The following is a 70991-nucleotide window of genomic DNA, read 5'->3' as shown; positions in this document are numbered from 1 at the left end:
ATCATAAATGCTAGTCTTATAGAAGAACGAACAATTATTATTATTATGATTATTATTATTGTCATTCTTCTCCTTCTCCTCCTTCTCCTCCTTCTTCTTCCTTCTTCTCCTTCTTCTCTTCTCCTTCTCCTCCTCCTCCTCCTTCTTGTCCATCAAATATCATATCCACCAATGAAGTAAAGGAAAATTCATCATAAATGCTAGTCTTATAGAAGAACGAACAATTATTATTATTATTATTATTATTATTATTATTATTATTATTATTATTATTATTATTATTATTATTATTATTATTATTATTATTATTATTGTCATTCTTCTCCTTCTCCTCATTCTCCTCCTTCTTCTCCTTCTTCTTCCTTCTTCTCCCTTCTTCTTCTTCTCCTTCTTCTTCTTCTTCTCCTCCTCCTCCTCCTTTTTCTCCTTCTCCTCCTCCTCCTCCTCTTTCTCCTTCTCCTTCTTCTCCTCCTCCTCCTCTTTGTCCTTCTCCTCCTCCTTCTCCTCCTTCTTCTCCTTTCTCCTCCTCCTCCTTCTTCTCCTTTCTCCTCCTCCTCCTCCTCCTTCTCCTCCTTCTTCTCTTTCTGCTCCTCCTTCTTCTCCTCCTCCTTCTTCTTTCTTTTTCTCCTTCTTCTCCTCCTTCTTCTCCTTCTCCTCCTCCTTCTTTTGCTTCTCCTCCTCCTCCTCCTCCTCCTCCTCCTCCTCCTCCTCCTCCTCCTTCTCCTTCTTCTTCTCCTTCTCTTCCTTCTTCTTCTTCTTCCTTGATGACAATGTTATCAGATTCGCTTCGGAGAGCTTTTTGTTTTGGACCGAAAATGAAATCATTCGTCTATTCCGAAAGAGAAGTCTTCAAGGTCCATTTTCAAAATAAAAATATATTTTTTTCAATATAAAGGCATAGCTTATGAAATTATGAAATCTTATGAGTAAAACATTTTTACATGTTTTATATTTCATGGCCTTGTCTATGTATATTGTGTGGTACTTTTGAATACTGTACTCGTGTAGGAGCAAGCTGTACCTTTAGTGCTTGGGTAAAAGACTTCATTAGGAGTATTTTTTCAATCTAAAATTTTGGGATCTAATTTAAAATGCATGGTATTTTCAAAATAAAATAAAATAAAATCTTTGAATTTTTACATTTCTTGATAGAATTCTTCGGTTGAAATCGATTACACAGAGTTATTCAATACCAGCCAGACATAAAAGACCCTACTAGGGATCAGTTTAGCACTGATAAATTATTCCTGAAAGATTGTATGGTCATGTGGAGCAAAATGTACATTTGCTTCCTCATGCAACACCCTAGTTAGGAGTGCTTTTAGGACCTCAAATTTTAGTAATGAGAAGTAGCAATCAACCCAAGGAGAAAAACAATAAAACTTGAACATGCACCCATTATGTATTAAAAAAAATAAAAAATCATTAATTAGGATTATTCATAGACGTGTGACGTTTGAATAACTAGGTCTAGGTGTTTAGATAGTCAAAATCCATAGTGCTTTTCTCTTAAGATACTTACGTAGTGATTGTAAAATTGACCAAAACATTAGAGAAATTTCTCAAACTACCTATGAGAGAGTAACTATTTAACATTTAACCATATAGTTTGATTTAATTTCATAATAGCTTTCAAAAGACACATGACTATGACTTGGAATAGTTGTCAATGAGTAAAATTCAAAATAGTGCACCTCCCATAGGTAGTTTGATAAATTTCCTGAAAATATATATAAAAAAAACCCTTCTTCATTTGGTGCGTGGGAATAAAATAAAATTTTTCGAATTGTATAACAAACCCAAGGTGTCAGATTTTATATCCGTTGGCTAAAGATAATTGTGACATCCTTGTACTAAAAATAAATGGTATTATAGCATACAATTAGAAAATGTGTTTATCTTTTTCAGATTCGCGATTAACGTTGCTGAAATTATTAACATATGAAAATTTCATCCAAAAGAAATTTTAGAAGACATGCACACGTATAGAGCGCACCAAAACCCAATCCAACAACAAATACTCAAAGACTACAAGAAGTAATCCCATGTAATAAAACTTGTGTGAGTTCTCAAGAAGCTTACTTTGTAGTAGCCAACAACGGTACGTTCACTTTAATCTTATCCTCTTAAAAAACTATTAGCCACATAATAACATAAAAAGCCCAAGATTAGACCCCATAACCCGAGTCCAGGTTTGCGTCTAGTTTCTAGGCCAGTGGGTTGGGTTGGGGTCCTGATGTATGGACTCAAGAAACAAGTCAGATCGGGCAAGGTCCGATTCTAGCTTAGACCTAATCGGGTTGGGTTAGCCCCAACCCCACTGATCCCGTTATTTTCTATATATAATACTTCACTTTTATATTATAAAATATGTAACATAATTTACATATTTGTTTATTCTTTTATGTTTTTGCCTGAACCTGACACAACCCATCTGATCACCAAGGCCCAATAGAGTCTTGGTTAGGCTATACTTTTTTTTTATTCATGATCATGGTAATGTATATAATAGGGTAATATTGTACTCCAAAATTTTGAATCCAGATTTCATGCGTGACACGACTTTTGAGAGGATGGACTTATTACAATGCAACTCGGCCTCTCCTGAACAATGCCCTTTAACACCCTTTTGAGCATCTGCACATTACGCTTTAGAACAACTATTAAAATAGAAAATGCTCCTACTCTTGTACTAGGAGTTTTTATACAATCTATCATAGAAAACTAGTATTCACATTTTTTAATTAAGGAAAGAACAATCACGTCAAAAATTTACTGCAAGAACTTGTTTTGATGCTTCAAAATTATCAAATCGATCGTCTTGACATTAAGATATATGAATATGAAAAAAATAGATTTCAAGTCTTAGAAACAGTGCATCATGTAATGTATTTTTTGAACGGTCGATTTTTAAGATTTTCAAGTATTCATAGATTGATGTGATCTACACTATTTTTGACGCATTAAATATTTTGATGCTATTTGAAGGTGTGCTTTATTTTAATTGTTTAAGGTCTTGGCCTTATTCGAACCACACTATTTAATTATCTATACTACCTTATTAAGCTAAAGTTAATGGGTGGACACATGTCGCGAAAATAAGAAAGGACCCTAATGCTATAGAAATTGTAGGATAGTTATCTATCTTTAGGGAGAGAGAAAATTGTGTGTCCCTATTTTAGAAAAGGAGTCTAGGAGAGGTGGTAGGTAAAAGGAGAGAGGGGGAGGGAGAGGAAGGGGTACATACCCATGTCTAAGGGAAGAGAGAAGAAAGTTGAAAACAACAGGAGGATTTAAAAAAAAAACCATAAAAATTAATCATGTAGTACCTATCTTTAGGGGGATTTTAGAAAATACAATGTTTATCTTAAAAAAAAAAAAAAAATTCTAATCTAACTGTAATGAGTTTATAAATTCAATAGATATGGGGAGAGAAAAAGTAAGGACGTAAGAGGGAGGGGGTTAGGGAGAGAGAAAGGGCAAGAGGAAGGGGAATATGCAGAGAGGGAAAGCGAGGGGATGTAGAGAGAAAGGCTAAATAATAGGAGGTTATAATCAAAATCTAAAATAATATCTCCCTATCTCTCAACGCAAGGGTAAATTTCTTCCTTTTAGGAATTCTAGATATCGAGAGAAAATAACAAAGAGAGGACAAAAATAGGTAGATGTTGTAAGATAGGTTTTTTTGGAGATGAGAGATATACTATTTTCATTGGCCTTACCCTATTTTTAATAAAAACTTATCCTGATTATCTAGAGTATATATTTGCACATATTTAAAGAAATGCCTATTTATATATATATATATATATATATATATATATATATATATATATATATATATATATATATATATATATATATATATATATATATATATTTATTGGGGTAATTCAGTGAAGAAGACAGTCCCTTACCCGTTTTCTTCAAATAGGTTAGGTTTTTGAAATTGTTAATACGGTGGTGGAATGGATGTCTTTGAACTCCATTTTTATTCTATTAATTATTGCCACTCTATCAAAAAATACAATCCATTTTTTTATATCTAAATTTTTGGATGTATTTTTTCTCTATCTACCGGTTTGTCTTCTTGCAATCAGGTACGTCCCTTTCATCTTCTCATTATATATTACTTTATTTAATGAGAAAAGATGGGATTAGCCCCTAGCTCATATGAATATGAGCCCAATGGTCCAGATTGAATCTAGGTCGATCTGACGATTACAGATGTCTAGTAGTGCTTGAATTTTATTTATTTATTTATAGATCCAAATAATTTGAAATTCTAGTTATGTGTTCTTTTCATCAAGGCGCACCTAATAAAAATATAAAATAAAAATATCTGTAAAAAAACCAATGACCAAAATAACCCCCCAAAAAAAATTTGGGGGTATTTTGGTCAATTTTTTTCATGTAAAATATTTTTTTTGATATTTTTAAAATATTCACCTATTTGTTATGAACACATGCTTAAAAGTTCAAATGATTTGAATTTGTAGAAAAAACACTAAAATTCAAATACTACCGAACATCTATGATCGTCAGATCGGCCCAAAATCAATCTGGAACGTTGGGTTCATATGTTCATATCAGCTAGTGGGCTAATCCCATCTTTTCCCTTATTTAATATATTACTTATTGTGTCTCTTTTATCGTAATAATATTGACACTTTTTATTGTTTCATGGTTTCATGTAGATAATATTAACTATGATATTTCTTTTACTTAATTTACTAGGAGATAAAAATAGTGATGGATGTTTGAAGTTATAGACATTATATGAATAGAGTCGCAATATTGAAATTGTTACGTGCAACGCACATAAAATCGACTAGTATAGTTAATGGAAAATGGTTTGATAGCCGAATCAAAATAAGTAAAGCCTCACTTTATAACTTATCGAAAATTGCAATTCAAGTATTAAAAAACCTTTACATTGATCATCTTAGTTTGAACTGTAGAAAAAAAGAAGAAGAAAGATTTCAAGCTCTAAAACTACAATTATTGTAAAAAATTATCTAGACCGTCTATTTCTCCATAAAAATAAGTGTTTATAGATCCGCAATATTATACCATTTTGTTAGTTTTGAATTGCATTGTAAGTATTGAAAATTGATTTTTGAGCCATCATGGAGATTTCCATGCATGAAGATTTGAGGTAAGACTTGATTTTGATTTCATAAAGCCTAAGCCTTATACAAATCGCATCCATAATTAATGTCTCCCTCAATCCAAAATTGGAAGCGGTATATCTCCAAAATTCGAGGTCCTAGAATTAATCATAGATGTAGTTTTACCTGAGGGAGTAAACAGATTATATAGTGCAGCAATAGTATAATATCTTTTGGCTTTCTCCATTAAATATTCATACATAGATGTTGTTCTAAGGCATTGAAGTTGTACAAAATGACACTTAAGAAAGTTTAATAGGAAAAAGACATTTGGAATTAGGAAAAAGACACTGAAAAAACGTTGAAGGCCAGTCAAGCTCTCAAGTAGGGGTGGCAATGGACCTGGAACACGCAGGGTATACCCGAATGTGTCTGGGTATGGATCCAAAATTTGAAACTGGCAGGTTGAGTTCGGGTCCAAAACTTGGACCTGAACGCTATTCAAGTCCGAATCCGGGTTCGGTTGGACCTGACCCGTATCTGTAAACTATTGAAGATAAAATACTTCAAGCCCAAATTGTTTTGGTGCATTAAGGATCTTATATAATAAGAATTCATAATCATCTTTAGCTATTCAACAACAAATAAGACAACTTGAAATCTAATGGCGGGTTGTGACCTTGTTGCTAATAATTTGGGTATACGATGGTAAAGAAAGAGGAAAAACAAAAAAAACAAAACAAAGAAGCTCATACTGAGGGTGGTAATGGACCCAGCCAAACCTCGGACTTGACGGGATGGACCTAGGATCCAATGGGTATGGGTATGGGTCCAACTTTTGGACCCGACGGGTTGGATCCGAGTCCAAAACCTGGACCCAAATACATTCAGGTTTGGGTCTGGGTCCAAAACCTGACCCATACCCAACCCATTGCGACCCCTACTCTCAAGCCACTCACCATGAGCATGAAGATATGTTCTTCGCATTTTTTTGAACACCTCCAATGGTCCCACAAGTGTGGCCCTAAATTTCATCAAGTTTATAATTTATGCAACACAGACCTTTAGCTAGGGCGGCATTCTGGCTGGAGCACGTTGTACACTTACTACCTTGTGAAAGAGCCTTAATTTGTTCGAATTGGAATTTTTTTCATAGATCAGTGGGGAAGGCATCCCCCGCCCATTTTAAGAATGGAATTTGAGACAGTGTTGTGTTAAACACCACCCCAACCACCTGTACTTTGACCCCAACCATCTATACTTCGAGTCCAATTCTAAAACCCAGAATTTTGTGATTCATTTTAAATTCATTGGACAAGTATTATTAAAATAAAAATAAAATACATTCGATTTTAAGTTTTTAAATGCTTAAATCTGATTGTCCAAACATTAGACAGTCTAGTTCCATTTTAAGCATTACATTGTTTCAAGGCATATATAGAAAATGTATAGAATTTTTCCTTTAGGGGGAGGAACATAAATTGCCAAATTTACTGATGGGAGAAAGTGAATTATATGATCTTAATGGGAGCATATAATCTTTTGGATTCTTGGAAAGTGCCATTAGGTCTTGTCATCTTTTTTATTGCCAACACGTCTGCAGCTAATAATCTGTGTCCGTCATAAGAACTCCATATGTCATCTCGTACCTCCGCCCTCGTCCGGGCCCTGGCCCTGGCCCTTGCCCTTGTCCTAGCCCTTGTTGTCCCTCTTGGGCCCTTGCCCTTGGTGTCCCTCTTGAGCCCATCTTCAATAATGCTACTTAAGTTCTTGACGCATTCAATAATGCTACTTGAGTTCTTGACGCATGAGATGGATTATCTCCAATAATGCTAATTGAGTTCTTGACGCATTCAATAATGCTACTTGATGAGATGTATAGCCCCCGAAAGTGACTCCAAGTTGCTATGTAAAATGAATAGGCAGGCGAAAGTGACTTCAACTTGCTAATTTGATTCACTCATCTACCACAACTCTCTTCCATGGAGGCTTTGAATCAATGTCCAACTGTAGGCAAAGATATCTTCTTTCGTGAATCAACGCTGTCAAATATTGCATTTATTCTAGGAAGCGAATTTGACTGCAGATTGCCTGGCTAAGCAGGTGGCATTCATGACTCAAGCCACAGTTTGATGGGTCCGTCCCCTGGGTTTTGCCACTCCCTTCATTTTAGACGACGCCAATAACCCCCTTGAAAGATATGTTAAGGTGGGAACTCATCATCTCCACTGACTTACTAAATGGGAATGGGGTTAAGGTATGTTAAATTTCTCCCTACTTCCACTTGTGCTATAAATACTTAACCTTTGATTACATCTTAGCACATCTCATTCTCTCCCTTTGCTTGCCTGCCCAGCCCTCACCTTGCCTGCATATCTCTTCCCCAAACCCCCCAAAAAGACACCTCTCTTTCACCCTAATCTCTCTCTCTCTCCAAGTCACAACCTAATCTTTTCATCTCTCTCTCTTATTTGCAGCTCTTTTCCCTCAAGGTATTAAACATGGTTGCTTTGCCCATCACCACCCCAGCATCACTAGGTCGATGCCATCTAATCTTTACCACAAGCTTGACTGGTAGAACCTCAGGGTTCCATAGCTATAGGAGAAAACTTGGCCCCATGTGCTCAATGAAGTCATCTCACATGAGCAAGAGAGAGACCTCTTCTAAGGTTTCTGATCCACCATTTGTAAATGATCACACGGCATGTATTGTTAATTTGGCAAGCAAATCTGAAATTCTATGGGGCCGGCTAGTTTTTGTTGTTTTTTTTTTTTTTTGCCTTTTTTGTTTGGTACTTCAATGGGGTTTTTTGGTACTACAACGGGGAAGACATGTCCTTACCTGATTTTTTTTCAAATAGTTTACGAGTTAGTTTTTAACGGTGTTAGTGGCACGATGTCAATGGGAATAAAAACCACAACGTGGTAGTCAGAGTGCTACCACCACAACCCCAGCTCCGTTCCCTAGTCTGATCAGTTTGATAGCGTATTGAATCCTAGCCTAGTTCAATCCTCTAGAAATCCAATCTAGAAAACACACATAATTTTATATCTTTAAAATATTTTGGAGTTTTGATTGGCTTTGAAGAGTTACCTGGGTAAACTAAAACTTAAAAGGTAAACCATGTCTTATTTAGGAAAAATTATGTCTGTACCATACATTTAAATATGGCAATTACAGACTAGTTCAAATTTATGGACAACTTAAATGGACCTCCATGCCATAGTTGCTTGTCACTGTAATAAACTTTTAGTCGATGTCTCCAACATCAGACCATCTAATTTGAAAAAATTATGAGAGATAGAGGGTCTGATGTTTCCAACATCAACTGGTCCCTATACTTTACATATTAAAAATAAATAAGAACGCGACCCGTTATTTGGAATATCGGACTAGGACAAAATAGGGGAAAAAAGGGTGTCAGGTGGTTTTAAAGAAAAGCTCGTCTGATGTTGTAAATATCATTCCAGTGTACTTCTACGTAAATTTTCCATAAATTTGGTAAAATTCGTAGTAACCATATTTGACATGCATATTTTTTTTCTTTTATATATTAGGATGTCATGGATTACATATATCTAGACCCTTCTTCTTTCTCATTCTACAGTGATTTTTAAATAGGTTGAACATCATGGGAAGTCAATTGAAGAACTAAGGGAAGAAGCTAGAAGAATGCTCATGGCTGAAAATGGTGGAGAAAGGATCCTTAATCTCATGGACTTATTGCAACATCTAGGATTAGCACACAACTTTGAGAGAGAGATAGAACACGCTTTAGATCTCATCTATCAGAGAAACGACGGTTACGATGATTTGTCTTCGGTGTCCCTCCGGTTTCGACTTCTAAGACAAGAAGGATACAATGTGTCCTCAGGTTAGTAGACTGTCCCTCTCTCTTAGGGGTGGCAATGGACCCGGACCTGACGTCGGAGCTAACTCAAGTCCGGGTATGGATCTATAATTTGGACCCAACGGGTTGTGTCCAAGTCCTAATATTGGACCCGAACACTAGTATTTAATATATAATATTCTAATGATATTTCAATAAATATAATTATTTTTTTAATTATAATATTTAAATTAGATATATATATACATAATATTTGGATGTATATATTTTGTTATTTTTGGGTCGGATCCAGGTCTTGATCCGATAACTTCGGGTTTGGGTCTCATAAATTTTTTTCAAATCCAAGTCTAGATCGGTCCAACCCTAGACCCGACCCGACCTATTTTCACCCCTACTCTCTCTCTCTCCCTCTCTGTAATAACTTGTAGAAAATATATTGATACCAACTATCTATTTAGGTATTATTTTCTTTAGGGGTTCTCTTTCAACTTGTTGGAAATGAATCGATGCCATCTATCGATTTTGGAAATACATTCACAATCTATCTATTAGGTCTTTTCTTTTCTAATGGTTCTCTCTCTCAACGTGTTGGAAATATATGGACACCATCAATCTAATTATTATTTTCAATACGTGAAGGAATTCCTACATAGACACTTGCTACCTAGGGAAAAGGGTTGGGGTCGTAGTGGTAGCACGTCCACACCTAAGTCACCGCTTTGTGGTTGTTATTTTGACTATAAAAACTTTAAAGAAGCTAACCCCTAATCTACTTGAAAAAATGGGTAGAAGCCTGTCTTCCCCACTAAATTACAGACAAAAAAGGACACTTGCTACCTACCAAGAAATCCATCATCAAACATTCTTTGCAAGGAACGATCTAACCATTGTTTATAAAATTGGATTGGGGCTCCAGTTTACTAGGGATCCAAGCCCTAGTCTTTGCAATCTGATTTGGGCGAGTTCTGAGTTGGACTAAGAATTTTAAACAAGAAAAATTAAAAACAATTCAAAAATTAGGAGACTCAGTTGATTCCTGAGTTTTTCCACCCAAAATCGCCGGCTTCCCAATCCGGTCCAACTTGTGCAATGATTACAATTTTTCAATTGCTAGTTCTAACTTTTGTTTCTAATCCAGATAATTTCAAGAAATTCACTCTCAAGGAAGGGAAATTCAATCCATGTCTGATTGAAGATGTGAGGGGAATGTTGTGCTTATATGAAGCTTCACACCTTGGTACACCAAGAGAAGATATATTAAATGAAGCTCTGGACTTCACTAGCAAGCATCTTAAAGGTGTGATGGAGGACTTGGAGCCAAACCTTGCAAGAGAAATAAGGAGTGCCCTAGAACTTCCTTTGCATAGAAGGGTGAATAGATTGATGGTGAAGGACAACATCATGGCATATGAGAGGTGCAAGGACAACAACAAAGTTTTGTTGGAGCTTGCCAAGTTGGACTTCAACATGGTACAATTATTGTACCAAAGAGAGATCAATGACATACTGAGGTGAGCCTCTATACTGCACAAATAGGGGTGGCAATCGGGCCATATCAACCCATCATCTTGGGTTCATGTCAGGATCCAACCAAGACTGCATCCAATACGGACCTGACTTGGTTGGATCAGTTCAGCTTTGGTTGGGTTCTAGATACACATAGATACATTAACAGGGAAGAATTGGAACTCTTGGTGTTATATTGTGGGTTTGCCACGCTGACCACCATGTTCAAGTGAATCTGTATAAAACAAGTGAATCTGTATAAAAATAAGTTTCCTAGCGAACATAAAAGACTTCAAAAAACTTGTTACATTAGGCAAAAGCTTTAATATGCCTTCCTTAGCAAGGGCATCATTTTCAATATTAGGCTCTCATTATACATGTCTAAGATTCTATGTTTTCTATCCGAGCCTGTCTAAGATTCTTCAAACACCGATTTGTTTCACCATTAGGTTGCTTTCCACTAGCCCACTGAGTCCCACATTTGTTGAGTCTGCTTCAATGATTTACTACTTGGTAATTGCCACACAAGCAGGCAAAGATAACTATATACTAATGTATTTATGAATTGTATACTATGAGATTATTTGTCTTTGTTACCAAGTCACATTTATTATTAGTTATTAGATGTCACAAAGTCATAATTACTATTAGCTATTAGATGTCAAATTGGATTGTCTGGGATGTACCACAAACCTCGAGAATTTTTTTTTTTCTCTGAATTTTGAGTCTAATCAATGACAAAACCACCTGATTTGAAATCTAATGGACAAGAGTGATTATGACCTCCTCGCATTAAAAGTAAAGTGTCTATTTGTATACTTCTCCTAATAATCAACACATGTATGATAACTAGTAAGATTTTAGATAAATATAATGACTCCCCCCCTTAAAGGTGTCTTGGGTTTTAAGGAGAAAAACTCTAGACATCATGTTGTGGTACCCTCCACCCTAACCCTCTATGTGTAGAGCTCATTCTCTGTTAATTATGCGTTTGTATTCTTTGCATAGGTGGTGGCGAGAACTTGGACTCACCAAGCAGCTTACTTTTGCCAGAGATCGTCCCCTAGAGTGTTACTTTTGGACGGTGGGGATCTTTTCTGAGCCCTCTTTTTCAAAGTGCAGAATGGAATTGACAAAAACCATAGCCCTCTTGTCAGTCATTGATGATATCTATGACATATATGGTTCTTTGGAGGAGTTAGAAATCTTCACAAATGCAGTCCAAAGGTTCAAGTTTGTGAATCCCTCTCATTGCCACTGCAATAAGTAGAAGGAAAAAGCAGTATCACCTTTGCAAATAGAAAAATCACATAAAGCAAATTTCATTTCTTGTTTTGCTCATGCAGATGGGATCTTTCTGCCATGGAGGAGCTTCCAGAGTACATGAAGATATGTTACTTGGCTTTGTACAACACCATTAACCAAATGGCAATTGAAATTTTGAATGACTATGGACGGAATGTTGTCATGCACTTGAAGAAAAGGGTAAGGACTCAATTCATTTTTTACTATCACCTCTTTTACTCATGAATCAAAGGCTGAGGTTTGTATATGGTGCCCACCTTATACTATACAATTATGGCGCACTTGTATATTTTGCCAAAAGATGTAGTTCCAACGTCGAAGGCTTTTCGATAGCTTGAAAGTCTATATTTAACCCTAATTATGAATTTAAAATTTCCTTGTAAATAGCCAAAAGCATGTATCTAACGATGTGGCGCATGTGTAGTGGTCAGATCTATGCCATGCATATCTTGTGGAAGCACAATGGGTCAGAAGAGGCTATGTTCCAACCCTAGATGAGTACCTGAGGACTTCAGCCATTACAGGAGGGACATATATGGCTTTGTTTCACAGCCTTTGCTTGATGGGAGACAAAGTGACAAGGGAAAGTAACGAAACAATTGATCAAAATCCAAACATAGTTTGGTGCTCTGCAGTGATCCTTCGACTTTGGGATGACTTGGGAACTTCGAAGGTACATTGCAATGCTGTAAAAATTACCAATTTGACTCAGGAATCGTTGGGGTCGGATCAAACTAGGATCCAACAATTCTAGGCCAAAACTCAGAATTGCCCCAGTCTCTTGGTTTTTTTATTTTTATTTTTTATTTTATATATATATATATATATATATATATATATATATATATATATATATATATATAGTGTGAGTATAAGGAACTCGGTTTCAAGTCCCCTAACAAGTCAAAGTCTGAGTCGACTTTTCAAACACTGATATATTGTCCTAAATTGAGTGGAGACACATCTTCCAATCCTCCAAATCACTGTCTCAAAAAGTTGAGTAGAGGCCATGAGACCATACTCATCCTTTTTAAATTTTTCCTTGGTCACCTTCCTCCAAACCAGTGTCTCAACTCTGAATCAAACCAGTGTCTCAACTCCGAATAGGGTATAATCCCGCCTGAATCCTAAACCTTGAACCCTCTTACGATTCTGAGTCACACCATGCTATATTTCTCATGAAAGATACCTAAGAATACTTAAAAATAGGTGATTCGGGAGAATTGACTTGGAATGGCCAAATCCAACTCTGAACTGCCGAGTTGGATGGGGATTATGAGGTAGGCGATTCTATTTCGAGGAACTTTGGAATTGAGAACTCTCCTATTTCTCAATTTATTTATTAAATTTATTTGTCATCTTGCCCCCCAAATAAGGCGATATGTATCGGACTCAACTATCTAACTTGCGTTTTTAGGGACTGATTCGGTCCCAAATTCCAATTTTTTAAATCACTAATATTAATAATAATGAAGTGAAACACATTTTATTTTCCCTCTGTTGTATTTTTGTTTCTTAAAATGCAATTCACACCTCAACTAGATCATATACTCACCCAATATTTGGCCTTTTTAGGATGAAAAAGAAAGAGGAGATGTTTCTTCAAGCATTGAATATTACATGAGAAACAATGGTAAATGTACGGAGGATCAGGCTCGAGAGAATATAAGAAGTTGCATTAGTGATACTTGGAAGGAGCTTAATTGGCACTACTTCCAATCATCTCCTTTCTCCAAGTCATTCTCTAAAGCAGCATTGAATCTTTCAAGAATGGCTCAAGTTATATATCAGCATGGAGACAATCCTAGTTTTCCTGCCATTGATGACCACATCAAGTCCTTCATGGACCCTATTCCTCTTCTAAACCAACAAGGTGTGGAGTTCTGATGCAGATCAAGATCTGGTTGCTACAAAACTTAAATTTAATTTTTTTTTAATTTTATTTGTAGAGATATGGGTAGACTTTTATTTTTGTTTATTATGGTTAATTTTTAGAAATAAGATTAATATGAGTTTTTTTTGTTTAATTTTTAGAAATAGGATTAATATGTGATACTCTGCAGTGATCCTTCGACTTTGGGATGACTTGGGAACCTCCAAGGTACATTGCAATGCTCGAAAAATTGCCAATTTGACTTAGGAATCGTTGGGGTCGGATCAAACTAGTAGTCAATGATTCTGGGCCAAAACTCAAAATTGCCTCCACCTCTTGTTTTTCTTTTTATAAAACTTCAAATTTTTTATGTTAAAATTTTCTAGGTTGACTCACACTCGTGCGAGTCTAAGAAACTCGGCTTCAAAGCCCCTAACAAGTCAAACCTGAGGTCGACTTTTCAAACACTGGTATATTGTCCTAAATTGAGTGGAGACTATGAGACATCTTCCAATTCTACCCTTTTGCACCTTCCTCTGAACCACTGTCTCAAAAAGGTTATTAGAGGCCATGAGACAATACTCATCCTTTTTAAATTTTTCCGTGGTCACCTTCCTATATATCAGTGTCTCAAAAATTACAATCAAACTCCAAATAGGCTTTGATCCAACCTAAACCCTAAACCCTGAAACCTCCAACAATTCTGAGTCATACCATGCTATATTTCCCATGAAAGATATGGAGAATTGACTAGGAATGGCCAATCCAACTTTGAACTGCCGAATTGGATTGGGATTACGAGGTAAGAAATTGTGGTTCAAGGGACCTTGGAATTGTCGGTTCTCCTATTCTTTTATTTACTTATTAAATTTCTTTGTCATCTTACCCCTTACATCAGGGGATATGTGTCGGACTCAGCAATCCTTGATGGACCCTATTTCTCTCCTAAACCAACAAGATGTGGAGTTCTAATGCAAATCAAGATCTGGTTTCTAAAACTTTAAAAAGATCAAGGAAGCGTCAATGTATAAAAAAGCTTGACATGAATAAAAAATAAAATGATCTTTGCAGATCGTGTAGAGAGAGAGAGAGAGAGAGAGAGAGAGATAGAGTGGCTCTTTGTGGGTATTTTCTTTCTTCCTTCTTGTACTTGTGGGCACGTAGCGGAGGGCTCGGATCCGGATGTTTGTTATCTTCTTACTCATTTCTTCTTTACTTTTTCTTTCTCTCTCTAAATTGCAGTTATTTTGCTGGTTATTGGAGATTGGTAATTTTCGACTACATCAAGTTCCAAATTTATGATGTGGTGTCAGTTATTTAAAGTAGTTGTGGTCTAGGAACTACGTCAAGGCTTGACTGGTTAGTTGTTGACCTTAGCAATGGTATATCTCTAGTTTGATTCTCATAACTGAACTACCCAAAAAAGAAAGTAGTTAAAGTTCCAATTAATATTTTGGGGTTCTAGTGTTGTTGCTTTTGATAGTATTGATGCTTGTGGAGCATCTGGTGGTTTGTGGGTCTTATGGGATCCAACAATTATCCAGAATTTTGCCACATTTAAATGTGATTTCTTTTTACTTTTGGGTTTTGGTGGTCGTAAAGTTGGGTTTCAATGGGCCATTGTCAATGTGTATGGACCCTTTAGTGTGGCTTTGAAAGAAGGTTTTCTTTTGGAGTTAAGTTATGTTATTCATTCTTCTGAATTTCTGGTTGTGGTTGGTGGGGATTTCAATTTAATTCATTGGCCTGATGAGAGCTTGTCCGGTACTCCTATTAATTCTTCTATGAGATGTTTTAATAGATTTATAGAGAATCATTCTTTTATGGATCCCCTTATTATTGGGGCCAGGTTCACCTGGTCCAATAATAGTATGTCTAACTTGGCAATGTCGAAGTTAGATAGGTTTCTGTTCTCAATAGAAGGGTTGGACGAGTACCCAATGTCTTCGGTGAGGGCACTGTCGAGATTGTCCTCAGATCATTGTCCCATCCTTCTTAATTCGGGGATCTTAAAAGGAGGTCCTAACCCTTTTAGGCTGGACTTGAGTTGGCTGCAAGAAAAGCAGGTGGTTGACCTTATTACCAATACTTGGGTGAATACAGTGGTGGAAGGCTCCATGGATTTCCAGCTGCATAGTAAGCTACTAAATATCAAGTGAAAATTGATTAGGTGGAAACAAGAAAACAAATTTAATGTTAAGGCAAGAATAGATGGAGTTTTAGTAGAATTGGAAGCGATAGACATAAATGTCCAGACCTCAGGGGTGATTTCTGAATAGATAGTTTTGGAGCGTAATTTGAAGAGCTTAGAGTTGGAAGAGCTGTGCAAATCTGAGGAGATTTACTAGAGGCAAAGATCTAGAACAAAATGGCTTAAAGAAGGATATCTCAACACCAAGTATTTTCATGCAATTGCTAGTGCTAGAAAGAGGTAAAATGATGTTTTTGGTTTATCAATTTCTAGTATTGATTCAAAAAATGAAAATACATTTGAAAATGTTGTGGTGAACCATTTTAAAAAGGCTTTTACTAAAGAAGTTAATTTTACCCCATCTTTGAATAGAGTTCCCTTCAAAAAGCTTTCTTTACAGTTGAGAAATGAACTAGAAAGAGAGGTCACAAGTGAGGAATTACAGAAAGCGGGCACCGGGACCTGATGGCTTCCCTTTGGCATTCTTTCATAAATTTTGATCGGTGGTTAAAGGGGAAGTCTTAGAATTTGTCAAAAGCTTTATGATCAGGGGTCAAATTTTTAAAGGTGTAAATTCTACTTTTTTGGCTTTGATTCATAAAAAAGTGATGATTTCTAGTCTCTCAGATATAAGGCCTATAAGCTTGTTGACTAGCCTGCATAAGATTGTTGCTAAGGTGTTGACAAAGAGGTTGAAGGTGGTTTTGCCTTTTCTCATTTCTAGTACTCAATCTGCTTTCATTCAGGATCGTCAAATTACATATAGTGTTTTGTTGGCTCAAGAATGCATTCACTCTAGAGTTATTAGTAGCCAGGTATCATATTTAAGTTGGATATGGAAAAGGCATATGATCGGGTTGAATGGGGGGTCTTTTTGGAAATTCTGAGAGGTATGGGTTTTGGTGAGAGATGGAGATCTTGGATTTTTTGGTGCCGCTCCTCAGCACATTTCTCAGTTTTACTTAAAGGTAGTCCAGTGGGTTTCTTTAATGCCTCTAGAAGGTTACGACTAGGGGATCCTTTGTCTCCTTCCCTCTATAAAATCAATGCTGAATGTTTTAGCTTTTTGCTAAATAGGGTGGAGAATGAGGGTTATTTTAATGAATTTCAGGTTGCTAATTCTGATATTCAAATATCTCGTCTTCAATATGTTGATGGTACCCTTATTTTCTGTGAGGTAGAGCCATTACAAGTTTCAAATATTGCAAGGTTTTTGGATATTTGTGAAGCCACTCTAAGTCCGAAAGTAAATTTTCATAAATCTTCCATGGTTGGGATTAGCTGTGATGGAGGGGTGACAGAGGAGTTAACATCTATTATGGGCTATAAGGTTGGATCCTTTCTTGTTACTTATTTGGGTCTTCCCATCTCTGATTCAAGGCTATCGATTGCAGTTTGGGATATAATGCTTGAAAGAGTTCAAGCTAAATTGGATTTGTAGAAGTATAAGTATCTCTCTTTTGGTGGAAGGGTTATTTTGTTAAAATCGTGTTTATCAAATATCCTAGTTTACCAAATGTCTCTGATTAATATGCTTGCTTCGGTTGCTTGAAAATTAGAAAAAATAATGCGGGATTTCCTTTGGGGCTCTAACTCAGATGGGAGGAAGTTTCACTTGCTTAGATGGGATAGGGTGTGTATGCCTAAGAGAGAAGGTGGTTTGGGATTAAGGAGGATTAAGGTTTGTAATCAAGCACTTTTATGTAAGTGGTGGTGGAGAAATTTAAAGCTAAAAAATCATCTTTGGTTCAAAGTTCTCTTGGCTAAGTATGGGATTGATAGATTCCAAATGTGATTGGGTAATAGGCATGGAAGAGAGGTCTCACAAGTGTGGAAGGCTATCTATAGATGCAAGCCGATTGTTTCAGGGTATTCAAGGTGGAACATTGGCAGTCAAGTATCTTTATGGCATCATAAATGGGTACGAGAATTTCCTTTGACAGTTGCCTTTCCTGATCTTTTTGGATTGGTAACCTAGCCTAACTTGACTATTCGTGATGCTATATAGAGGAGACGTACGCAATGTTCTTGGAATATCTCCTTCTCTTATGGCTAGCTAAGTAACCACCTTCTTTCCCAATGGTATGCTCTAATGGAAATTTTGGAAACTGTTTATGTTGCTGGTGATGCAGAGGTTGAAATTATTTGGGAGATTGAGAGTGATGGGATGTTTTTGGTTAGGTCCTGTTATAACTTATTGTTCCATGATAGGCTAAGATGGTCTAATTCCATAGTGGCATCTATTTGGAAATGGCCGATACCCCATAAGGTATAATGTTTTATTTGGGTTGCTTCTTTAAACAAGATTTTAACCATCAATAATTTGATTAAAAGGGAGAAAATTTTGCCCAATGTATGTTTGTTATGCAAAGAAGATGGGAAATCAGGGGCACATCTGTTGATTCTTTGTCTTTTTACAGCACGTGTTTGGTATTAGTTGTTTTTCGCTCTTGGCGTACATTTGGTACTCCCTCAAACGGTGGAAGGGATTATTTCTCAGCTGTCTGTTGGCCATTTGTCTGCAATTGGTAAGGTTATATGGAAGATATATAAAGGGGCTATCCTGTGGGAAATATGGAAGGAGACGAATAGAAGAACTTTCGATGGGAAATCTTTATCCTTTGAGAAGATTTTAATCAAAGTTAAGCATTCTACTTGGTTGTGGTTGTCTATGATTAAAGAAGGATAGGGGGTTTCAATAGTTGATGTCATGACAAATCTTATCAATCACTTTTTCCATGGGAATACACATACTAGACCAAGGTGTTTTTGGGTGGCACCTGCAGTTGGTGGTATTAAGCTCAATTTTGATAGGAGTTCTCTGGGAAACCCAGGTATTGCTGGAATTGGTGGTGTTGCACGCAATTCCTCGAGTTTTATTGTCTTCTCCTTTACTGATCCGATTGGGGTAAAAACAGCTAATTTTGTTGAATTGAGTGCTCTTTTGTGTGTGGTGAAAATTATTATTGACAAGAATATAAGAGCTAATCTGTGGATTGAAGGGGATTCTTTGAATGTGATTAAGTGGTGCAATAAGGAACAGAAGGTTCCATGGGAGCTTTGGTCGTTGTGGTTGAATATTATGGATCTGGTGAAAGAAAAACCTATGTAATCTTTTGCCGGGGAAATACAATTTTTTTTTTTTTTAATAATATCACCCCTTATAAGTTTGGCAACAAGATCACTCACAAATGGTCTTATTACAAACAATAGAAATTCAAAAAATAAATAACACATCATTAAAATAAATCTCAACTACTTGATGTCATTCATACAACCTAATAATGTACTTGATAATATAAAATAAAAGAACAAACAATTAAAAGAAAAGATGCCGGAGATTGCCTCAACCGGGCTTTTTACACCCCACACCAAGTCACCATATCCAATGGCGCGAGATCAGCAGTGTAGCTTCAATCTCAAACCAGGAAAGCTAATTTCGGCCAAACTAGGTAACCACCCTTAAATCTCTAAAAAACCCTAACTCTAAAAGAATTAGACTCAAATCCTAATTTTTCTAACCCTTAGATTAGATCATGAGAGAGAGAGAGTCTCTATGTTGGAATGTGTCCCCTAGGGTCTTTTTAGGAGAGAGAGAGTAGAGAAAGAAAATTAGAGAGCAGAGAGAGAGGGGCGTGGCCCCTAGAGAAGAGAGAGAGAGAGTTTATGGGAGAGAGAGATGTGTGTAGAGATGGAGGCGGAGCACCCTTATTTATAGTGAAATTTAGGTCTAGGGTTTCCCATAGTTTGCCTCTTTCTTGAGATTGAATATGGACTTTTGATCAACGTGACTTATGAGGTGAGAGATCTGAGTCATCCATTCTATAAAGAGAGATCAACATTATGGAATGTGCATGAACCATTATCCCCCTTTCCTTAAACTATTTTCCCATCAATATATTTAAATAAATTAAATCCATTAAAGATATAAGGCATACCATAAATTGCCCATTTCATCTAATATTTTCCATAATAATATTTCAATAATATCAAGTTAAGATATTCCTTCAATAATCAAGATAAGATATGGTCAATATTTCTTAATCAATATTTGATATTATGCTATAAGATATAGTTACTATATTTAATAAACTTGAAGACAAAGCAACAAAAGAATGTATCCAAGGGTGGGGCGTGCCACCCATGTATCGTACGTGGGGCCCCACCTAACACCCACATGGTGAGCCCATGTGCACTATGGGCCCCCATGTATTTTTCAATAAATATTTAAAAATTAAATAAAATGAATTTTTAAACATTATAACTTTGTAAATTAATAACTTCATTTTTATAAGTCCAAAAATAAGAAATAAAATATCAAATGACTTATAAAAATTCAAATAATAAATTTAAAATAATTTAATAATAACACAATTAAATTAATATGATGGGAAGTGAATCCATATGGTTCAGGAATTCAATCAACGGTCACGAGGTACTCCACCTTCAACTGTGGATTACAGACCACACATACTTTATCGAACCGACCCAGTGTTTCTCATGACCCACAGTCCAAGCAGGGGCTCATTAGCGGGTCACCAAAGTCTGGTCGATGGGTCAAGGAGTCACAATCTTAGTCTGTGGATTACAGGTCCTCCCCTAGAAAAAAGTCAAGGTTACCATGAACTGATGCGACCACAACTGGCGCATAGAGGTATCTCTCGCACATACATGTGCTTCACTCAAAGGTGGATATCTAGCTTTCCCGAACGATCTATCTATATGCATGCCGGACTCTCTCGGTTCGACTTAGGAATCGTCTGCTACAGAGCCGGTTCCACGAAAAAACCGGGAATCGCCCGTGTTCAGAGAGAACCGGGCAATTCCGAATAGTGAATCGCAAGTCTCACAGAAAAAACCGGTATTTTTTTGGGTTTACACGTGGCAGCCTCACGAGAGTAACACGTGGCCACCGCCCGAGAGTGACACGTGGCCACACGTGGTAGCTCATCCACGTTTGCCTCCCTCACATTTCTACAGGCGCAACAAAAACTCTAATACACATGACTTTATAGAGAACCAAGCAACACTCATCCTTCGATGTGGGATAATTCTCACAAAAAGTCATTAAAGCAATATCATTGAATATATATTATTATGGAAGTTAGAAGAATCACATGTGGTGACGTGGCGATGTTGGTTGACAACACCGAATTTTGGGTGTATGCCTTGAGTTCGAACCCCATAGCAAACACCAAAAAATATTTTGAGTTCGAACCCCTTAGTGCACAACAATTTTTTTTTTTTTTTAGTTCGAACCCCTTAGCGCATAACCAAAAAATACAAAAAAAATTTTGTTGTCAAAAAAATAAACAAAGGCAGAAAATACTGTTGTAAAAAAATAGAAAAAATATAAAATAAAAGGCTTTTCAAGATAAAGATAAAAAAGATAATACAACATTTTTTTATTTTTCTTATAAAAAAATACAAGGTAATACAACAAGCATTTCTTGTAAAAAAAAATAAAAAAAAAGGCATAAAAAAAGAAAAAAGTACTTTGGCAGCATCATTTTTTTATTTTTCTTGTAAAAAAAAGTAAAAAATAATACAACAAGCAAAAAAAAAGTAGTACAACATCTTCTTCTTTTGTCAAAAAAAAAAAACAAAGATAATCAACAAGTATCATATTTTCTTGTAAAAAAAAATAAAAGATAACACAATAAGTATTTCTTGTCAAAAAAATAAAAGGTATTTCTTCATACAACCTAAGAATAAATGGTCTAATTATATTTTTTATTTCTATAACAAGATGGTCTTTAACATAAATTTAGTAATATTAATTTAAAGATAAGATTCATACAATGAGGCCATTTGAAATCTCTCTCTTTCTACTAACAATCTCTTCCACTAATTTATTCTAGAAACCTAAAAACTTAAAGAAAATTGGTACACATTCCAATAATTTCTACATTGATAACCAAATCTTTTATTTTATTTATTAATTTTTGTATTATAAATCATGCAGTGTACTATTTTTCTTACAGTTGTCAATAATACATTTTAAATTATATGATATTATAAAATATTTTGGATTTGTTATTATTTATATAATAAAATAATTACAAAATATTGTTGGTATATAATATTATAGTTAGTTAGGTTGTAATAATTTGGGTTTTTTTTCATGGATTAGGGTTTTCCGCCAATTCGAGATTTTAGTGGCCAAATTTTCATCGATTTAGTCAACTCTTTATTGTAGTCCATATATGATTATATAATTAATCCATGATAATTCTATGATTTCTTTTGTGTGATGTAAATTTAATAGTCAACATAAGTTCATATAGGGAAAGAGCATTTCAATATTCACAAATTGATGAAAAAAAATGAAAGTTAATAATGTAGTACCCTCATTTCTTATTGGATTCCTAAAAAACAACATTTATAATGAAGTTTAATAATTTTTTCGAATTTTTTTGAAGCTTTAATCCAACCGATTCAGCCGATTCCCGATCCAGATCGCAGATTTACCGATCCGGATCGGTTTTTGAGGTGCCCGATCCTGGTCACTGATCCACTTTTTAAACCATTGGTTGAACCTATTTCTGTTTCTTTCAATCATGTGTACTGGGAAGCAAACTCCATTGCCGATTCTTTGGCCAAGGGAGGTGCTTCGTTGCATCCTCTTTTAATTTCTTCTGATGTAATCTCTTTTATTTAGTCATTGATAAAGCTTTCGAATATTTGTCAAAAAACACACTTGCCTTTTTACCAAGATTCAACAAATGGATTGCATATTCACAACCAGTCTTTTTTCCTGTGCAGATATCAAGCAAGCACATTTTCCTTTGGTTAACTTAATGTTTTTGGCCTTTCAAGGGATAGAAACTCATGTGGGCCCATTTGGATGATATATATGTGTGTGGGGGAGAAGTATTTTGTGTGTACGCAGCCTTATAAAGAAATACTTCATATCTCACAATGTTGTTTTGGAGAAAAAAATCATCAAATTGAGCATCTCAACTTCGACAATCATATATTTGTAAAAAAAAAAAAAAAAAAATTTCCAAACTCTAATAATGGCTAATCTAGTGACATATCTTTTGGAATATTATTTTCAAATATTTATAAATATGTTTGATGAATACTATTTTTAGAGCATCAAATTTCATAATGATCGGGCTGAAATAGATTTAGAGGCCATCATAGGGGTTTCCTGAAACTGTAAGACTTTATCGACCTTGCTGAATATCATAAAGGTGCTTGCCCATAGAAACCGCACCCTATATATATTGTCATTTAAGATTAGTGTATTCTAGATCCGCAAATATCTATCAGTTTTTTATTGACACCATTATTGGTGAGCTTAATGTCATGTCTTGTTTGGCTGACGCCATCATAAATTATGTTAAGAATAGGAACAGATGCATAAGAACTGCCCAGAGTGAAGAAAACCCACAAATGAGTATCTCCAACAAAAATAAATAAAGAGAAAATCTATAACAAATTTTAGAGAAATATTAAATAAATTTTAGTAGAGAGAAGTAACAAAACTAACTATTTTAGTGAATCTTAGGACAATTATAAGTATTAAACCTGAGATAAATAACAAAAGAGCAAACGAGATATTCTAAAAAGAGATTGAGACCCATCTTATTCTAGAGTGAAAAATACCAAACCAATAAGATATTTCTACGCTGTGGGAGTAAAATGTCCATTTACTCCCTCGGGTAAAACCTCACCTGGAATTAATTTTGGGACCTCAAACTTTGGGGATGTAACCTCCTCAACCCCATAGATTGACCTCAATAAAAATAAATAAAAATCCTAATTATGGCCTCTATGCACTTGAAAAAAATAATGTCTTGAGATTGAGTAGAGACCATCCAATTTTAAATGATGAGATATAGGTGCTAGAAAACTCAAATGTTATTATTATTTTATTTTTTTTTACGAATAATCATCTAGTAATTTTTAAGTAATTTTCGAAATTTTAGATTGAAAAAATCCTCCCAAGTAAATCATCTGACTGAGGAAGTAAAAAACCATACTCCCAAGCATGCATAGTATACGTGCTCAATACGAAAAATCTAAATATAGACTATAACAAGCTCGGAGAAAACTAGTAAAGAGAAACCACAAATAAAAATGAACACAAATGCTAGAGTCATGTATGACGTAATATCATGTCCATCAACCAAGTAAACGTTATCATATATGCAAAAGTCTTTTAAAAAGCAACTTTTTTTTTACAATCACTTACAAGAGTACAATATGCAGTATAAAATATGGAGATATACAATTAGGCATCGTAGTACACTTAATGCCTTATTGTTGTTAACATTAGGGGTGGCATTTCCCACCCGGACCCGGACCCGGACCCGGATCCAAAAATATAATATAAGACCCGGACATGACTCAAAATTAAATATTTATTAATTTAACTATATTTAAATATTTCATATATCGGGACTCAAAAAATATTACTCGGGCCCGAATAGTGTTATGGTCTAAGATTTGAACCCTGTTCCGATCCACTGTTTCCCATTTTTTAACAAATATCCAGATCCAAATGGGGCATATCCCTCTGGTGCTAGGTCAGGTTTGGGTCTATTACCACCCGTATCTAACATTTATGCCATCACTCCACATAAGAAGAAAGTTCATATGTGGTTTCTAGGCTCACTCCTTTTATTTGTCTAATGATTTCATATTTTTTATGTTCATATTCCAATTTTTGAACATTTTTCATAATTTTTATTATAGAATGATTGTTTTGAATTTTGTTTGTCCTTATTTTGAAAGTTGACGGAATTCGAGGTGCAATTTTTTTTTTCCGTTTGTACTAAAAATTATCAAATCTTTCGATACTATGCGAGGGCTTATTTCATTTAGAGTTACAAAACCTATTGCTTGATATCCTTCATCCTCAATATTAACAAAATCTATAAAAATCACTTTTTCCCCAATTTTAACAGGATCACTAAGGATAAATTCTATTAATTTTTTCCTACCATTCATAGTATCAACTTCTTGTCTTTGTGAATATTTCACTTAATATTTTCATAATTTTTTGGTGCAAAAATTTATATTAACGCTAGTATCAAGAAATCACTCTACATTTTTCCAATTTTCACCTCTCCATCTACTGCAATTTTTGTTTGCACTAGTAATAGATTTTGAGAATGCATTATTTTTAAAATTTGATACATATTTTCTTTTGAAATTTCTTTATCTTTGAATGGTTTTTCAAATAATTTCGCATAATTACCATTATAATCACTATGAAAACTCTGTTTAATTTGTTCAATATGAACATCTTCATCAAAAAAACTAATGAATCATTAGATTCATCATCACTTGATAGAAAACTTACATAATCTTCTTCGATTATTTGGTAAGGGTAGGATGTCGAGCACTCTTCTTTTTGTTTATTATTTTCTCCCGAGACTACCTCCTTCTAAATAATCATCTTACTTTGTCTAACCTTTTCTTCATCTTCATTCTCATTTGTTTCAGCATCTTTTGGAGTAGAAGTAGAGATAGATATTAAAACCTTTCGAGATATCTATTATACGTCAAACTTGTTTTTTATGACTATGAAATCAACTCCTAAAAATTATTTTTCTAAAATTTCAACAACTACAGGTAGACAAAACTATTTTTGGGGCTAAATGTAGTTTCGATAGAGCATAAAATTTTCACCAAAATTATTATAATACACATTTCCCCAAGATTCAATCATATGCAAGGGATAAATTTCGGTAAATACACATTATTGTCTTTCAGACTTTTTCTTTGGGTGAGAAACGGGAAGACCATACACCATCCATGCAATAATTAAATCCATATCTCTTGTAGAATAATATTTGCTTCAATGGTGTAAGAACTTGATTTCAAGTAAAATATTATCATCAAAACAAGTTGTTTTTTGTTTTTCTGGATAGGTGATGTTATCATAAAGCCAAGTAGAAGTCATTTTTGCAAACTTCTTTGTTCTACCACGCTTCATTGCAGTAAAGAGGGAATCAAAATATTGAAGATATGCGCTTTGATACTGCGGTAAAAATTGAGCTCATATACAAAGAGAGTTATCATTCTTGAGGGTTTGCAAACTTCTCTTTCTTTTTTCTTTTTTTTTCCTTTTCCTTTTCCTTTTTCTTTTTCTTTTTTTTTTTTTATTTTTTTTAATTTTATTTTTTTTAATATTCAATAATGGAAATGATACGGTTTTATTAGCCTATGAAATTTCGAATCCAAATTCCATCTGAGACATGTATTTTGAGAGGATGGACTTATCCGGATGCAACTCCACCTCTCCTAAACAATGCCCTTTACACTGTACATATGGAAGTGCTCCTACTACTGTATTTTCTTTTATTTTCACTTTTTTATCCTTATACTGTTATTATTATCTTAATAAAATATACTTAGTGTTGAGGACAAAAAAAAAGAAAGAGTGCTCCTCCTACTATACTACGGACTTTTTTATACAATCTATCATAGAAAATCAATCATCTATATGGGGTGTGGTTTGCCTAGGGTTGCAACCTTTCCAAACTTTATCATGAGAAATTCTTAAGATGGTGTGAGAATCTATTTTTATCTCAAATTATAAAATTTTAACTCCAAGATGATTCAAATCAAGAAGATCTATGCATACATGAAATCTTCAAATAGAAGATCTATATATAACATGGATGGTTGAGATCATATGTTGCAAGATGTACTACAATTTAGGACTTGAAATTTCTTACTTTCTCTCTTTTTTGAAATCAATTACTATGAATTTCATTCACTGATGAACAATTACAAGGAGGTTCAAAAAGAAAAGGATGTAACCCAATAAATGTTGGTGCACACCACCCTTTACTAAAGCATCAACTTCTATATTAACCTCCTTAAAGCAATGAGATAACTCAAAAGAACCACCATGTAAAATAAAAAAGATTTCATTGAAAATACTGCATAATCTCCAAGGTGGCTGCATTTTCTCTTTTTGCCCAAACAATGACATTGCTTGAATCAGCTTCAATTATCTTTTGGCCCTCGAGGTTCTTTACGATATTTAAACTCTCTAAAAGAGCTCTTGCATCACCTTCATTCACTATTGTATGTCCACATGGTCCCGAGTAGGTGAATCTGTAATTATCCATATGATTTCTAATGGTACCACCATAATTTGCTAGGCCTGGGTTTCTAATCGAGCTTCCATCAAAGTTGAATATATATATATATATATATATATATATATATATATATATATATATATATATATATATATATATATATATATATATATATATATATATATATATATATATATATATATATAAAGCAATTTTCATGAGGAGGCATCCAAATAGCATTTTGAATCTATCTGTCATTATTAAGCTTAGCAACTTCATATGGATTCTCAAAAATCTGTAATTTTGGGATAAACTTACCATCTTTGTTTGTTCAAAACCATCCAGTCGTTGTTGCTAAGGTGTTGGACTTCAAAACTTCAATCTGACTTTGTGTCCCTTCAAATATTTTTCTATTTATCTCTTTCCAAATATTCCAAATAGTGCTGACCCATAAAGCTTTCCATAGCACAATGCCAACTTTCGACAGACCACGATTCATCCATTAAGAGATGATCAACTCTAGGATTTATGGGATCAGGATATTTAGATTCAACAACGTTCTACACTAGTTCCACATACTTAGAATGAAAGGACAATGTAAAAGAATATGGTCTACATTTCATTATCCCACAAACATAGCCAACAAACATCGACAATTATGAAACCTCTCTTACGAAGGTTATCCCTAGTAGATAGCTTTCTTTTAAGAGCTACTCACAAAAAAAGTATTGAAAAACTTTCTAATTTATCATCTCGACATCGGATGTATGAATATGAAAAAAAATAAACAGGTTTTAAGTTCTAGAAATAGTGCATCTTGCAACACATTACGTGGACCGTCCATTTTCAAGATTTTTATATATTTATAGATCTACTGAATTTTATTTATTTTTAGAATTTAAAATTTTATAATTAGATATGAAAATAGATTTTGAGATAATTCTAAAAATTATTTTATACCAAAATTAAATATTAAGATAAAATTTTGGAGGTGCGCTTTAACGGGATTGTTTAAGGTTGCAACCTCATAGAAACCACACCCATTGATTATTGACTAAGTGCAGTTATTCTCAGCTCTTATTTGAAAACCCCATTTTTATTTATTCATACCCCACAGTTTATATCCAACGACTTTTAAAGTGCCCTAATTTCTCCGTCTTTCTCTCTCTACATTTTTTGCAACATCTTCCATAAAATCTTAGTCCCATGTGCAATAAAAAACGTAAACCCTTCCAAAACCCCACCAATACTTTGAGATCATTAAGGTACTTTCTCTCTCCACCTCACTAAAAATTATGTGCAATTTCTCTGCGTTTCTGCTTGATACTTTGAGGCATGAGTGTTCATTGGTGAAAGGGGAAAACCCATATGGTTTTTTGGCAATTCAGAGGAATAAACACATGGCCATCATCGTTTGATGTGGTAAATCACTGTAGTTTAATGCTTACAGTACGTAGAAAAAACCCGGAATTTATCGTTATTTCTGCTTGAATTCAATGTTGTTATTTTGTGAGAAATATTCAGAATTTGTTGCTATTGTTATGTTAATGAAACCCAATCTCTGGTTTGATTTCTCCTGGCAGAAATGTTTAGCAATTTCTCTGTTTTTCTGGTCGGTACTTTAAGGGTTGAGCTTATATTGGTGAAAAGGAAAAACCAAAGGGTTTTAAACTGTGATCCTTTTTGAAATGAAAAGTCACTTGACCCAGAATTTATCACCATTTTTTGGTGAATTTAGTGTTGCTGGTACGTGGAAAATACCTATAATTTTGTCATTATCACAAAACAAATTTGTGGTTTCACTTTTTCTCTTACTAGAAATATTTATGTAATTTCTTTGTATTTCTGGCAATTCCTCTGTATCTCTGGCTGATACTTTTATGCTTGAGTGTACATTGATGAAAAGAAAAAACCTAGTGGCTTTTGCCTTTATTAGTGAATAAGCATAAAAAAAGGTGAGAATAAACATATGGGTGATCATCCTCGGATGTGGAAATTTACTGCTGCTGCTTATTCATTGTGGAAGAAACCCAGAGTTGTCACTTTCGTGTGTGGATTTAGTGTTACTAGTGTGTGAAAGCTACCCAGAATTTGTTTTTATTCTTATGTGAATGAAACCTAAGTTCTTGTTTTTTCCTTAAGATTACTCTTCATCTATGAAGGAAAGAACCGGATATTGTTGACTTTATCTTTGGAATAGACCTAGAAACAATAATCACATCGACAGTAGTAATAACCCATGAGTTTTTTGGAGAAACCAGGCAGTTGATTTGTTCAATTACTCGTATAAAATGCTGGATGTTAATCTATGTTGGTTTATAGGTGAGATTCCATTACTTATTTATGTTTCTTAATTTGTTATTTTCAATAGATTTTTCCTGCTTTAAGAGTTGCTCATGGAAGTAATTCATAGTTACCTTCATACATCCTTTGAGTGATTAAGTTGTTAGAAAGAGACAATAAAGTTTTTCTTAGTGATTCTAAATTTGATTAGGCTTCATATTGTATTTCTTAATGTTTTGTTTTGTTTGTTTTAGTATTTGACATTTTTTTTGTTTCCAGTGCTAGGTTGCCAGTCAAATTTATAAAGTGTTTTTGGAAGAGATATGTCCAAAGACTTCTACTGTAAAAAGTTGAAGTGTTTCGATCATGGCTTCAAGGGTAATCACAAGAAACAAGAGATTTATATTGGGATGCCTAAACTCTTCCTTTGCCTCGTCTTGTAGTTATTCAAGTTTGAGACATAGGCCTTTACCTTATGCCTCACTCTCACATATTCCAAATCAGGATTCCACTTTGCCTCCTCCACAATTGAATGAAAGAAGAGAGAGAGAGGCAGATTATAATCCTGGGGCTAAGTTTTTTGTGCCACCCATCTCAAGAATTTTGAACTATGGAACTAATGGAAATTTGGTTTCATTTAGAGAAAATGGTAGGGTGGAAATTCTGTATCCACTTGGAATCAGGTGGATGTCTCAATCAGTTCGTAATGCCACTACCGCCACAGCTGGTCAACCAGAGATGGACAATAAGGAGGAAACAAATGAAGAGCCAAGTACAAAACAAATTAAGGAGGCTTCACCAGAGGAATGTGATCAAGCAGTAGAGGGTCTTAGCTCGGTAAAAGCAAGGGCTAAACAATTGCAAGAGTCTCAAAAGAAAGCCAAGTCTCTTGTACAAAAGGTATGGGCCATGCTGTTGGGTATTGGACCAGCTCTTCGTGCTGTTGCTTCAATGAGCAGGTGAGTTTTTTTCATCTTTTTGTCGTTTAACTTTTTTGTTTTTGGTGCTTCTATTACTTTTCTATGGAAGTTGAGATTATTTTTCCCAGTAGAAAGTTTTAGCTAGTACACATGGAAGATTGGCACTGCCCACATTTATAGAGAAGAACAAGGGCATTTATCTTTCCAATTAAAAAATAAATAAGCTTTTTTACGATTTGAACATTGGGTGTTAGTTCATATTCTCTAACCATTTAACCCATTGGGCCAAGATAAAACTCAATGGTTTAGCAATTTAAACTTCAAATCATCTCAATTGGGTCAATCATGATTGCTATACTATCTTATCTGTTTCTGGTGTTTCTTTTGTGGTTCAGTTTTTCTAAATTTGTTTGTTTGTGTAGTGGTGTTTATACCCCAATCACTCATGGTGAAACTCCTGCATCTTTTTGGAATCAGTAATCTAAAATTGAAAGTATTGAGTCAGCCTTAATAATATAATACATTCTAATGTATTGGTTATTACTGTTGATTTGGGGTGTTTACTTTTGAACCTGGTGTTCTGGACCTTGTGCCCAAGCCACTTAGCCAAATTGCCTATTTCCTCAATAAAATTAGAAACTGCACTCCGAATCATCTCAACTGAGTTAACCCATAATGCTATCCATCAATAGAATGTTAATATGCACTCTACCATCCTTTGATTGTTCTTTCTTTTACTCTGCATATCGTCTCGTTTTTAGGGAGGATTGGGCCAAGAAGTTGCAACATTGGAAGAATGAGTTTAAGGAAGCCTTGCAGCACTATTGGCTGGGGACAAAGCTTCTATGGGCTGATGTGAGGATATGCTCCCGCCTTTTGATAAAACTTGCTGGTGGCAAAAGCCTCTCAAGGAGGGAGCGCCAACAACTTACACGCACCACGGCCGATATTTTCAGGCTAGTTCCTGTCGCTGTCTTTATCATTGTTCCATTCATGGAGTTCTTACTCCCGGTGTTTCTGAAAGTGTTCCCCAACATGTTGCCCTCTACTTTCCAGGACAAGATGAAGGAACAGGTACCCTTTGGGATACATCCTCTTCAACACCCATGAGTCCAAATCATTTTGGTATATATGTTTAGAGAGCGTACTTGCCCATTTGACCTGACATTTTTTCCTTGCTGCGGTTCCCATAAGTTGTATTTCTAAGTATATTTATGTATATATTTACCCGACCCCAAATAATTGGGCTAAGGCTCAAGTGATGATTTATGTATATCTATTCTATGCGTATTTGATTGTATGCATGCATGCTTGCCCTTATGTAGGCATGTATGTTTTTGTGCATGTGCACACATTAATGTGGGTATGTGGGTAATGTTTATGCATATATACATTACACATATTTGATTGTATGTGAGCACCTTCATTTGTATATGTGAGTCTATCATGGGCAGAGAAAAGCCTTTTTTTTTGGGGTGCTTTTTGGGGTTTTTGAGGGGGTGGGGGTTGTTGCCCTCTTCCTAATTAAATGTTTAGATTCCGATCAAATAAATTAATAAATATTTTTCTTTGAAGAATAAATGAATAAATACTTGATATTTGGTTTTCATTCTAAAGATCTAAACAGAGAAAATGAGAGTCAACCATTTTTTTCTTTTGGCATTGGAATTGTAGGAAGCTTTGAAACGGCGTCTCAATGCGAGGATAGAGTATGCAAAATTCTTGCAGGACACAGCGAAAGAAATGGCAAAGGAAGTTCAAACATCGCGTAGTGGTGAAATAAAGAAAACTGCTGAAGATCTTGATGAATTTCTGAACAAGGTTATTTGGATATCATCTCTTGTGATATTGGTTTCATACCTTTACGAAAGTATACTGTAGGGTGCATCTAAATGCAGTTGATGTATATATAAATAAGTTATATATAATCTACATGGTAAAATAAAGCAGTTCTTCAAGTGGTAATAATACATTTTTTATTGATGTTAGTTTATTTGGATTCCAATTTTTAGTGTAAAATAACTGTTGATATCTGGATCTTCAAACAGGCGCGAACTGGAGGTCATGTTTCTAATGAAGAAATCTTAGGCTTTGCAAAGTTGTTCAATGATGAACTCACTCTGGACAACATAAGCAGGTCATTGTTATTCTGTTTTCCTCATTTATTGCGCATTATTAACATTTTTCTAGACACCTAATCATTGTATTGTATTTTTTAACAGACCAAGGCTGGTTAATATGTGCAAATACATGGGTATTAGTCCTTACGGAACTGATGCATACTTACGGTATATGCTTCGGAAGAAACTTCAACAGTAAGTCTCATGACTGATGTCTCTGTGTTATTTCAAGACAATAATTGGCATTTACTGTCCATGACTTGAAACATTTTATTCTTCACCTTATATACTGGTTCTGAACATCCTCATTGTCATGACGCTGCTCTCATGGACTTCTAATTTTGTTGAAGCTGAAGATTGGATATCAATATTACCTGTGAAGTTGAAGTTGTTGTTTGACATTAGAATAGATTATAAATTGTTGAAGTTGAAGTTTGGAAAAGTGCGATTGTTTATGGAAGTTTATCTTTTTTATTATGATCAAACATGGGTTTGATTCTTGGACTTGGTAGAAACAGTTTGGTAAATTAAGTCCTTATATATATATATATTTGTTTTTTTTTTTGTGTGTGTACTTCGCTCTTTCCATTAGCCTTTCCTTCTTAGTCACGCTTACCAACACTGGCAAAGTGCAAGGCGTGTCATTCTCATACTCATAGATAGTAATTGACAACAATGAAGTAAGGTGCCAAACAATGAGATGATTTTGCTCCTTTTTTTTTTTTTGGGGTGATAAGTAGATGGGTTTGCTTTTTAGGACAACTAGGTGGTAAGGGACGAGATTTTTTCCCTTCATAGATTGAGAATGAGCTCAAAGGGTGGAATTCTATAGCACTTGAAAAAGGTTATGGATGATTTCCAAGGGTAGCAAGCAAGACTTACATAGTTAATGGGGTAAACAAAGGAGGTGCACTTTTGGGGGAAGAAGCAATGGGAAACTTTCTAGTCATGGGGATGAAAGTTCCTACAGCCTGTTTGTTAGTCATATCTTCCTGTGTCTTGGTTCCCATTTGGAGACAAAGTTCGGGAACAGGGCAATTTTCTTTCACCCATTTAGGAGTGAAAAATGGCCATTCTGGGTACTCTCCTCTATCCAAGGATTACAGAGTTTGGTGAACGCACTTCAACAAAACACTGCCACAAATGTCCCTAACCCTGAAAAACACAAACATTTTTTCCCCCTTTATGATAATAACCTTACTCGTTGTTATACAGCTGTCCAAACGGTGTTATTCCTTTTTTTGTTTCATTTCATACTTCCATTATTTCCATTTTTTTGCAGTTTTTTATTTTACTTTTTTTTAATAGTGGGAATGCCAAATTGCATATGATTGGGGTTGTTCTACCTGGGCCCTTCCATTATTTGGAGTGTATGGCGTGTATTCGTCCTTGCATTGTCATGTTTATACGTTGTATCATGTAGTGTGTAGCATACATGGTCTACTAAAAAATATAGTGGCATCATCACCTTTAATAGTATTTGGGTCTCAAGCTGTTTTCCTAGTTTAATTACTGTAAAACACTCACTTGTGGGCGATAGCAACCTTAGTAACAAATATTGATAGTAAGACAAATATACCGGTTTTTTCTTGGAAGAACATAATCTCCCAGATAAACTCTCTGGTACAATTCCAATATATTGAATTTGTCATTATTTTTGGGGCCTCTGTTACTATTGCTATTTATTTGATTTTGATAATAAGAACTTAGTAAAAATTTAACAGTGGTGATAATTTAAGTTAAAGCCATTCTTGCCTTCCAATTTTGATGAGGATTGATGACTTACCTAAAACTGAAAGAGATATAAGTACCCTGAACGCTAAATTTAAAATAACATTCGAATTTTGCTAAGTACTGGTAACTTACCTATAAAGAGATATTATATCTTGAAATTTGAATTTAAGATTAAAAAATGTTGTCCTGAACCTATTTGCCTAACTTCCTTGTGCTTGACAATCAAGTTCCAAAAGTTTATAATTTCACTCACTTTTTCTTTCTTGAAATAAGTACATTGATGGAAATATCATCTCATGCCAAGTCAAAAGAAAAAAGCCAACTCAATCATGCTCCTATTTACAACTGAACTAAAGCTCGATATACTATCACAGTTCATTTCTCACTATGTTGAAATTAAAAAATATGTATATTTAAGAATTTAAAATAATAAACTTAGTAAAAATACTGTAAAAAAAAAAAATATTCTTAATATTGGGATAGAAGACCCTGCTGGTAATAGGCCCAATAATGATATATGTTACTACAGTATCTTAGTTCTGCGGGATTCGTTCTCATATACAATATAAAAGCCAAAGAAACTTACTTGAAAAGTGTAGGGGACATCTTCGTTTTTTTAATTTATTTTACTATTGTCAAATTTTGAGAAATATTTATCTTTTTATTATCAGCAACAGCTTCTTGAGAGGATCATACTACTTGAAATCTTCCTTCACTGAGAAATTCTAAAGAATGAAGTTTTCTCTATGCCTTGTATGCCTTGTATATTTGGCAATAAAATGTTTAAGAGGCATGAGAGTGTTGTTGTTTTCATTCTGAGCAAATTAAAAAAAAAAAAGGGGTATTGGATTGTGCATCTCTTCCTAGAACTCTTATATTTTCATGCATCTTTGTTAGTTCACATTGACCCCCTCATAAAAAGAGGGAAGCAAACACTGAGGCTTCAGCTAATAATACAGGGTGTCATGTGTGCTTCTTCATTGCTAGAGGAGTTTATTTGTCAATCATTAAGTTACTATGGTGGCATCCCTTCTTTTTCTTTTTGTTTTTTAACTCTTTCTGTATTGATTTTAATATTAACCCAAAAAAAAGGAACACTATTGATACCCCCCTGGAATGTACTTTGTAAACATCCAAACCCCCAATACTTCTCATATCACAGCCTTAACCCAATTACTATTTTTCCTTGTTTTTACCCCCCCCCCCCCCCCCGGTCACAAAGTTAATATGTTAAAGACTAAACTGCCCTCCTTTCAATCTTCTCTCTCTCTCTCTCGCTCTCTCTCTCTCTCTCTGTCTCTCTCTCTTTCTTTCTCTACCCGGTATCTCTCTGCCAAAAAAATGCGGTCCGGCAGAAAATTTGCTGGACCAGCGGCTTCTTCCTCCCAACTACAAGCCGGTCCGGCATATTTTCTATCGGACCCCATTTTTTTCCATGTTCTTTTGGTCCGGCACATTTGTTGCCATGCCACGGAAAAAATAATGAAAAAAAGCGGTTCGGCACAAAAATTGTGTCGGACCAGATTCTGGCTTCAAATTCCAGAAGCCTCACTACCGGTCTGGCACACTTTTGTGCCAAATCACGCAAACCGCACTTTCCCATTTTGGGCGGAGAGAGAGAGAGAGAGAGATCTGGCGGGGAGATAGTGAGAGAGAGGATTAAAAGGGTAATTTAATCTTTAACATATTAACTTTTTGACTGGGGGCGTAAAAGCAAGAGAAGATAGTAATTGGGTTAAGGGTGTGATATGAAAAGTATCGGGAGGTTGGATGTCTACAAAGTACATTCCAAGGGGGTATCCATAATTTTCCCTAAAAAACAAGTTCGTTACCAATCTGAGAAAAGCAGTTCACTAAGAAAGGCAAGTGTATTTTATTTCTTCAGGATCAAGAATGATGACAAATTGATCCAAGCGGAAGGTGTAGAGTCCTTATCAGAAGCTGAACTCCGACAGGCTTGTCGGGATCGAGGCCATTTGGGTTTACTTTCGGTTGAGGAAACGCAACGGCAGGTTGTACAAATGCCTCTTGAACTTTCTGTACTTGGATGTACAAGTGCAATTGTCAAAAGTTCAGTGTTAGAAACACAAGACAAGTTTATATTTCATAAAATAAAATAATTATATTCTTATGTATGCAAAATACATTCTTTTCTATGTGCCGATTGGGTCCTCTTTTTTATTTTTTATTTTTATCTGCCCTCGTATTTGTTAGATTCTTTTTCTCATATTCCTTTCCTCACATCACCTATCTACGGGTAATCTGAGAAACTCTGTTTAATGTCATTGAATCTATTACAATTCTTTTTGCAGCTTCGTGACTGGTTGGATTTATCTCTCAACCACTCTGTGCCTTCTTCTCTCCTGATCCTCTCGAGGTAAGCACCTCTCTCTCTCTCTCTCTCTCTCTCTCTCTCTCTCGCTCTCTCTCTCTCTCTCTCTCACACACACACAGAGCCACACAGTTTTAAGTTCATCCATTTAACATGATGGGATTTTGTCAGAGCCTTCACTGTATCTGGAAAGCTAAGGCCTGAAGAGGCTGTTCAGGCAACCCTGTCTTCTCTGCCAGATGAGGTTGTGGACACAGTAGGTGTGACTGCCTTGCCAAGTGAAGATTCCATCTCGGAGCGTAAGAGAAAACTGGAATTCCTTGAAATGCAAGAAGAACTTATCAAGGTTAGTTCAAAACTTCAGATATGACCAGCTACTCATATTGTTGATGCTTCGATCTTTTCTGTCTTTATTAATTTGACTGACATGCTTATTGTGGAGTTTAAGAATTCTTAATGAAATCTGTATTTTTGAACTATAGGTCCATGACTGAATGAAATCTAACTATGGAGAACAATTGAATTCATCGTTACCAAAATAGCTGGTCGCTTACTATATCTGAATATTTTTTTTTTTTAAGATGACATATGTCAGCATAATATTCCCTTTTCTCTTTCTGGATCAATGACCTACTAGTGCTTGGAAGAGAGGAACCATTATTTTTTGTATTTATTTAGCTTGTAAGAGATGATTTAAAAATGAATTGTTGGGAATTTATTTGATATAGAGCCCTCATGAGTCATGACAATAAATGATTTAAATCACTTGTGACTAAAACAATGAAACTCCTTAATGTCACCCCCACCCTCCCCTCCCCATGGACCCAAAAAAAAGAACTCTTTAATTTTTATTATCAAATGCCCGATCTACTACCTTACTTTACAAGAAACTTTTGAAATTTGTGGTATTTGAAAATAACAAAGTGCAAAGGTTAAAATTAAAATATATATGTATGCATATATATACGTACGTATGTATATATTACACACTTACTTTACAAGAAACTTTTGAAATTTGTGGTATTTGAAAAGAACAAAGTAGAAAGGTTTAAATTAAAATATATATATATATATATATGCACATGTACTTACGTACGTATGTTTGTATGTATTACACGCACTTTTTCGGCATGTGCAGCGACCTTTCATCTTTTGCTTTCTCATCCAAATTGCTGTCTTGAATTCTTCTAGTGACCTACCACTCTCTGTTTTGTTGTACCTGATACTAAGTCTTCCAATCTTTCCTCTCATCCCATCCCTTTTTATTCTCTCTCCTTTTCTCATTATCCTGATCTCTTTAAAATAGTATTCTGGTACTTGAAACCTATGAAATTGAAGCACTGATAGAAATCATTTATAGGAGGAGGAAGAGAAAGAGGAAGAGGAGCAAGCAAGGAAGAAGGAAGCTGGAATCAGTCAAGAAGATGTAGCTTTGAAAGAGATGATTATACCCACTGCAAGAGAAGCTCAAGAGCTGGCAAGAGAAAAGACATTGGAGAAACAAGAGCAGCTATGTAAGCTTAGCCGTGCTTTGGCTGTTCTGGCTTCTGCATCTGTAAGTGATAGAGCATACTATTTTACCATTTTGTAAGTGATAGAGCATACTATTTTACCATTTTGTTTACATGTTTGATATTCTATTAGACTTTGAAGCTTTCTCTAAAATGTTGTCCTTCAGCTAATGTTTACATGCCCTGCACTTTTTGCAGTCAGTTAGTAGGGAACGCGAAGAATTTTTACGCCTTGTAAACAAAGAGGTATTTCCTAACTTCCATTTTTTTTCACTGAAAAAAGATAACATCAAATATATTTGTTTGTTCTTCATGTGATAGCTTATGACATGAAAGGACATGTTTAAAATGAGATGCATGTGATATCTCATTCACACTTCACTTTTAAGCGCACCTGCACTGTGTGAATGGTTTTCTGCACTTTCTGCCATTAGTGCATCTAATTCTTTCTGTCTTCATGTTGCTAACTTATAGCTAGATTGTTGCTTAAATCACTTCAATTGGTAAAGATGGAGCTTTCTCTGTGCTGTGGATGTATCCATCTTACTCACGCACCATCCCTTTCTATTTAAAAGTCAAAAGTTTATGGCTTGTCGAAGGATAATTTTCATCTTAAGAAGAATAACTTTGCTGAGGGTAATATAGCTTCATATTTCCTACTGTTTTTCTATATCCTTATCTGAGCAGTCGTCCTTTCTTATATTCCATGTGTTATTTCCTATTACATTGTTTAAATCATAGAACACGGAGATTTCGATTTGGGTTGTGGTGAATTCTTCAAATTCCCTTTTGAGGGTTTTGCTTTTCCATTTGTGGCTTTTACTTCAGCATGTTAAAGTTATCTGCTGATTCTCAGTGCAGTTGCCTTTTTACTCGAGGGGTATCCAAATGCCAAATAATTTATATTCCTTTGTTTCAATTTTTCAGGTTCTCATTATATGTTCTATGCTAACATTGCGGCTTTCTTTGCATCATTGCATAGAAAATAATGTTTCACAAATCAGATTGACATGGTTGGTCATTTCAGATTGAACTTTATAATAGTATGGTGGAGAGAGAAGGAGAAGAAGGTGCAGAACAAGCTAAGAAGGCATATCAAGCGGCAAGAGAGGAGACTGATCATGCAACTGAAGTAGATGACAAGGTTTCCTCAGCACTCATAAACAGGGTAAGTATTGGATAACCATTTCCTGTCCCCTTGGCGATACTTTTTTTCATTATCTTCGTGTTGTGTATGTCTGAAAGATCACATTTACTATGTTATGTGTTTTTGCCGTAGACTTGACATGGGTGTCTTTGTACTGGAAGACCAATTTTGTATGCAGTCATCTAGTTGGCTAGAGTTACAGCTAACTTGGTTTAGTACATCAAATTGTACTTCAATTCCTCCTGCCAACTTATTGCTCGTCAATTGTTAGGTATATTGGGAGGTGTATTTCTTGTATAGACTCCTTTATTCTGATGAATGGTATTTAAAATTTTGGAAAAGTGTGTCAAGGAAGTTCAACCGAGATGGCAATGCAATGAAAATCTCATAAAAAATCAGCATAATGGGGGGAAGTTTTTTATTTTTATAAGTTTGTATTTTTATAAGTAATTGTGAAAACGGTTCGCTGTGTCACTTTCCTTCTGTGTCAATCGAGCACTACAAGAATTACTTCCATCTCTAAAATCTTCAGTAGCGTTATCAAGAATTGATGGACGATTCTGCATTGGTGTTCAAGTGCTAGGTCTGCATCAATTTGAGTATGTCAAATAGAATAATTCAAATAGATAAAAATTATATATATATATATATATATATATATATATATATATGAAAAAGCTGGGGTTAGGCCACTAGCTCATATGAACATATGAGCCCAACGGCCCAGATTGAATTTGGGCCGATCTGACGATCACAGATGTCTGGTAGTGCTTGAATTTTATTTTTTTTCTACTAATCCAAATCACTTGAAATTTTAGACGTGTGTTTTTCTCATCAAGGCGCACTTAATAAAAATATAAAACAATTTATTTGCAAAAAAAAAGACCAAAATACCCCCCAAAACTTTTCGGGGGTATTTTGATCAAATTCTTTTATGTAAAATATTTTTTTGATATTTTTTAAAGATTCACCTATTTTTTATGAACACACGCATAAAATTTCAAATGATTTGGATTTGTAGAAAAAAAAAAAAAATTTGAATACTATAGGACATCGGTGATCACTAGATTGGCCCAGATTCAATCTGGGCCGTTGGGCTCATATGTTCATATGAGCTAGTGGGCTAACCCCAGCTTTTTCCATATATATATATATATATATATATATATATTGAAGTCTGTCATAAGAGATTATGTGCTTCTTTTCGCAACTCTATGAAGTATAGTGCGCAAATGTAGAGCCATTTGTGTAATCCGTTCTCCTAGGTGTTGGTTCTGCAATTACTCACTACCCTGGTTGCTTGTACAAATATTGTACTTGGCGAGTGGATACATTGTGTTTTCATCCTCTCTTTCTAGCATGCTATCAGTGAGATTTCTGGGGTTGTATCATTGATGTATCTTGTTTCTTGAAATGCTAAGTTACAGGCATCACTAGTCTTAATTGCCATGCACAATTTTCTGCCGTCCCTTGTATCTATATTTATGTAGTAATTTTATAATCTTTTACTGCTCACTATCATCATCATCAATAATCATCAAGGCTTATATTAGTTCACCACCTTGTATTTTTTTGACTGCCGTCCTATCTATACATCACAGATTAGGGAAGGGGAAACCCCAATATGGTATTCACTTATTTAACTTATTAACATGTGGTATCTTGAGAATTGTTTAAAGAAAGTAAGAAAGAAATCATTCTTCTAAGGTTCTGCCATAATATGTTCCCATATCTTGGTCTTATTTTCTTTTTAAGTTCTAATTTCATTATCCCCCATGGATTTGTTTTTTCACGTGAGTTGGATTAAATGACTTAAGCACCCCAATAAATGGTCAAAGTATGATAACATCTGAGAGGAACCACGACTGCCTGAGTAATAAACAGAACACGATGAGCCCATGAATGTATAAAATACTTGTTTATGAATTTCTGCAATTTTTTGTACTTAGAACCATCAATGACTGCTAAATTTCTACATTATTTATGCTTCTTGGATTTCAAAAAAAAAATTTATACTTCTTAACAAATCAGGCCTCCCATTTATGTTTTGGTCACTTAATATCTCTCTTGAATTTGTTATTCTTTCTTGAAGTGGTCTCGTTTGAATAATTCTAGATCCCCTTAGAATCCTGGACTTTTTACTTGTTTGTGCACATGTTCATGCTTTTTTATATGTGAAGAATTACCTATCCACCCCTTCTTTTTGGCTTGTGGAATGAGATGTATATATATATGGAAGTCCTTTGTTTGATTCTAGCTCTTTGATTCTTGTTCACTAGGTTGATGCCATGCTCCAAAATCTGGAAAAGGAAATAGACGATGTTGATGCTAAAATTGGCGACCGTTGGCGAATCCTGGATAGGTAAAAGTTTGAAACTTTCTCTCGTCAGCTCCCATCTACCTAGACTAATCAAAACAAGTAACAGTAGAAGCATCACAACATGAACTGCCTATATTTATATGCATACATAAATACATTTACATATACACATAAATATATGCTAGGGTGTTCCCCAGAAGCAATGCGTCACACAACATTCTGGACGAGCGTGGGTAAAGAAGCTAATCCAAAAGAATAGGATTCGTCTAGCCACATGGAATGTAGAAATGCGTACATGTAGAATATGGAGTTAGTGGATACAATAAGATGAATGATAGTAAACATAGCTTGCCTATAGGAAACTAAGTGGAAAGGGGAAAAAGCTAAGGAAATAGATGGGTATAAAATTTGGTATATAAGAAAGGATAATAATAGAAATGATGTAGGCATAATAGTAGACAAAGATTTAAAAGATAAAGTAGTTAATGTCAAGAGAGCAGGTTATAGGCTCCTATTGATTAAATTTGTATTAGGGGAAAAGATAATTAGCGTAATTAATGCTTATGCACCGCAAGTAGGACTAGAGGATAGAATTAAGAGACAATTCTGGGAGGACATGAATGGACTAGTCCAGGACATACCAAATCGAGAGACGACCTTTTAAGAGGACAGTTAAATGGTCATGTAGGGAAGGATATGAATGAGTACATGGGGGATATGGGTTTGGTAAAAGAATGAGATGGGTGATGCTATTCTAGACTTTGAAAAGCGAGATGAACATTTAATAACCTATAAAAATAGATCATATAAAATCCAGATAAACTTATTCCTAGTTAAGAAGGTAGATCACTATCATGTAAAGACTAGAATGTTATCCTAGAAGAGAGTTCAACTATGCAACATAGGCTCGTGGTTATGGGCATTTGCATAAAGAGATGGAAGAGAAGGGGTGAAATTAATAGGTTTCCAAGAACTAGGTGGTCGAATTTAAATAAAGAGAAAGTAGACTTATTTAGGGATAAATTAGTTAAAGAAGGAAAATAGAACTTTGAACATGAGGTCAATATTATGTGGAATGAGATGACTGTTTGTATTAAGAAAGTGGCAAAAGAAGTATTAAGAGAAACTAGAGGAAAAAGAAATTTTGATAATGAAACTTGGTGGTAGAGTGATGAGGTATAGAAGGCCATTAGCAAAAAACGATCATATTATAAAACTTGGCAATGTAATAGAAATGATCAAAACTTAGAAGAATATAAAAATGCTAAGGAAAACGCCAAAGGCCAAACAAATAGTAAGTAAGGGTAAACTTAAAGTATATAGTAATCTATACAGTAAACTAGGAACAAAAAAAGGTGAAAAGGAGGATCCTTCATATTAACAAAAATGAGAGAGAAAAAGTGTAGGTAAGAGTGAGGATCAAATGGTCTTGGTAAAGGATGAAGAGGTGAACAGAAGGTGGGGTTTATTTTCAAAAATTATTAAATGACAAACACAATGGGGACACAATTGTAAAAGAAACAGTTGGCATAAATGAGGGCAGAGGTCATAGATACATGCGTAGGATTAGGATATCAAAAGTGAAAGAAGCTTTGAAGAGGATGAAGATATGAAAGGCTTTAGGACCACATGGTATACCGATAAAGGTTTGGAATGCATGGGGGAGATCGGCATTTATTGACTGACCAAGTTGTTTAACAAGGTGTTGAGAATAAAGAAATCGCCAAATGAATGGAGGAAAGGCAATGTGGTACTTATTTACAAGAACAAAACAGACATACAGAATTGTGCGAACTATCGAGGGATCAAACTTATGAGCCACCCTATGAAGCTGTGGGAGAGTGATTGAGCAACTACTAAGCATGAAACGAGTGTATCAAAAAATTAACTCTATTTTATGCCACAGAAATCAATGATTGAGGCTATTTTCCTACTTATGCAACTAATTGAGAAGTTCAAGGCGAAGGGAAAAGACCTCCACATGGTTTATATTGATTTAGAGAAAACTTATGATAGAATTCCTCAATATTTAATTTGGTAGATGTTGGAAAAGAAAGGAGTTTCTAGATACTATATTGACCTGGAGAGGGATATATACGAGGGAGCACTACCTAGTATGCAAACAAGTAGTGGAGAGATGAGTGAGTTTTCAATGATGATAGGTCTGTATTGAGGGTTAGTGTTGTGCCCTTACCTTTTTGTCTTAATTATGGACGACTTAACTAGGCACATACAAGATGAACTACCATAGTGTATATTGTTCACAGACGACATAGTTGTGATCGATGAGACCGAAAGCAACGTCAACACAAAGGTAGACCTTTGGAGGGATGCTCTAAAATCTAAAGGTTTTAAAATTAGCTGGACAAAGACAAAAGTATATGGAATGCAAGTTTAGTAATAGGAGTAGAGACGAGGAAGTAGTTAAGATTGACGGCCAAGAAATACCAAAAGGAGTTATTTTCCATATCTTGGGTCTGTAATCCAGGAAAATAGAGAAATTGAGGAAGATGCTGGATATAAAATCAGAGCTGGGTGGGTGAAGTGGAGATGTGCGGCGACCGGAGTTTTATGCGATCGTTGCATAAGAATGAAGCTGAAGGAGAAGTTCTTTAGGATAGCTGTGAGACTAGCTTTTCTTTATGGGGCAAAATATTGGGCGGTCAAGAAACATACCCATAGGATGATAGGATGAGTGTAGCTGAGATGATGATTGTAAGATGAATGAGTGGCAAGACACGAAGGGATAGAATTGAAAATGAATACATTTAGGAGAATTTAGGTGTGGCTCCAATAGGCGCTAAGATGAGTGTAAACTTAGATGGGTTGGACATGTGCAGCGCAGACCCCGTACATCACCTGTTTGGACGTGTGAGTTGGTTCAAGTGGAAGGCTCAAAAAAGGCAAGGAGTGGGCCCAAAAAGACATGGTTGGAAGTAGTGAAAAAATGTATGGGTACTTATGGCCTATGCCCTTGATAGAGCAAAATGGCATATCAAGATTCGTGTAGTCAGTCCCAAATAACTGGAAAAGGTTCTGATGATAATCATATATAAACTTTGTTACTGACAGATTTATTGCAACAAAGCATGACATAAAGGCATGAAAAGAAGGCACAAAAACAAGAAGTATGAAAGTTGAAACTCTTAACTCATGTCCTTGTTTTCTTAGACCCACAGTAACACCCTCAACTTCACAAAGACAGGATGCATGAACGTTGAAATATCCTCACAGTCACTCCTAGCCGTCGATGTGAAATCAGGTGGCTACATGTGTGTCACAAATATGGAAAATTTTTTTTTTTAGGACTATGAGAGCGGTTAAGGGCATAGCCTCAACTGTTCAATTTCACCTAATAGCTTAAGTGAGGTACCAAGGGTAAACAATCTTAGTTTAGATTTTTCCTTATTTATGTCTCTCTTTCTTATGATCACACATACATGTGCGCATATGCACACATGCTCATACACAAACAAGAGAGAGAGAGGAGACAGAAAGAGAGGTCATTACATGGGACGATTAAAATGTACTTTGGGCTGTTTTGGTTAGCAATGAAAGAGGAGAGACGCATAGATTACACTGAACTAAGTATAGGAAAGCATTGTGCATTTGTAGTTCATAATATCCTTTTCATGTGTACTTGTACTCGTGTGTGTGTGTATGGAGCTGATGGATCACACCCTCCTTACCTTTGCAGGGATTATGATGGAAAGGTGACTCCAGAAGAGGTTGCTGCAGCAGCCATGTATCTCAAGGACACCTTGGGCCAAGACGGAGTACAAGAACTCATCAGCAGTCTTTCCAAAGATACAGGTATCATTTCTCTCTTATCTTTTTCTGTAAGTGCGTTTTGGCACTCATTTGTTTATCCAATTTTGACATATTTTTGTTTGAAATTACTTTTCAGTTTCTTTTTCTCTTTTTGTTTTAGTTCTATAAAGCGTTGATTATCTTTTGTTTCGTGTTGTAGATGGTAAGATCCTGGTTGAGGACATTGTCAAACTGGGGAGCCGAATAGATGAAGAAGACGCAGCCAAAGCTGCAAATGCCTAGAGTCTCTCTCTCTCTAATATACTTTTGTCTTTCTCTCTCTCATATTTTTGTTGGGTCTTTTTAAATTGGATAAGTTTAATCCCATTGAGGTAGTTTTGAGGAACTCCGTTTAATGGGTCCCTATGACCTCTCATGCCATATTTGTTCCAATACGTCTTCTCTCTAGCCTGTGAGAAGAGACCCGTTCCCAATTCTTTGTTGCAGAGGCTGATCATCATCATCGTCAAAGCTTTCTCCCAACTAATTTGGCGGAGGCTGATACAAGTTTCAATTGTTCGTTGCTGTAAAAATTATGAAAAAGAAAAAGATTTAGAGACATCAACATAAATGGACAGGTGTACTTGCGCTTTTGCAAGCTTGGATGAATTATATATTTATATATGTATGGTATGAGTTGTATTTCATGAGAGCCTATTTTTCTGTGAAAGCTCCTCTGAAAATTTAGGCACTCATGGAAGAAGTCACTTTTTTTCAGCGTGGAGAAAGGTTAAGTTTACCCAAAACAGAATGGTGTGTAGCTAGAGAGAGAAACTGACTTTTCAGTGTGGAGAAAGAAGAAATTCACCCAAAAAAAGTAAAAAAATAAAATGGTGTAAGTGGAGGGAGGGGGATTTGATTTTTTTGTCATGATATTAGTAAATCAAGGAAACACCTAGAAATTGAATGCGTCAGTACTTGAAGTATGAAATGCAGCATGTATGGCGTCTCTGCAATTGCTTGTAGGCAACTGAGATGAATGCAGAAGCCGGTGTTTTTGCTGCTGGATAAGCAGCTCTGGGAACCCTTTTTACAATGGATGGTTTGGTGTTTTGAGAGTTCTTGCCTGTATTATACTTTCCATTGCTGCTCCTCTATAATCGATCGATGGGATCTGTCAAACTCTCTACTTTATGTAAATGGTGGTGTGATTATTCCAACTTCCATTACTAACTTTTTACCCAATTTGGAAAGTGTCTAGATCCTACTTTCCCAATAGTCCAGAAGAATCAAAAGCCTATATCATCATTATCATCGGAGTTTTATCCCAAATGATTGGAGTCTTATCCCAATCATTTGGGGCCGGTTATGAGAATCCTTTTATGTCATTCCACTCTATCAAGGGTTGTATCTTTAGTTAGATCAAAAGTCCACGAGTGAGGTTTACAATAAGGTTGTATTCTTTTCTAGAAGTAAGGAGCACTTCTATGTTTTGTCTGGAGATATAATTTCCACATCAAAATTCTTATGATGGTTTGAAAATTTGTATTAGATCCTAGTTTTAAAATTGCAAATTTAAAAAATGGTACAGATTGAGCAGATCCACAAACACATAAAACTCTTGAAAAGATACGGTCCAAATAATTTGTTCAAGATACACTTTTTTTAACTTGAAATTTTATTTCTCTTTATATTCATACATCTCGAGGTCAAGGTTAATTAGAATGTTTTCTAACTTCCAAATGTTCTTTTTTACAAGATTTTTGAGATGCATCTTACTTCTACAATATAAAGTTGCAACCTAGTATAAACTTTTTCCAAAGCCCATATACCAAAACCAAACAAACTTGCGAGAAATGAAATACGCTAGACCCAAACTAAGTCACCACCTCGAACTTCTAAAATAAACATATCAAGGACCATGGGCCATGTGTATGTAGATATGCGTTTTTCTATTGTTTACACCCCCATGAAATTTTGTAAGTTATAAATAATGATCATGTCCATCTAGTGACCCTGACTCAACTTGGGTAGGTCCAGGTTAGACCCAAATCTGTTAAGATCTATACTACATGAACAAGGACCTGACCCGCCAGGTGCACTTAGCAGGTAAATAGCTTAGACCCACCCATTTGACCCTACCCGATTCCGTAAGGTACATGCCACAAGTTCCCATTCCATAGACTAAAAATAACTTTGAATTTCCCAAGGTGGCAACCTAAGCTACACACATCTGAAATTTCATGGAAACCCCACTGGTGTACTTTCACTTTTGAAAGGAAGAAACTTAAAATAAATTAACTTGGGAAATGGCTTGGTACCCTAATATCAAATGTTATTAAAGAGCATGTATAGCATAATCCCGGAGGAGTATATTGTGCGACAACTCCCTCATGCAAAATAGCTACTTCAAGGGTTATTTTGGTTATCACTAGATGATTATTTTCAAATAACAAATTTTGGATTTTAAGTTATTGAAATCTAGATATTTTGCTCCAAAACTAAGCACATAGAGATTGAGGGCTTTTTTTTTTTTTTTTCTTTCTGTTCTTTGAGGTTGGTCCACGGGTTCTCCTTATTACATCCCCAAAAATTGGGATCTAAAAGAGAATCTTAAGGTTTTGCCTGAGGGAGTAGATAAACATTATAATCCCATGGGAGTAGGAGCATTGTTAAGACCATGGGTACTTATTGTAACTTGGGAATTAATTCATAGTTGGCTCCAGCCAATCCATCTCCATTTCACAATCTTTTCTATTTATAAACCTCAATCTTTCTTTTTTTTCCTTATTTTGATAGTATATCAGGGGTTGGGCAGTTGCCAAGTCCGCCCGACATGGAACACTAATCCCCATAACAAGATTAGAAGTAGTGATCCCAACACTAGTGAGAGTAGATATAAATGGATAAGTGAAAGATTTATTAGATATAAATAGGTAAGTGAAAGATATGCGGCTCCAATAGAAAAGGTTAAAATAAAGTTTAGGCTAATGGGAGAAAAAATCATGCTTCACCTCAAAACCTGGAAATTGTAATTTCGACATAAAAAAACCTTCAAATCGACATCTCGACCTTGAACATTCATCATCATCATTCGAACCATATCTCAACTATTTGGGGTCGATTACATGGATTCTAGTGCATCATTGTTCTCTATCAAATGTCATTTCCTCTATCAAACCATAAGTCATAACATTTCTTTTCACTACTTCTATCTATATCCCTATGGGCCTAGCTTTTGCACTTTTAAAGCCTCTCATTTGAACTAATTCATCCCTCCTAATTGGTGTTGTATCAACCTTATGTTGTATATGACCAGCCCAACTAAGTTTAATTTCCCTCATCTTATTGTTAGCCACTTCATTCGACCTTGAACATTATGCTATGAAAAAGATTAAGAAGTCTAGACATGACAATTGTGTATATTGTAACAAATTATATAAACCATTATTTTTCAAGTGTTCACAAATCGGCAAGATTTGTACCTTTTTTTTAGCTACAAATTCACAATCATTGATGGACATTAATTTTAGAGCCATCATAGAGATTTCCTATGCCCAAAGTATTTTTCAGACAAGGTTTTGAGATGAGGCTTTATTTTTTTATCGCCTTATGGAAAATCCATCCATACTTAAATAAAAATAATTTTAAAAAATTTTGTTTGTATAAGTTTGCATCCTTAAACAATCAAAGTAAGACACACCCCAAATTTTAATATAGATATATTTATCGTGACAAAAATTCTTTGCAGGGCTTGAGAATCTATTTTCATATCTAGTTATAAAATCTTAAAACTCTAAAAATGCTTCAAATTAAATAGATCTATAAACATATGAAATTTTTGAAAATGATGGTCCAGAAAATGTATTACAAGATGCACTAATTTTGGAACTTGAAAAACCTTTTTGTTTCCATATTTATATATATTGATGTCGAGATCATCAATTAGAGGTTTTCTAACATCAAAACGGCATTTTCCCATGTATTTATGAAGTGCACCTCAATTGTACATTTTGAGGTTGCATACAAACTTTTTCCTTTAAAAAAAGGGTGCAGTTTGCATGCATCCATATTTTAGAAATAAGGTGCACCTTCAAATTTTATCATGGTATATAATTTTTGATGTAAAATGTTTTTAGGATTATCTCAAAATCTATTTTTATATCTAATTATACAATTTTAAATTTAAAAAATTGTTAAAATCAAATAGATCAATAAACATATGAAAATCTTGAAAATGGACGGTGTAGATAATATGTTGTAAAATGAACTATTTTTTAGACTTAAAATGTTTTTATTTTTCATAGTCATACATCTCGATGTCGAGATGATTAATCAAAGGGTTTTTCAACATTAAAACTACCTTTTTCTTATGGATTTTTGAGGGCATCCGTGGTTCTACATTATAAGGTAGCATCCTTATATAAACTTTTTTTCCTTAAAAAAACAACTAGTTTATCGAAAAATTATATTAAAAAAAAATTATATTAAAAAAAATACAACACCCATAAATCCTTAAAAAATATATTCCCTCAAAACAAATATATATCTCAAAATAATAGGTAGAGTTAAAGGAAGTATAAGCTAATGAAAAATCGTCTTTTCTCTCAACTAAGAGCTCCATTACAAAGCGAGAGAGAGAGATGGTTAATTAAAACTAAGGATTTAGGCAACAGGGATTAAAGGGTGACATTCGATGTTTGGATTTGAGTTTGCATACACATAATGTTTACTAAAGGTCAGTTGTTTGTTAGTTGCTCTCTACATGCAAAAGTCTAATTAATTTACTTTTTTTAATTTTTTATTATTTCATTGATGCATACAACAAAACCATTTAGACTAACCATTGTTTCACATTTAATGGGTTTTAGTTTTTTTTGTTGATCAGAGTCCTATACTAAGGGTCTTTTTTTTTTTTTTTTTGTCCTGACAACAATCCTATACCTTGGGTTACAATGTTTTTATCTGTTAATGTAATAATTGTTATGTTTAGTATCATTGTTATTGTTTACTCATACGCTCCCAATAAAAATTTTGAATGTTTTGTGTCATAATGGTGGAGAAGCATAGTTGTTATATTAGAACAATTTAAACGAGAAATTTGCCAAGTAGGACCCTAAATGATATCAAAGACGTATAATTATTGATTAATAAATTTAATCTATCTTTAAAATATCTGCAAATCATAATTTTATCATATGTCATCTTTATCCAATTTTTTCATTCTATTTTTCTTGGGCAAATCCGAAGTATTTAGGATTATTTAATTTACATATTTCTTGGTGACTCATATTTTTGTCCCAATTTTTGTATTAAATATACAGTTTAATAGCCCATTGGTTATAGTATTTTGTCTCTTTCTCTCTCTAACATGACAGTGGGTGGTGTGATTTTTGGTATTTTAGGCAGGAGCACCAGCATATCCAGTACTTGCAGGGAGGAGAGATGGGTTCACCTCCTCAGCCAAATCAGTGGATCTTCCTTCCCCTTCCATCACCTGGCAGCCAGGCCTCGATTACTTCAAAAGCAAAAAATCTCTCTCTCTCTCTCTTAAAAATTGGGCTGACAAGGCCTAGGCTGGGCCAAAACCGGCACTAGAGGGTCTGCCCTAGCCAGAACAAGATCGAAGTGCTCGAGCCTTGTCCTTACCAGGCTGGGCCTATCATGGTTCTAGCCCAGAGCTAGCCCGTTACAACCCTATCTCAGTTCTCAGGCCACATTTTGTAGCTCAGGCCTTAAGACCGGGCCGGGGCAGCCTAGTCCACTGCCAACCCTATACAAAAGCAATAGATACACATTCTAGATTGCACCTCTAGAATGATTAATGATTATAACGAGTGAAAAGTCTCACCATTAATGATTATTACAAAAGAGAGATTCTTGTTTACTATCCATGCTGTAAAAATATGAGACTCGGGTTTGGGCTCGCCCAATTTGGCTCTGGTCAGTGCCCTTGCAAGCCTGTAGACCAAACCTCGGGACTCGCCCAAGACTCCCCCTAGACTTAATTTTCTAGTTAAAAACTTGTAATTTTAATTTTATTTTATTTTTGATAATTCCATATAAAAGACGGACCCTGCTCATTTTTACAAATAGTTTAGGAGATAATTTTTCAAGGTGTTAATAGTGTGGGAATGAAGTGTGTGGGTGATACTGCTGAGACCCCGGGCCCTTTCCCACACGGTTTCAACTTGGGACTCGTCCCAATGGGATCAGGAATTCGGTAACTCGCGACTCAGGCTTGGGACACTGGTGAGTTTCAGACTTTTTAAGCATTGTTTATTAGGAAAAAGATTGTACGGTCTAGGAAGCCCCATTGTCTTATTCGGTGGGTCTAGCCCAAAGAAAAGTAGCCAAATGAAAACTTTGATCCGAAAGTTTTCCATATAACTTTTGTGGCACCTCGTTAATAAACCCAACAAAGGGAAATGTGAAAAACGATTTAAACTTCTAAAACAAAAGGAAAAAGTTTACATAAGCCGAGGTTCTAAACAATCAAATTAGAGCCTACCTCAAAAAATTCACTAGAAGTTGTTGTTTTGATGCCCAGATATCCTTAAATTGATCATCTCAATATCAAGATACATGGACATACGAAAAAAATGGATTTCAAGTTTTGGAAATAATGTATCTTGTAACGTATTTTTGGACCGTCACTTTACAAGATTTTTCAAGTTTTCATAAATCTACTCAAGTTTTCATAAACTTTAAATTTTATAATTAAAGATGAAAATATCACAAAGATTTCCAGTATTTCTAAAGATTTCTACTCAATCTATCACAAAGATTTTCAGTATTGAAACCACATTTCTTGATACTATTTAAAGGTGCGATTTAATTTGATTGTTTAGAGCCTCGGCTCTATACAAACAGCACCCAAAACTAAAATGCCGACATGTTAGCCATCTTTCAAATAGTATTTCAAATTAAATTGGAAAATAATTAAGAGTCGGTCATTGGGGGGAATTTATTTGAAGCATTTTTCTGTATGAAGCATCTTTAGCTCTTAATCATTTTCTAATAGAGTTGATCTCAAGTGTTACTAAAGATGATATAAAACTCATTAAAGTCCCAAATAGTTGGGATAAGACTCACATGATGATGATTATATAAGAGTGATTTTGATAAAAATATATGTATGGACTATATTTTGAGGGGTTCGATCATGTGCCTTGAATCGTCGCTACTATTGAATCATCATCATCATCATTTTAGCTTTTTTCCAATTAATTGAAATCGACAAATCATCGCCACTGCTGAATATGCACCCTTACCATATCTCTTATTTTTCATCTTCGGGAGCTCACTCATTTGGCAGGACACATTGCCGCTACATCCATGACCGCCTCTACAATTTTTCCGGCAATGGAGAACCCGACCCAGACTTGAGCCCCTCTCTCCTCTCTGATCTTCAAAAGCAATGCAAGCCAGCAAAAGGTATAAGCGATCCGATGGTCTTCTTGAACCCCGACTCGGGAGATGGGTACAAGTTTAGCAATTCCTACTATAAGCGAATTCTCGACAAAAAAGCGGTGCTCGGAATAGACCAAGACCTTAGCTATGGAAATGACACTGCTGATATTTCGGATGAATTTGCTGGAGATTTCGAGTATTTCCGCCGAATGTTTGCATTAGCAATAAGTAGAATGGGCAATCTTGGAGTCATGACAGGGAGAAATCAGACGAAATTGCAGGTTTACAAACAAGGATAATCCAAATCTAAAATAAGAGTCACCCTTGAATTCAGCATTGCACCTAAGCTTGCTTGCCTGCTTGATTTCAAGACTGGGGTTGAAGAATTTCTATAAATAGTATATGTTTGAATTGTTTGTTCTTTCATAATAAGTGATGGAATTGTGATAATAAGTTCCTCGAGAGAAGGTTGCAAGTTTAAGTGAATAGGATGGAGCCAAATGAGCTCAAGTGTGAACTTGATCAATAAAAATAGTCTTTCTATTACTGTTTATTTGGCTTGTCAAAGGGTAGGGGAAACTTTCTAGGGACAGCTTTAGCGGACCCAGAAAAGACCATACAATTTGTTTGGATGGTGATCCCACTCTAGCTGCGACTTTAGACCATCTACTAAATGGATGATAAGCTCAACATTTTTAAGGGATCAAATTCTTTTTTTTTTTATTTCTTTCTTTTACCCCAAATTGATGAGAAGGTAAATCAAAATACTTTTGCAGAAAATTCAAGGCCCACAAATCCTCCTAGTATGTTTTTTGTGGGGTCCGAGAAGGCTTTCGGAAAAGGATGACCAATCCACAGGTAGTTTTTCAATGAACGAGGGAGAGGTCTCTCTCTCTCTCTCTCTCTCTCTCTCTCTCTCTCAATGAACGAGGGAGAGGTCTCTCTCTCTCTCTCTCTCTCTCTCTCTCTCTCTCTCATATAAACTAAAAACGTTCCCAACTCCAATATAATGCAAATCTGAAATAGGAGTTTCTAGTCACTGATAAATACTCATCATACTGAAATGAGAAGGCGTTGATTCTTTTCAATATAATCAGAAAGAAACATGTCATAAGAACGAAAATACTTAAACAAATGCAGTTAATACTACTAAAAAGTAAATGACAGAAGTAAAAAATGAAGTATTAAAGGAAATTTAGTCAGTGAAAAAAAAAAGGCCCACAATAGACTGCATCTTATTACAATTGCAAGTCAAATGGGAACAATGCTCATGGCCTATTCCTAATTTTTCCTTCAACTTTCTTTTTCTTTTCTTTTCAATGATACGTAATTCTCTTGAATATTTCTCATGTTAAATAATCTCTGACTAAACATTTGACAAGAACCAGCCCAAGCAAAACTCTTACAGTATAATCAAAGAGAGCCTGCCAGTTTAAGCCAACGCACAAAATGTAAATCTATAATGCAAAATGCAAAAGGGAAGGCAAGAATCTTTAGGCTTGTGTTTGACCTGCTTAATGAATAAGAACACTATTGGGAGATAGGCCTAGACTCCATAATGATGCTTGTTTCTTCATAAAACTTTGAACAAGCCCAATCAAAGCTCGAAATCTTCTTGTCTTGGCCGTGTAAAACAAAGAGCCAATACCTGCAAATGTTGAACTTAAATAAATACAAGAAAGTAAATTTGCAACTAACTGAAGCAACTTCATTGGCACAATTTAATTCACAAACCCCTCATCTTTTAGAAGGATAATAACACCTTCAATTAAATATAATAAGTTATTTTGGTGAACTTAGGTAAGTTTATCATGTTGAATTATGTGTGCCAAATTTGTAACTTCATGGAAGTAAACAGTCAATGTCAATTCACAAGATAATCAAAGTAGACCTTCCATCCCCTCTACTGAATTTTAAAGAGAATCAATTTAACGTCTTAGGACACCATAACTTAAGGACGCAACTTGACCATTTACAAAAAAATCCAGTATTTTCACCACTTACAAAAAGTTGCAGAGGTCTTTATTTAGTGGAATTGTTAATGTTGTGAATTCTGATTGTTAAATTCCGACATATGAATTGTGATTGTTAAATTTAGACATATTTAACCAATTTAAGCAAAAGGATTTTTTCCATGGCTTACAAAGCCAAACTTACAGACGCATAAACCACTTACAAAAAGTTGCAAAGGCCTTTATTTAGTGGAATTGCTAATGTTGTGAATTGTGATTGTTAAATTCAGACATGAATTGTGATTGCCAAATTCAGACATATTTAACCAATTTAAGCAAAAGAGTTTTTTCCACGGCTTCCAACTCAGCGAAGCTTACAGACAATATAAAACAAGGGAAAAGTTTATATAGAGCCGAGGCTCTAAACAATCAAATTAGAGCCTACCTCAAAATTTCACTAGAAGAGATTTTGATGCCCAAATATCCTCAAATTGATCATCTCAACATCAAGATGCATGGACATGAGAAAAAAATGGATTTCAAGTTTTGGAAATGGTGTATTTTGTAATGCATTTTTGGACCGTCAATTTTCAAGATTTTAAGTTTTCATAGATCTGTCCATCTACACTATTTTTGAAGCTTTAAACTTTATAAATAAAGATAACAATGCATTTTAAGGCTGTCACAAAGATTTCTAGTGTTGAAACCCCATTTCTTGTCACTGTTTGCAGGTAGGCTCTAATTTGATTGTTTGGAGCCTAGGCTCTATACAAACCGCACCCATAAAACAAAGCCTTAGGTAAGAACTACAGAAAAAGGAAAAAGAAATCTCCAATAGGAAGAAATTTACCTGCACGAATGCACGGAAAAGTTTATGGGATAAATAATCGCCTTTCCTTAAGGCATGGCATCCGGTTCATCTCCCTCAAAGTAAAAGTTAGAAATGAGATTAAACATATCAACCCCGAAAGCTCTGGTTATTGGTGGCAATTAACAGTGCCATATTCATGGAAATGAGTGCCTTCTCTCTCCTGACATTGGTCTGAAAATGGAGAATGCTCTTTTGGCATGGAATGTTATAGCTGCACACTCCCTGAGGAAGCATGTTTTATTAGCTGGGGCAAGCAGAATACAAAACCACTGGTCAGAAACAAAAATAGAAGCATACAAAGAAGAAGTCTTCTCTGAACAAATAGAGTTGAATAGACATAGATCATTGGGCCATCACTCTCCATTGAAGTGATTAAATGTAGTGGAGAGCGGGGGATCCACCCGAACATGACGTAACCCGAATGGTGGGTCCCCCTCTCGCTATCACCATCAACACTTCAACAGACAGTAAGACCACCAAGTGGACTGTGCTTTTTCCATAGTCCATTGGACTGTAGTATCCTTTCCCTACAAAAAAGTAAATTCACAGTAAAAAATTACAAACATAAATCCACCAGGCAAAGGACCTTGTGGAAATACTTCTTCCGGATTTTGATGGCCTTCTTTATGCATCTTTTTACACTGATTTCAAGCTTGTTATCATTAAACATCTGTAAGAGGTTCAGGAAGAATGGTTAGAATGTCTTTAGATAAAGCGTTGTGTCTTAATTTCAATTAGAGGCTCTCATTTATTTTAACCTGCAGAAAAACTAATACAGCTTGTTCACATAAAATTGTTACTAAGAAATCACTAGAGGAGCTCAAAACTTTATCCCGAAAAGAAAAGATAAAGAAGACCTTTTAACTAAGACAGGCTACAAAGAGTTCACCAGGATAAAGAAGACCTCTTACTAAGACAGGCTACAGAGCGTATTCACCAGACTAAACACAAAATTGTAAATTACGAAAATTAGAGCCACTCAAAAACTTCAAATAAGAATGTTATTCCAAATTACACATTGCAACATTAACCTAGATCAGCAAATTAATACCAAATAATTTAGATAACATAGTTCTACAAAGTAAAATTTCAGCTACAAGGCCATGGCACTTTGATAATTATAAATGACTCAGCGAGCAATAAACTTATAATACGGAGAAAACAAACTGACCTTTATCAAATCATCCATTGATTGAGTCCCTTTGAGGATTTTTGGGCGGTTAATTATAAGAATTGCAGCTACACAGAAAACAGAGAGTTCATTATCCCCATTTTTTGCAGCAGCTGAGCTTATTGAACAACGCTGCACATGATCATGTCTTGTCCATAAGTTACGGGCTGTCAATCCACAAAATGGTCTTCTTGAAAGTGACCGCAGTCCATTATGATGGGTTTCAGGTTTTACAATATCCAGATGCTCCGTATGGGCTTCATTTGATTGTTGGACACCATCTCTATCATTTTCTCCCCTGTTTTCAGGCTGAGAAACCTCTGGAATATGTACAAATAATGGTTCCAGGCAATTATTCTCCAATTCCCGAACCACAACTTCATCATAGTCGGCAGCCCACATCATCTAAAAGAGAATACATGACTTAGAAGCAAGGTCACTGAATTTTAAGAAAAATGCACGCAGTAATCAGAGAAAGCAATTGTTAGAGAGAGAGGACATGATGACAGAAACATGTAGTAACTTTTAAAATATAAGAACCACCGAAGACATTAATTAAGCACACTAAAGGGCTGGAACTGGAATTTAGAAATATTGAAAGTCAAGCAATTGCCACAATGATCACAGGGGAAGGCTCCTGCAGAGTCCTTGGCATATTTACTTCAAGCATCTGTATTTTCTTCTTAAAATAACTACATTACAGAACATTAGAAATGTCAGAAGTGGTAAATTGCATAGGTTAAAGAGTTCCACATAATCAAAGCCTGATCTCATAATCTCCTTCTGGCATGTGCATGGATATCTTCATAGAGCTAGCAACCTCGAGAAACTCCTCTAAACCAACTGTAATACTCCAAGGACACATGGACTCCGTAACCCTCAAAAAGGAGGATCGACTGCCATACTGTGGTGGCTCATTTATGTTTAACTTTTGTCCTCATCAGACAAGAGATGTGTGTACAATAGGTGCAATAGAACTACAACAGGAGCATAGGATTCTGGAGTCCCAAATATTTGATCCGTCTCTAATAAAGTTCTTTAGAGACGTGTTGGTAGCCAAGACGTGAAAAAAAATCTAGTTCTAAAAACTAGTCAAAAAGTAAATAATAAATAATAATAACCACGATTCTCACCTACATATTGAAAGGAAAAATAGCCACTTTGTTGCCTTTGAGCTTCACTGACCATCAAGTTAAGTTCTCATTTTCTTATCTTTCATAGACAAATCAATAAACTCATTAAGAGGTGCGAGTTGGTTCAAGTGGCAAGCTCAAAAAGGGAAAGAGGTAGGCCCAAAAGGACATGGTTGAAAGTAGTGAGAAAAGATATAAGGACTTGGCCTCGCTGAGTGTTTAACGCTGGATTATGCAGAATAGCGCACCAAGATTCGTGCAGCCGACCCCAAATACTTTGGACAAGCCTATGATGATGATGATGATGATGATGAAACAAATCAAGTCAACTCATTTCTAGTTTTCAAAAGCATGATCTACATAAATACCTTAAGAGTTCCGTGGTCCCACAGGAACTGGTTTTTCCTTTTGATTTTTAATTATTCCACAGGAATTATTCCCACCCCATTCTATAGTTCAATTCAGATTCCCCAAAAGCAGAACTAGAGTTTGCAGGACCAAGAAAAGACCAACAAAACATTCCATTAATAGATGGGAATGCCTAGATGGTAGATGTACTGCAAAGCCCATTATCATTTGACCTTAACTTTCCAAGATCTCCAAAAATACATTTAGCCATTAGTCCCAAACATCTTACCACAAAGAGATATACTTCTATATCATCATATCTTAAGGGAAGAGGACTGACCTCCCACATACAAAGGGCTTCATCGAAGGACAACTCCCGACGAAAAAGTACAAGCAGCATTCGAAAAGCAAAAAGAAGGCTATCAGCACTTATCATAGATAAGTGAGTGAATATTTCAACATCAGTCAGTTCCAATATTCGCTTCAATGCTTGCAATTGATTCATCACTCGTGTAGGTCCTTCCATCTGGAAATTTTGTCGCTGCATAAGATATGACATTAAACTCAGTGGAAAAAGAAGATATAACCTTGAAGTATCGCACATATAATCAAATAGGAGATAATTGTAAGAATAAGATAAAGGTGAAGTATAACATAACCCAACGAACTAGAGTACTCCATGGGGACTCCCACCCACCATTTGCCCCCAAAAATCTCCACCATCCACCGAATGACTAGTACACACCGTAGTTAGCAAGTCGGGGACTATCAATAAATCGGCTCACCATAAAATCGGAAAAAAATCATTTTTATTTTAAAAAGTTGGATGAAAAAATCGGGCAAAAAATATGGATCGGCAAAAATACTTCATGTAAAGATATCGCAAATATATCGGACTAGGCTCAAAAAATCGGAATCAAAAAATCGAATAATTTTAAAATATTAGAAATTTTGAATTTCTAAAAAATAAAAATTATGTCAAAGCCATCAATAACTAATCCATCCATATAAATTTACTCATTAAAGACTTTAACAAACATCACACCTACGTAGTAGGTACTAAAAAAAATAAACTAATTTTTTTCCCCATTAAAATGCTTTAACTATGGTAGGGTGACTATGGTCACTCATAACTAATGGTTAAAAGTTTATATGCAATTTTTTAATCGGTGTAGTTTGTATAGAGCCGAGGCTCTAAACAATCAAAGCACAACACATCTTCAAATAGTGTCAAGAAATATGATAGCAATACTGAAAATCTTTGTGATTGCCTTAAAATATACTTTTATCTTTAATTATCAATTTTAAAGCTTTAAAAATAGTGTGGATTGAGTAGATCTATGAAAACTTGAAAATCTTGAAAATTGACGGTCAAAAAATGCATTACAAGATGCATAATTTCCAAAACTTGAAATCCATTTTTTTTTCATGTCCATGCATCTTGATGTCGAGATGACCAATTTGTGGATATCTGGGCATCAAAACAACCTCTTCTAGTGAAATTTTTGAGGTGGGCTCTAATTTGATTATTTAGAGCCTCGGCTCTATATAAACTTTTTCCTTCTTTAATTGAAAACAGTGCTAGTTAAACACACATTGGGGTTCGAGTTCTCTGTTTCAAAAGGATGTTTCCAGAGAGAGAAAAGGGGTTTGAGTTCTCTGTTTCGGTGCTCTGAATTGAAGGGATTTTACAAGAGTATCTCTTTCCCTTCTTTTTGCAATCGAAGAATCCCTGGCTCTTCAATCAGCTTCACCCCTAGCAGTCATTGCAAATCTATTCATAGAGAGAGAAGAAACTTGAGCGGCTGCCACAATAGCCTTTGCAGTTGAGAGATTCATGACTGGTCTAGAATTAGAGGTTATAGAACACAAGTTCCTATCAATTCCCCACCCTTTCTTATTAGAATCACCATTATTTGTGAAAGGAAAGTTAGGGTTTGTGCAGTGAGCGCAGGCATAAGCAGGCAAACATTCAGGAAAAACACAAGTCGAATGTGAAACTGAGACACTTTGAGCACTTAACGCCATCAATTAATGGTGCCTCCTCAGTGTAAACTTCGAAGCAACTAGGGCAACACAATTCTAAGTGGGATTTCAGCAAGCAACAAGTGCAGAGATGGCAAAAGGTATCTTTGGGGCTTGGGTAAGATTTGGGATGCTGATTTTTTGCTTGGGGATGCTGATTTTTAGAGAGAGAGAGAGGAAGAGCAATCGAACAGAAAAAAAAAAAATTACAGGTAAAAAAAAATACGATTTTTTGGTCTTATTTAAATGGTTTTATGAAAAATTTGTGTTTTAAACATTTTTATCAAAAAATCACGATTTTTTGCCAACCTTTCAAAAAGTCGCAGTTTTAAACGGTTCCAATAAAGTCACCGATTTTTTAAAAAAATTGCAGATTTATCGGCAATTTGGTAACTATGGTACACACCAGTTTGGAGTATTGTCTATGATACATCATTGAATTATGCTATAATTTCCCATGAGAAAAAATATAAAGACTTAACAGGCCATGTTTGCAATGTAAGTGGCGACGTGTACCATTCTGCGAAGAAGCATCTCAAAGCACCAAAATGCATCTGCATTATCCTCATAGAGAACAACAAAGGGAGACAGCAAATCACTCATACCTGATAATGCATTTCAATCAACAAATTGTGACCCTCATGTGCAAGATGATTATATAAAGCCAAATTTAAAAAAGGTGCAACATCTTGCCATGAAAAAATAGAATCCAGAAATGACTTCTTCCAATAAAACATAATATATGAGAACTAAAAGATCTTGAGTGACCTTGGCAGTAGCCAGTAGCTGGATCAACCCATGCATATACAGCAAGAATGTCTGACATACGAGCAACGTTTCTTGAATCCTCATAAAAGTCAAGATGACTGTCTGTCCTCACGACATCGACCACTGAAATGATGGATCAAAAAAGTGCAGCATAACTCCAAATTAATCACATTTTCGATACCACAGTACAACACTACAAGATTCTCAACAGAAGAAATATACACATTTCAAAAGCACACTTTAGTTCAATGGCCTGTGCTAATCTTTGTCCATTGAGATCATCATCTCCAATGAAATGGGTGCTAACACTGAACGCAAGGGACGTGCCAGAACAAGAGATATGACCAATGCCAGGCACAATCCCCCTCCAACAGTGTCCATTGGATGGTAAAGACCCAATAGAGTGATGGTTTCCATGGTCCATTGGATCACAGTACCATCCTCATCAACATATTGCTGAGTGAAAAGGTACATCAGAACAGGTATCTGTGCGTGCATCTACACTCTCCTCACTATAATTTACAAATTACTAGAGTGGTGTAAGTGGGACTATGCATCTATGCACACAGAGATGTATAGACGTGGTTTCTTAGTTATTATTCATGCATAGTTGTGGTTTATTTCTGTTTATAGTGATAGTTTCTTAGTTTAATACTTAGTTTCTTAGTTTAATACTTACAAAAGTGGATATCAAAAACCTGTCCTACCAATTTTGTGGAGTGTCCAAAGCCAGTCAGCAGTTCTGTCAGATCTGTCTTCATTGGAAGGGACTGCATAAGAAGCACTGGTATCCACCATCATTGCTTGTGATGGATCTGATATTCTCAACCTGCCAACCTTTCCTGTTCGAGATTCCAACTCATTTGACCCTGATACACGCCCTTGAAAAGATGTATTAGAGTCTTCAATTTCATGTGCACTTGCATGTGAAGTATCAATATGGGGAAGGGTCTTTGTTTCCAATATTAACTCAACATTATTATTGATCTGAAAGCATCGCATAGCTTCATCCTCAACACCAGATATTCTTTGGGAGGGTATTGTTTCTTTGTCCACCACAACTGCATCGTCACTCTTTTCAAACAAATTTGTGACAGGAAGTGGAGGAAAATCACAGTAGTTCTCTGTTAAATATTGTGACCCACAAGCTTCTCTTCCCAATTCTGAGGAGAAGCACTGGCATGGGCTAGAAGATGATACAAATAATGAAGAATTGCATTCTGCAATATCCATGCTTTGTCTAACACTTAGCAGGTCAGATGTGTTGCTCGAGCTTTTTCTTTCACAATTAGATGATACACCAATAAGGTCACTGCTCATTTCACAAAATCGCTCAGTTCCCAGAGCGCCTTCAGAAACTTCCTCGATGCCCACATTCACTTCTCCATTGGAATTATCCTTTGAGAGAGTCCTTACATCCATCACTTTGGAACCAACAACAAATGCAAGGGAACCAGTACCAATACTAGAATGCATCATTTGGCACTGCTTTATTAAGTCCTCGTACCTTTTCCTGCAATAGTATCTTCTTCAGGGGCCAGGAAAATGACATGCATCAAACATCGAAAGCCATCACCATCTTCTTTTTCAAGTAGCGTAGAAGCAACTGAAAAATAAACGGTGAATCAATCTGTCTAAACATCTACATTTATCATCTTAACTATAATCGCATGGGTTACGCCAGTGTTTGAAAACTTGCACTTGGTCTCTGACTCATTTACAGAAAAACCAAGTCAACTCACCTAAGTTTTTCAATAATGAAAATCCAAAAGCTCGGCAAGTTTTTTCAAGGCATCTTTACGCCAGTAACAGGATTTGAACTTGAGACCAAGTCCAACTAGGGTCAAGCATAAGTGCAACGAAGTCCCCTTATATGTTCTAATATTAGTGTTAAATTTCAATACTGAAAAACTTACCAGACCGAGTTTCTCATAATAAAACTCAGTGACCCTGCAACTCAAGTTGACTTGAACAAGTCACCAAAACTTAAAGCAAGCTCTTAAACAACATGGCACACAAATATTTCCAAATGAACCAAAAACATGGGAGCAACAGCCAACAAGGAACTTGGTCCAGTATGAAGAGCAAAAGTTTTCTTCAGATAAATTTGCAGCATCTACCACAGGAATCATATTACTGTTTCTCAAGAATGTTAAGTGCAAAGAGTGTTTCTGTCATCCACAACAACACAAAAGTCTAATCCACAAAAAATCAATCCATCCAATTCAATTAAAAAAAATGTGATGGCAGCCACTCAGCAACTATTAAGAATAAGTAGGTAGCAAAAAGTTTGCTACGGGTAAATCTCAATCATATGGTGACCCCTAAGAAGGACAACAACACTTGAACCACTCCAATGACATCCATAGAAACAAACTTTCAAGCTATCAATCACCAAAAATACGGAAAGATTTTGAATTCTCATGATACTGATTTTTCACACCAGGCTTGGCTTCTTTCTTAGATCTATGGTCATCAAGCTATCAATCACCAAAAAGACAAAAAGATTTTGAATTCTCATGATACTGATTTTTCACACCAGGCTTGGCTTCTTTCTTATATCTATGGTCATCAATTAACTTGGTTATTCAAACTCCAATGGGATTTGACTGAGTTACGAATTTTAGGGACTACAACACTGAGATACAAAGGTACATCATTAATAATTGTTCCAGAATCATATTCAAAAAAAAAAATTTGTTCCAGAATCTACAGAGTTTCTTTTATTTTATGTATTAATCAAGAATTAAAAAATTGAAATTATTCAGGTTGTTTCTTCAAAGTATCTGGGATCCATAACATGCAATATAGCCACTAAAAAAAAACTTTTCCAACTTGGAGAAACTAGCCAAGTCATTTCAGTCAGTCACTGAACAAACATGCATTGCGCGCACAAACACGTAAACACCACACACACACACACCCCCCCCCCCTCCTCCCAATTCAGTCAGTCGCTGAACAAACACAAACGCGCACGCGTATGCACACACACACAAAAAGAAAACACAATAGGATCCCATATAGCATCACTTAAGTTGTAACCTGATTAAGAGGAATATCCAAGAAAGCGCTGACCTTCGGACCGTTCTAAGATGTTGGCGGTATTCTGCAGTGCTACCCAATGCATAGCAACCTAGAAGAAATTCCCAGACTTCAGCTCTTATGGATGGATTAACACCCTATAACAAATATAAGGCAAAATAAACAGCAGGTTAGGAAATAAATCAAGGGAAAATTATCAGGCTACCCAGAGAGATGAATAATTTAAACCTTACCCATATCTTTTGATTTAAATTCAAAATAGCCACAAAAAAACACATGATCTTGAGTCGGTATAGTTGCAAATAGGTAGAATGTTAAATGGCTCATCTCTTATGGCTATTTTTATAAATTTAACATAAACAATTGGCATATTTTCTTTTCTTTCCTGTATACCACAAATGCATTTTTGTACTATCTAGAATCCAAATAAACATAAACAGTACTGTATAGGAACACAGATAAAACTGGGATCTTTCATACTCAAGATGAAAATAAGATTAGAAAACAAAGAAGAGTACTATATGTACAAAGGAAAAGGAAAAGATAAACTCAGTTAATGGACTCGAAAAGAATCAGAACATGTATAAAGAGTGCACACTTTGCATTACAGGATGACTAGACACTTAAGACAATCTAAAATTGCTGCACAAATGGACAGAAGTTAAGCAAGTAATTGCCTCTCTTTACTGAAAGAAAATCCATGTTTTTTATGTTGAGGAGCACAATACCAATATGTTGAAGACAGAGATATGGAGAAGAGCTCCATCCAAATACAGTGTGCACGCATCATGTTCCCTATCGCATCTGTTCGTGCTTGCTATTATTTTAACGGATGAGTGTTTGTGGCAAGAATCTCAAGAGCATGTCATGTCATCTATGAAGAGCTTAACCCATAAATTAAGTCAAAAGTGACAAATCAAAATTAAAATCTGCACTTTACGTCAATTTTTCAACATTAACAACCTATGCGTGCAATTCTCCATTAGAAAAGACCCCTTCTCTATTTTTATGAGTAAGCAGAAACTAGTACCTGCAAAGGAATTCATCCCAAAACACTCTCTACAACTCTCAAAATGAAAAACTCTTCTTTATTTCATGGTCAAAACTTACATATATATGAAACAAAAGGGGCAAACCCTACACCTACTTGGACCTCATGTAGACCCATAATAGTTGGAGTTTCTAATTAAAATCCTCCCTTAAAATAAAAGAAAAGCAAACAGATAACATTTTACAAAGGGCAAAAAGTAATGAAACTAAGAAAAACCTAATTAAGTATTCCATGTAACAAATTTTCTAACAATTCTAAAACCTAATTGAAAAATATCCCGACTTATTATTTTTATCCCCCATTTTCTTGTGTCATTCCCTGGGTTGGAAGAAACACAAACTCGAGTATATAGCTTTGAAAACTTGAATCGAAGATTGTCCCCTTCATCGTCAATGCAAATATACTTCTGGGCATTCATCTTCTTAAGCAGCTCCATCACTTTCTTAGTCAGACAAACTTCCATCCTAATCTTCGAGCATAGGTACGGTGGCCCGTTTCGCTACATCATAACAAGTAACCTAGGAGGAACCCACTTGGTCCTATTCTTTCTTTTCTTCATTAAATTTGGGTACTCTCAATATGTAAGAAATGATATATTTGTGCTCCATCGTAGTTTAGCCTTTATTCTTTGATCAATTTGAAAAGCAGGTCTTAAGGTCCATGTCGGGTCCTTAATGACTATTTGGAGCCAATTAACAAGACAAGCAACCTTTTGACCTTCGGTCTCTTGGAGATTGTTCCAAGCCACAAGCTTATAAAATTCCCTTGTACAGTCCTACTCTTTTCGTTTTGTTGTAGATTTTTTAGGTCTTTAGAGAAAATGTGCTTATGATCCAAAGAAAGAACGTTTCTATCTTCTTTTTTTTCATCTTACGCCAAATATAAAATTTCACTTACCCATTTTCCACCAAGCAACCACATCCCCTCAAAGCTTGATTGCAACAAGTTCAACTTTATGCTTCTCTAGGAATTCACTCCATTCAAAAACATTCTATATGAAACTCAACAAATCAATAAAACATTGGATGTGAACTCACCGTGAAACTCAAGGAAATCAACTTTGATGCCTAGTCATCATGACGCTTCATATATTGTGATGATTGCCTCAAAATCTGCCCATTACGCACTAGATCAGCCACCAGATTCGGTTGTGTAGATCGATTGATCTCTAGGTGAGAGTTGGTGCCCAATCAATTGGATTATGAGGACCCACTTATCGTGACCAATATTTTCCGATCATCACAGCTTCTGATTTATTTCATCGATTTGGATTCAAAAGCCCCCTCTCAGACTCTCCATGCCAGGATTCATGTCCACACATTTCCCCACTACTTAATTAAATGTTCTCCTTGTTTTGCTGGTTTACAATCTCCATGATTTGTTACGACATATCTTCGATCACAGGGGAGGGCTATCGTGACATTGTGATGGAACGATGGATTTTTCTGAAGCAATGATGACACCTTATGCAACGAGAGAATGGAGAAAGAGAAAAAAAAGACGATAGAAAAGAGAGAGAGAGAGAGAGAGAGAGAGAGAGAGAGAGATTATGCTCTCTCATAAAGCCTAAAAGGGAAGTCAGTGACACCGAAACCACCTCTCCACAAGTCCCTTGTTGAATAGGATTGACCTGGACAACCAAGGTGAGTTGTATCCAATTGAGGTAAGATGGATCAATCCCATATTTCCTCATGGGTGTTACCTTAAGGGAAGAGAGAAGAAAATGAGATAAACAAGATAATCAATCTTGGAAATCTAATATAGAAATTGGGTACAAAGAGAGAGGATGGTGCGGACTCTTGGTGTTAAATTTCCTATATATGGCATGAGAGAGAAATAACTCTTGTGACCTAGTTGGGTCAGCAAATGGGGAAATTGGACTTCCTTGAGAGAGATGCAAGGGCCTCCAGCAAAGAGAGGTGAGGCCTCCAGAAAGGGATCAATGCGATTACTAGAGAGAGGACCATGCGATGATGAGCGAGGCTAGTATCTTATAAATACGAAGTTACCATAGAGATTTTGGGTGGTACCCCCTTTTAGTGATAGAGAGACTTGGTTTTTCCTCAAGGTTCTCTTCTTAGGTTAAGAGTTTCAATGGGAAAGATGGTTGTTACTGATCGAGAGAGATGGTTTAAAGGGATGATCAACAGGGTATTGTCGAGAGTTAGAAAGGTAATTTTACGTCCTAAAATATTTAATGTAACTCTCATCGGTGTAGTGGATTCTAGTTTGCATTCCCATGGATATAGGCCTTATGGGGAAAAACACATATATTGTGGGTTAATGTGGTTTGCATGCTTTTATGCTTTATTTCCCGCCCTCATATTATGATTCATTCACTTCTTTCATTTCGAGCGGGTTAAGTAAATGATCCTAGTGGGATCCTAATAATTGGTGTCATTCTTTCCACAACTACATGGTTCTAGAAACCTAATAGAGCCCATCCCAAAAGTACTCGAGTCTTCAAACTAATCATTCTTCTGTATTTTTATTTCATTGTCAAAGACTTGCAAATATATGAACATAAAGGGGTAAAACCTAACCGTACTTGGACTTCACATAAACCATAATAATTGGGATTGCTAATTAAAATCCCACCCTAGAAAAGAAAAAAGAAAAAAGAAAAAGGAAGGAAAAAGGAAATAGAAAACATTTTACCTATTTCCAATAGCAATGAAAACATGATAACTAAATATCCCACCTCTCCTATTTTTCTAATAATTCTAAAACCTAATCAACAGCCCCTTTACCCAAGTATGGGATGGGTTTAGGGAAGTTTAAGGTCATCACCCTTCTTAGACCATTTTAATAAATATATGGTTGGAAGTAGTCTGAAAATATATAAGGACTTATGGGCTCACTGAGGGTATGGCCTTTAATAGAGTAAAATGGTGGACCAGGATTCGTGTAGCCGACCCCAATTAATTGGGAAAATGCTATGATGATGATGATGATGATGATGAATTAACAAACGTTCTAACATCCTTTTTATCCCGCTCTTTCATATGTCGCTAGGTCCAACAACCAATGAGTATTGCTTAGGGGCCCTCTTGGTGTCTAATTAGCAATGGATCATGTTCCAATCACCACAAAATTTCACAAAGTACATCCACATTGGATCATTTTAAAATCATTTGGTTCAAGCCAATGTAGCTTACTCACCTGAGAACTTTGATTTATCTTAAATTGTAATATAAAATGATTAAACTTCAAGTTGTTATTGAACTATGGAACATACCTCTAATACAAGTAGTAGAAGTTGCAATATTATTGCATTCTAAGGTAAACTAGGCGATTATGTAAAACATTCAAAAGAAAGAAACCAAGACAACCTTCATCGTAAAAAAACACATCAAGAAAGGAAAAACAAATTTTTAAACAAATAAACTCACTAAGGATATACTTACCCCCAAAACAATTAACTTTAGAGCTTTTTGAAAACCAAGAAGCTTTCCATCATTATCAAATGCTGCTTGCCACTTCTCTGGCTTGAGCATTTTGCCGCCCTGCACCATTGAGAACAAAGGCATAAGTGAACAAATAAATCCCATAGTGACAAAATCCACATATGGAAAGCATATGAACATAATAGATGTCGCCATGTGGCATCCTACTGCAATTACCAGTTAAAACCTGCACCTACAAAAAGATATCAGTGAGACAAATCAAGCAAATATAGCCTAGGTCAAGCCACTATAGCCCCATAACGACTAATCGATTTACAACAATGGAAATTATCCACAATAATCACAAGCACTATATGTATAAAGGGTGCAGTTGGCATACGGATGCATCCGAAGCTGTACTGGTAAGGTGCGCCTTCAAATTTTATCATGGTATATAATTTTGATGTAAAATGTTCTTAGGATTATCTCAAAATCTATTTTTATATTTAATTATAAAATTTTAAATTTCAAAAATGGTTAAAAACAAGTAGATCTATAAACATATGAAAATCTTGAAAATGGACGGTGTAGATCATATGTTGTAAAATGCACTATTTCTGAGACTTAAAATCTTTTTATTTTTCATGGTCATACATCTCGATGTCGAGATGATCAATCAAAGGGTTTTTCAACATTAAAACGACCTTTTCCGATGGATTTTTGAGGTGCATCTGTAGCTCTACATTATAAGGTTGCAACCTTATATAAACTTTTTCCATGTATAAATCTAGGTTTTTAATCACAAGCACTATATGTATATATCTAGGTTTTTTCCTTAATGAGTGAAAATTTTGAACCCACAAACCTCATGTAAACTGGGTGCCACACCACCAGACTGAAGGCCACAGGATAGAATGCAGACAACAAGAAGGTATAGACAATAAAGAAATGGGGCGACAACAAAACTTAAGATCTATTAACATGAAGGTGATAAACAAGCTCAATTATAAGAATAGCCAAAATGCAGAATTGATCCTAATAGTAGCTGTGGAATTGATAATCGCCTTCATACCAATAAAAGTAAAATCAAATAAAGTGTTAATTTGCTCACAAAAACTAAGCAGAATATATAGTAGCTGTGGAATTGATAATCACTATCCTACCAATAAAAGTAAAATCAAATAAATTGTTAATTTGCTCACAAAAACTAAGCAGAATACAGGCTCAACTCTACTTATAGACTACTTTGAACCATCAACAAAGTACCTGCCTGGTTAGTGAATTCTTTTCAGAAGTAATCCTTATGAATTTCACTGTGAAGTGACACGAGATTATATATTTTTATGTGAAAATTAAAACACGAATAACAAAAATATATTCCATTGCTCTTCTCTCAAATTCTACAAGAAATTGTCTCCTCAAAGTTTCACTACAATTATGTGCAAACCAATGAACTATATACGTTTTTTTCAGAACATATACAAAAATTGAAGCATACAATAAAAATAGAAAGTTTTCAAAATAAATAGAGTCTGTAATTTTCAAAAACGAAGATATGAACATATAATATATGGATTTTTCCCACTTATATTGTGCAAAAGAAAACAGTGTTTTTATATATTCTTAAAAAAAAAAAGAGTAAGTGTTTAGAGGAAACTGACCTTTGCAGGTGAATGTTGAAGGCAGATCCATGGACTTTCTTCACCATCAAAAGACATCACCAAAACCTCTTTCTGAAGCATAAAGAGTCAAGCTTTACATCAATTCAAATCAACTCAATAAAAGTGTTTTTCTTTTTTTTTCCTCAAAAAAAGAAAAACAAAACAACAATTTCATCTAAGAAAATCCTGAACGGAAATTAGTAGAAACCTGAAAAACTAAACAAAAAACTCTCATAAAAACTGCGGAAACCATACTGAAATTGCACGTATAAAATGTACAGATTTCCTTTTGAGAAAATAAAAAAATATTCAAATATTTCAGCATAATCTCCTTAAGAGAAACTATTTGAGACAAACGAAATCTAAATAGTAAATCATCCCTTAATCGGCGAACATCAAAAGGGAAAAGAAAAAGAAAAAAGAGCAAGGTTTGATGATTAAAAACTTGGTAAATTGTGCTTCAAATATCCGGAAAGTCCCTGTACAAGATCGAAGAGGAAAATCGATATCATCAGAATGAAGGTGTGAGAGACAGAGAGAATTTGAGGTTTTTTAGAGAGAGAGGGAGAGGGGTTTTAGAGAGAGAAGTTCGAATAAGTGATGTTTAGGGTTAGCAGAGGAATGAAGAGGGGCTTACCAGACATTTGTGGGAAGAGAGAGAGAGAGAGGCTTGCTCCTGAATTTGTAGTAGTCGTTGTTAGGAATAATAATATAAATAATGTTTAGTGATGGTCAAAACACATTGATGAGGATATGGAAACTGAACTCTGGTTGTTGTTTCAGTATTTATCGTCTCTCTCTCTCTCTCTAGAAACGTATCTCTCTCTAGAAATGGCTCCCTCTCTATAGATTTTTTTTTTTTTTTTAACCTCTTTTTGCGTGTAGAAATTCGAGTATTGAGAAAAGAGGCCCCTGATTCGGCCTTTTTCTTTTGGACGCGGTTACGATGCGGCCAAGCCCTGAAATGCGAGCTCATTAATAAATTTATTTTTCAAATAGAATTCGATCCTATTTTTAGAAAATATATAATCTTTAACATGGAGAACATGTATAAATAAATAAATTTTAAAAATTAAAAATAATAATTATGTTAAAAAAACATTTGGACCATTTGTACCTCTAGATTGCATATTGTACAAATGCCGTC

General features: G+C 35.3%; 5 protein-coding genes and 1 non-coding gene across 33 annotated transcripts; 5 read left to right on the top strand and 1 right to left on the bottom strand.

Annotated features, from left to right (window-relative positions):
* Nucleotides 1–6723: 6723 nt before the first annotated feature.
* On the top strand, nt 6724–14716 carry LOC18448640 (putative terpene synthase 11). 9 transcript variants are annotated; one of them, XR_016057377.1, is made up of 8 exons: nt 6754–7368; nt 7589–7780; nt 8734–8986; nt 10101–10473; nt 11477–11695; nt 11815–11953; nt 12205–12446; nt 13349–13800. XR_016057377.1 is itself a non-coding variant. In XM_088869266.1 (8 exons), exons 1-8 carry the CDS (start codon nt 7312–7314, stop codon nt 13658–13660), a joined length of 1794 nt encoding a protein of 597 aa, XP_088725392.1. In that variant the 5' UTR covers nt 6754–7311; the 3' UTR covers nt 13661–14716. The 9 variants fall into 9 exon arrangements, 6 of the variants coding, with proteins under 6 accessions (XP_011628774.2, XP_088725392.1, XP_088725391.1 ...); XM_088869266.1 differs by having other exon boundaries at nt 12198–12446; nt 13349–14716; XR_016057375.1 differs by having other exon boundaries at nt 6987–7368; nt 7589–7813.
* Nucleotides 14403–15805, top strand: LOC148781865 (uncharacterized). The gene is made up of 3 exons (XM_088870912.1): nt 14403–14448; nt 14889–14913; nt 15130–15805. Exons 1-3 carry the CDS (start codon nt 14403–14405, stop codon nt 15803–15805), a joined length of 747 nt encoding a protein of 248 aa, XP_088727038.1.
* Nucleotides 15806–16672: 867 nt separating this feature from the next.
* LOC105421769 (uncharacterized) lies at nt 16673–17278 on the top strand. Its single transcript, XM_011630473.1, has one exon. It carries the CDS (start codon nt 16673–16675, stop codon nt 17276–17278), a length of 606 nt encoding a protein of 201 aa, XP_011628775.1.
* Nucleotides 17279–28075: 10797 nt separating this feature from the next.
* LETM2 (LETM1-like protein) lies at nt 28076–45730 on the top strand. Of its 2 annotated transcripts, none has more exons than XM_011630401.3 (15): nt 28076–28171; nt 29469–30148; nt 30871–31183; nt 31784–31930; nt 32158–32246; nt 32332–32424; nt 35849–35975; nt 36276–36340; nt 36467–36641; nt 37656–37850; nt 38005–38052; nt 38834–38974; nt 41233–41315; nt 44971–45086; nt 45244–45730. In XM_011630401.3, the coding sequence occupies exons 2-15, from the start codon at nt 29556–29558 to the stop codon at nt 45324–45326; spliced, it is 2268 nt and encodes a 755-aa protein (XP_011628703.1). In that variant the 5' UTR covers nt 28076–28171; nt 29469–29555; the 3' UTR covers nt 45327–45730. The 2 variants fall into 2 exon arrangements, with proteins under 2 accessions (XP_011628703.1, XP_006858764.1); XM_006858702.4 differs by having other exon boundaries at nt 28076–28328.
* A 4248-nt stretch (nt 45731–49978) lies between these two features.
* Nucleotides 49979–52751, top strand: LOC18448642 (putative peroxidase 26). The gene is made up of 3 exons (XR_016058588.1): nt 49979–49996; nt 50429–50593; nt 52232–52751. It is a non-coding gene; the product is annotated as a putative peroxidase 26 (transcript).
* Nucleotides 52752–53651: 900 nt separating this feature from the next.
* On the bottom strand, nt 53652–70739 carry LOC18448643 (rab GTPase-activating protein 22). Of its 19 annotated transcripts, none has more exons than XM_088869263.1 (12): nt 70482–70739; nt 69845–69916; nt 68205–68303; nt 63747–63883; nt 61384–62217; nt 60705–60827; nt 60453–60541; nt 58252–58452; nt 56431–56835; nt 55846–55929; nt 55239–55503; nt 53652–54084 (listed from the first exon to the last, which is right to left on the bottom strand). In XM_088869263.1, exons 2-5 carry the CDS (start codon nt 69899–69901, stop codon nt 61395–61397), a joined length of 1116 nt encoding a protein of 371 aa, XP_088725389.1. In that variant the 5' UTR covers nt 69902–69916; nt 70482–70739; the 3' UTR covers nt 53652–54084; nt 55239–55503; nt 55846–55929; nt 56431–56835; nt 58252–58452; nt 60453–60541; nt 60705–60827; nt 61384–61394. The 19 variants fall into 19 exon arrangements, with proteins under 19 accessions (XP_088725389.1, XP_020531938.1, XP_020531936.1 ...); XM_020676279.2 differs by having other exon boundaries at nt 61412–62217; XM_020676277.2 differs by having other exon boundaries at nt 55239–55481; nt 61412–62217.
* Between the last annotated feature and the right edge of the window lie 252 nt (nt 70740–70991).

The sequence above is a fragment of the Amborella trichopoda genome, chromosome 6 (genome assembly GCF_054954075.1).
Source record: "Amborella trichopoda isolate Santa Cruz 75 chromosome 6, AtrichopodaSantaCruz75HAP2 v2.0, whole genome shotgun sequence".
Taxonomy (NCBI): Eukaryota; Viridiplantae; Streptophyta; class Magnoliopsida; order Amborellales; family Amborellaceae; genus Amborella; species Amborella trichopoda.
This window is presented reverse-complemented; position numbering and strand designations above follow the sequence as displayed.

What these genes read in the sequence shown, in the direction of transcription:
- LETM2 (XM_011630401.3), top strand. Translation starts at nt 29,556, where the DNA reads ATGGCTTCAAGGGTAATCACAAGAAACAAGAGATTTATATTGGGATGC. An exon ending in ACTCTGGACAACATAAGCAG is followed by an intron (nt 32,247 to 32,331) that starts GTCATTGTTATT and finishes ATTTTTTAACAG; the next exon opens with ACCAAGGCTGGTTAATATGT. An exon ending in CAGTCTTTCCAAAGATACAG is followed by an intron (nt 45,087 to 45,243) that starts GTATCATTTCTC and finishes TTCGTGTTGTAG; the next exon opens with ATGGTAAGATCCTGGTTGAG.
- LOC18448640 (XM_088869265.1), top strand. Translation starts at nt 7,312, where the DNA reads ATGTTAAGGTGGGAACTCATCATCTCCACTGACTTACTAAATGGGAAT. An exon ending in AGGATACAATGTGTCCTCAG is followed by an intron (nt 8,987 to 10,100) that starts GTTAGTAGACTG and finishes TTTCTAATCCAG; the next exon opens with ATAATTTCAAGAAATTCACT. An exon ending in TTCACAAATGCAGTCCAAAG is followed by an intron (nt 11,696 to 11,814) that starts GTTCAAGTTTGT and finishes TTGCTCATGCAG; the next exon opens with ATGGGATCTTTCTGCCATGG.
- LOC18448643 (XM_020676277.2), bottom strand. Translation starts at nt 69,901, where the DNA reads ATGTCTTTTGATGGTGAAGAAAGTCCATGGATCTGCCTTCAACATTCA. An exon ending in TGGATATTCCTCTTAATCAG is followed by an intron (nt 62,218 to 63,746) that starts GTTACAACTTAA and finishes ATACTATTGCAG; the next exon opens with GAAAAGGTACGAGGACTTAA. An exon ending in AAGCCCTTTGTATGTGGGAG is followed by an intron (nt 56,836 to 58,251) that starts GTCAGTCCTCTT and finishes ATTCTCTTTTAG; the next exon opens with ATGATGTGGGCTGCCGACTA.
- LOC105421769 (XM_011630473.1), top strand. Translation starts at nt 16,673, where the DNA reads ATGGAAAAGGCATATGATCGGGTTGAATGGGGGGTCTTTTTGGAAATT.
- LOC148781865 (XM_088870912.1), top strand. Translation starts at nt 14,403, where the DNA reads ATGGCCAATCCAACTTTGAACTGCCGAATTGGATTGGGATTACGAG. An exon ending in AATTGGATTGGGATTACGAG is followed by an intron (nt 14,449 to 14,888) that starts GTAAGAAATTGT and finishes TCTAAATTGCAG; the next exon opens with TTATTTTGCTGGTTATTGGA. An exon ending in TTGCTGGTTATTGGAGATTG is followed by an intron (nt 14,914 to 15,129) that starts GTAATTTTCGAC and finishes TGCTTTTGATAG; the next exon opens with TATTGATGCTTGTGGAGCAT.